General features: G+C 30.0%; 7 protein-coding genes across 7 annotated transcripts; 3 read left to right on the top strand and 4 right to left on the bottom strand.

Moving 5' to 3' along the window:
* Nucleotides 1-1136: 1136 nt before the first annotated feature.
* LOC136079929 (uncharacterized) lies at nt 1137-1745 on the top strand. Its single transcript, XM_065796602.1, has one exon. It carries the CDS (start codon nt 1137-1139, stop codon nt 1743-1745), a length of 609 nt encoding a protein of 202 aa, XP_065652674.1.
* Nucleotides 1746-10821: 9076 nt separating this feature from the next.
* LOC136079928 (major centromere autoantigen B-like) lies at nt 10822-11181 on the bottom strand. Its single transcript, XM_065796601.1, has one exon. The coding sequence runs from the start codon at nt 11179-11181 to the stop codon at nt 10822-10824; it is 360 nt and encodes a 119-aa protein (XP_065652673.1).
* A 27542-nt stretch (nt 11182-38723) lies between these two features.
* LOC136080431 (putative nuclease HARBI1) lies at nt 38724-40072 on the top strand. Its single transcript, XM_065797059.1, has one exon. The coding sequence runs from the start codon at nt 38747-38749 to the stop codon at nt 39944-39946; it is 1200 nt and encodes a 399-aa protein (XP_065653131.1). The 5' UTR covers nt 38724-38746; the 3' UTR covers nt 39947-40072.
* Nucleotides 40027-41433, bottom strand: LOC136080432 (uncharacterized). The gene is made up of 2 exons (XM_065797061.1): nt 41116-41433; nt 40027-40809 (listed from the first exon to the last, which is right to left on the bottom strand). The coding sequence occupies exons 1-2, from the start codon at nt 41253-41255 to the stop codon at nt 40032-40034; spliced, it is 918 nt and encodes a 305-aa protein (XP_065653133.1). The 5' UTR covers nt 41256-41433; the 3' UTR covers nt 40027-40031.
* Nucleotides 41434-41661: 228 nt separating this feature from the next.
* Nucleotides 41662-42822, top strand: LOC136079927 (probable alpha-L-glutamate ligase). The gene has a single exon (XM_065796600.1). The coding sequence runs from the start codon at nt 41662-41664 to the stop codon at nt 42820-42822; it is 1161 nt and encodes a 386-aa protein (XP_065652672.1).
* A 15002-nt stretch (nt 42823-57824) lies between these two features.
* LOC136079926 (uncharacterized) lies at nt 57825-61271 on the bottom strand. The gene has a single exon (XM_065796599.1). The coding sequence runs from the start codon at nt 61269-61271 to the stop codon at nt 57825-57827; it is 3447 nt and encodes a 1148-aa protein (XP_065652671.1).
* Nucleotides 61272-61358: 87 nt separating this feature from the next.
* Nucleotides 61359-63215, bottom strand: LOC136079925 (uncharacterized). The gene is made up of 2 exons (XM_065796598.1): nt 62304-63215; nt 61359-62261 (listed from the first exon to the last, which is right to left on the bottom strand). The coding sequence occupies exons 1-2, from the start codon at nt 63213-63215 to the stop codon at nt 61359-61361; spliced, it is 1815 nt and encodes a 604-aa protein (XP_065652670.1).
* Nucleotides 63216-72089: the final 8874 nt, after the last annotated feature.

The following is a 72089-nucleotide window of genomic DNA, read 5'->3' as shown; positions in this document are numbered from 1 at the left end:
CAAGAACGTTAAAGGTAGAAAATAAAAAGTTTGAAATAAAAACTAGAGAGGCACTAGAAATACAAAACAACATGTGCTCTGCACGAAACGGCGGATTTATTCTTGATGAAAGCCAATATGTCGAAACAATGTTTTGGACGCCATTTTTAAAATTTAAAAATCAAAATAAGCCATTCATCCGCTGACATCAATAGTAACAATTTTATATAAACTATAACGATTAAAAAATTATTGTAATATTTTACAAGCTTAAATATTACAAATGTTAGCATGTATATGTCACAAGAAATATAACTGCACTCGCGTGATTTGTTCATTAAAAGCGGGTCAAACCGATCATAATATTTTTTCGATCACTGATCGAAAAATTGAAATAAAACCGGAAATGAAAGGATTATTTAAAAAAAAAATCACCAGAAGAAAGAGAATTATTTCCTCTATTCAACATTGTCAAAATAAAATCCAAGTCATTTTTTAGTCATTTTATTTTTATAAAAGTTTAAAAGAGAGTCGTAAAAATATGCCGATTTCTTTTATTTACCATCGTAATAATTGGGGAACCATAATTCGCTTAAAAAAGTTTTTTCCTCTATCTTTTAGAAAATTTAGTTTTAATACCGAATACATCATTTTTTTTTCGTTTTATAGTTAAAAATCAGAAAAAAAGTAAGAAAAATTAATATTAAATATTTTCTGGTAAAACCAATCATTCACATATTTACTTTAAGTTCCTTTATTAAGTAGTATTTGAATTTTTAAATTAGGTGCCTAGGTGAGTTAAATTGTTTAATTTTCTCATGTGTTAGTTCCGGGTTCTACCTATATAAAGTTATTTTACAAAAATGACTAAATGATAGTTATTAATTATTCACTTTCACGATGACAACAAATAAAAAGTCATACAATGAAGAAGATATAGCGGCTGCGTTAAATGATATAAAAGAAAAAAATACTTCAATCAGAAAAGCTGCATTCAAATATGGCATTCCATTCTCAACTCTAATAGGTCGCAAGAACAACAACAATGCTAGCTTCAAGGGATCAACAACCGTACTCTCACAGCAAATGGAGTAGATTATGATTCATGCGTTTAAGTTCCTATGTGATGGGGTTATGGTTTAACACAAAACTATGTCATGGACTTTGTATGTGGTTACCTTCTTCGTACAAATCAATCTGGCCTATTTAATAATGGCAGGTCTGGCAAACACTGGTTTTATACATTTATAAACCGATGGTCTAAAGAAATTTCCCCAAGAAAAACTCACACTTTAGCATCTGCCAGAGTCGCTTCTTGTACGCAAGAAATAATTGATAATTATTTTGAAGTTGTCACTAAACATAATCAATTGTCTGGGATAACTTCTGGTTGTCACGTTTGGAATTGCGATAAAACGGGTTTCTGTGATGATCAAGGCAAAGCAATTGTAGTATGTCAAAAAGGTGCAAACCGTGTTTTGAAACTTACTGGTAACAATAAAAAAATCCTTTATACAGTAAACAATTGCTGTAATGCTGATGGATACTTTACACCACCATTCGTGGTATACAAAGCAAAACGAAACTTTAGAGCTGAGTGGGCTTTAGGTGGTCCGACTGGCACAAAATATTCAATTTCTAAATCTTGTTGGATGGAGCGTGACACATTTATTGAGTGGTTGAATGAAGTGTATATACCAAAATATCAAGCAATTAGTGGTACTCACATTTTACATCTTGATGGACACACGTCCCATATCAGTTAAGCAGCTTTATTGCTATGTTGGGAAAACAATTTAAATTTGATTTGTCTACCAGCCCACTCATCTCAAATTCTTCAGCGATTGGATAGAGGTGTCTATTGCCATGTTAAGCAAGTGTGGAAGGCAGTTCTTACCAAATATTACAAAGACACAAAATGCAAAAACTTAGATAAAGAAAATTTTCCTACGTTGCTCAAACAGATGTATGAGAGCGGTAAGTGTTTTACACGTTTGCACGTTAGTGCTGTTTTTGAATATACTGGGTTATTTCCACTTAACAAAAACAAAATCAATCAACAGGCATTAGCTATATCCGAAACGTTTAATCAACCGACGTCTTCAACGCGATTGCGAACAATAAAAAAAAATTTAATATATATTTTTTTTCCGTTTCCGCTTTTACAGTGACAAGACGTGTATTTGCGTACGATTTTATCAACGAAATTATTATTAGTAAAAAAAGTTTAACAAAGTTAAAGCAAATAATAATGGTAAATGTTCAGTCAATTGAGTTTAATACTTATAAAGCCGAGCAAGATAAAATAGTTGTAGCATTAAACAAGACAATCGATTAGCTAAAAAATTGCAATTCTCTGTTGTTAGAAAGATTTAAAGCTTTAGAAAATGTTAAGTCTTCAAGCGCACCAACCTCAACATCTTGGGCAAACGTTGTTAGTGGCAGTGCACCATTAAAAAAGTCAGTTGAGCAATTGCATATTATGAATGCTGTTGCTGCCGAAACAAAAGAAAGGGAGAAAAGGGAAAACAACGTAATAATTTTTGGCACATGACTGCATCAAAAGTTTTGGATACTGCAAGTGCTAAAGAGGAAGATAAAAATTAATCCTAGACATGTTTAGCTTAATCAACTCAAATATTGAACCTAAACAAATTATAAAGCTTAAATCTAAATCTGATAAAGAACCACCGTTTGTTATCGTCCTTAATAATAAAAAAGAACGAAATTCTATTTTAAAAGCTGCGAAAATTTAAAAAAGTTCAAGCAGGTTTAGCACTGTATTTATCAGCCCTGACTTAACTGAAGCCGAAAGGTATAATGCCAAATTATTAAGAGATGAGTGCAAAAAACTAAATTTAGAAAATGCGCAACCTTTGGTTTATTATTATGGAATACGTAACGACAGATTTGTTAAAATCGTCAAGTAGCAATTAATTTTAAATAACAGGATATCAAATCTGAACTGTTACGAATCATTAACTTCTTTTGTTTTTAATTATATGTCAATTAATAATAAACTTTCGTCCAAAAATAACTCGATTTATCAAATAAGCAAAAAAGTTAAAAATGGAAAATTAAGTCGATAAAATATTGCTAACAAACAAGTTAATTTCAATAACAATGACAGCTTTTCTTTACAAAAAAATTCAAAATTCATAAATTCATAAAAATTCAAAATTTATAAAATTTTCTTTTTATCTTTTTAACGCAAGAAGCCTTGCCAATAAACTTCATGAGTTTTATTTATATGTCGAGGCTACAAAACCGACTGTAATCTGTGTGTGTGAGACATTTTTCAATAATAAACTTTCTAACGCTATTTTATGTCCTAAAGATTACTCAATTTATCGCAAAGACCGTATTAAAATTGGCGGAGGAGTCGCAATTTACTGTAGGAATGACATTAAAGTAGAACAAGTACAGATTAAGCAAACAGATACTGATATTGATATCATCTGTGTTGATATGATTTTTGGAATAAGTGTCGCAAATTATTATTGTTGGTGACTTCAACTTACCTAAAATGGATTGGCCTAGCTATGTCTCACCAAACGAAAAGTGTCATAGTATATTCTTAAATTTGGTAAACAAACTCGTTTTGCACCAATATGTTAAAGAACCCACGCGCAATATGAATTTTCTTGATCTTGTTTTTTCGAATAACATTTCTCTTATAAGTGATATATCTATTGAGTGTCCTTTTAGCACTTGCGACCATAACACAGTCCAATTTTCTATAAATACGAACAATTTTAACCAGTGTGAAAATAAACCAGAATCTTTCTACGACTTTTCTAATGCTGATTTTAAGAGCCTTGAGTTATATTTATCAAAAATAAATTGGGATTTCCAGTTTTCTTGTGCCTGAACAATTGAGGATTACTGGAGCATTTTTCTAAGGCTTTTTAGTACTGGTATTAATGAATTTGTACCTATTAGAAAAAAGTATTATAACAAAACGAGTAATCACTATCCAAAATACATTAAAAAAATCTTAAGCCACAAAGTATTATTATGGAAAAGATGGACAAATAATAAAACCGTTTATAATAAATCAGCTTACAATCAGTACGCCAGGAGTTGCAAACTAATGTTATTTAATTACCAATTGAAAATTGAATTAAACCTAGTAGAGGGAAATAATATTAGCAAGTTTTATAAATATGTTAATAATAAAATGAATATCCCTAATAAGCACCACCATCTAAGAGACAAAAATAACAATGACAAGGTCACTTCCAATAATATAGAAATTGCTAACGTGTTTAATAATCACTTGGTTTTACAGACGATAAATTGCTATTTGCCTAATATTGCCACTTATGTTAATGATCCAATAAGTATTGACACGGTTCATTTTTCCGTGGAGTCAGTGTATAAAACCCTAATGGGAATTAATCCAAGTATCTCTTTCGGTCCTGATGGTCTACCTAATGCAGTTCTTAAAAAGTTAGCTAATGTTTTATGTTTTCCTCTCTCATATATTTTTGAGGCTAGTTTTACATCAAACGCTTTACCTAATCAATGGCGCCAAGCTTTCGTCTCCCCAATTTTTAAAAATGGAGCTACATCGGATCCTAACAACTATAGACCCATCTGTTTAACTTGTACTTGTTGTCGAATCATGGAAAAAATTATCAACTCACATATTGTTGAATATCTAAATAAATATAACATAATATCTCCTAGTCAGCACGGTTTCCTCAATAAACGTTCTACATGTACGAATCTTTTAGAATCTACTAACGATTGGAGTACCGCACTTGACAATCATCTGATTACAGATGTTATATATATCGACTTCCGAAAGGCGTTTGATTTCGTATCTCATTTAAAATTAATATTTAAACTTTCATTATACAATATTCGTGGTAAGCTTTTAAAGTGAATCGTTGCATTTCTCACAGACAGATCTCAACAGGTGAAGATTAGTAGTGCTTTATCAGATCCGATTTGAATTGTAAGTGGTGTACCTCAAGGTAGTGTGCTAGGACCAACTTTGTTCTTATTATTTATAAATGACTTATCACCTGTAGTAAACAATCTCGAATGTACAATAAAACTTTTTGCTAACGATTTAAAGTTATACAGTTCGTATCACGATATGAATCATAGCCACGATTTAACTGTTGCTCTTGATAGAATAATTATTCGGTCGGATACTTGGCAATCGCCAGCAAGAAATGTTTTGCACACAGAAAAGCACTTTCTTCATTGCATAATATTAGCTTTAATTACAAGTTAGTTGATTGTATTCTAGATTGGTCATCTAACCCAAAAGATCTTGGAGTAATTATGGACTCCCGCCAAAACTACAAAAAACACATTGCCAGAGTCATTCATGTAGCAATTACTAGAGCATACCTAATCTTAAAATGCTTTAAAACTCGCAATCCTATTATATTAGTACGTAAATTTTACGACTTATATAAGACCAATTATTGAATATTGCTCTCCAGTTTGGTTACCACACCAAACTATGTTAATTAAATCTATTGAAAATACTCAAAAACGATTCACAAAAAAAATTGCTAATAGTAGTTGTTTAAGCTATTCTAGCCGTTTACAGTTGCTTGGTTTGGATTCTCTGGAACTCAGACGTTTAAAACATGATTTAGTCATATTGGTTTGCATAGATAAAAACTTGTTTTTTGAAATTAACAATAATAATTATACCCACGGTCATACTTTTAGGATTCGAAAGCAACGATGTCAACTCGACATTAGCAAATATTATTTTTCTCAACGAGTTGTGAATATCTGGAATAATCTGACATCGAAAAATAATAATAAAAATGAAATAAAATCGTGCAATTTTGATAAACATTGTGTCTATAAAGAAAATGAATGAAATCTTGATTGTTTATATTACAAACTAAATTTGTTCCAATATACTTTGTTTTCATATTTAAGGGCATATTGTCAGTGTCTATTTATTGGACCTGTATGTCCTTTAGAACATGTATTTTTATTTTTATTTTTTTTAACTTGTTCTAATAAATCTTTATTTATTTATTTGTTTGTTATTTTTTATTTATTTATATATATATATATATATATATATATATATATATATATATATATATATATATATATATATATATATATATATATATATATATATATATATTACTAATTTATATATATATATATATATATATATATATATATATATATATATATGTAAATTATGTTAATGTATTTTACAAATAGAGTGCTCAATGTTCTTAAAGAACAGAGCAATAATAAATTAGTAAAAAACACTTATCTAACTTTTATCTTCTACTTTAAGTTTCACCATTGCTGGATCATCAGGAAGAGTTACTAAATCTCAAAAAAAAATTCAATTTATAGAAAAAAATATTTTACAGGAAGTTATAAGTTATTATAAAATATTTTTAATTACTATATTTTTTTGTTAACGGGAAATTACAGAAAGTAATTATGAAATAATTTTCGTTGGAATGGGGATAGTTTAATTTGGTCATTTGTTTTTATAATTTTTTAAGAGGTATTTATTTTCGTGCCTACATTTAGAAATTAATTCAGATTTTTTATTTAATAAATTTTCTTGATTTAAATGAGTAATTATTTAAAATTTTTCTTGCAAACATAGCATACATATTTTGGAAATGTTATTATAGGCAGAGGCAGATTTTAGAATAGACCATTGTAAATTAAAATTTTTAATTTTTTCTTTTCCCAAATATATTTTGACAGCATAGTCTCTTTGAATATTTTTTGTGTTTAAACGATTGTTTGTGGTTGGCATAACGTTTTTTCCATTCCCCTCGGTTAAGCCAATATATTGTTTATCAGGGTTGTTTGTGAGGAAACAATGCACTTGTAAATTACATTTTTCGAAAGGCATTTTCTATTTAGAGGGCAATCTCTTTTTTGTTTACAATTACAATAATCAGTGTTTTTTTCTTTTATATGTTCATTTTTATTAATTAACGAGTAGTTGTGGCCTTTTATAATTCTTTCTAAATTTTTTGTACAACTATAACTTACTTTAATGGTATTTCTTTTAAAAATGTTATGTAATTTATAGAGGGAGAAAAATGTTTGTCTACTAATTTCAGAAAAATTTTACCTATATTTGTTGAAACAATTTTGCTGTACGGGGGTTTGAACCAAATTATTTTTCTATTTCTATTACGCTTTTTTGCAATTTTCTTTTCAAATTTTAGCTCGAAATTTTTAAAATATTTTATAATAATTTATAACTTCCTGTAAAATATTTTTTTCTATAAATTGAATTTCTTTTTGAGATTTAGTAAATTTTCCTGATATCCAGCAATGGTGAAACTTCAAGTCAAAGATAAAAGCTAGATAAGTGTTTTTTACTAATTTATATATATATATATATATATATATATATATATATATATATATATATATATATATATATATATATACATATATATATATATATATACATATATATATATATATATATATATATATATATATATATATATATATATATATATATATATATATATATATATATATATATATATATATATATATATATATATATATATATATATATATATATATACAGACATACATTTATATAGGCCTTAGCTAAAGTATATGAAAGCACAAGTGGATAAATGCTCTTCTGTCTATCCATTTATTTGTTAGAACTTAAAAATAAACAATCGTTATCAAAATCATTGGAATTAAAAAAAATCAATTTGAAAGTAAAACTTTAGTTTTTGTTTATTCAATGTTATTGAGACAAGATTTTTCAACATTTTTTAAACAATATCTAAATATAGAGAGAAAAAGAAAATGTTTTTTAATAAAAAAATATACTTTTGCCAGAGCCATAAATTGCTCAAAAATGTGTTTTAATAACGTTTTAAACTGGTGATTTTTTATGTTTATACAAATTTCTTTTTTGTATACCTTTACCTTCTTTCAATGCTTAAATATTAGTTTTGTTTAAGTTTTATCAACATTTTATGTTTTTTTTTATATTTTCTGACAACATTTAAGGTTACTTTCCTTCGAGCTCGAAAGCTTCGCGAACTTTTAAAAATCAAAGAGTCATCTAATGTGATCTTTGTTTCACATGGGTCCATACAAAGTGTAATCATATTGATGCACACTCTTATAATCTTCTTTTGAATGACTCGTCAAATTTGTATTGTCATTGCTGTTTTTCTAAGAGTAACATTCTTACATTCATATTCGTATGTGTATTTTTTATGTGTAATTTGTGTGCGTGGTTGTATTGTCGGTGAGAATATCAAAACGAAAATTTACTGATTTTATTATTACGTTAAATCTTAGTAGAATTAGAAGTCGAGTTGACTGGGTAAGAATTGCTTCATTGACGAAATAGCATTCTTTCCCGTGCGTAATAATGCTTGTTGCTGTTCATAATCATTACGCACGGAAAAGAATTTCGTATTCATAATACTTAATCATTTAAATGGCTTGAAGCCATTTAAATGATTAAGTATCACCCGCAACGCACTTTGATCATGAGCCTTAACTATTCGCGCAGTTTGAACTTTAGGAATGTTCCATATGTATTCAGAAGTTGTTGTTTTTAAAAACATCCAATAGTTTTTAAGTTTGTCGCCATATTATTTGACAAATGTTTTTCTATAAACTACAACCTTTCCCCAACTAAAGAGTATGTTTTGAATTGCTTTATAGCTTCCAACACATTGTGATATTTTTCCCCTTTTTGGTTAAATTTTCACCGTCAGAGAATCAATCAGAGAAAAAATAAATCCGTCAGAGAAAAAATAAATCCGACAGAGAAAAAATATAAAAACTTTCTTTTGAATAACATCAATGCTAAATGGACAATTTTTCTGATATACTTCATAAATTATGAAAGCGTAAATAGCTTTAAACTTAAATTATCTTCAAACATTGAGTGGCAATGATGTTTACCTCGATTGTCAGAGATAAAATTTCTTTTTCTCCATTAATTAATTTAAAACAGTGTTTTTGTGCAGTTGGATACTTTAATGTTCCTAAACTCGACATGATTCAACTAATTCGGATTCGTTAGAACTTTGCAAGTGCAAAAAGCCGTAAAATTTGTAAGACTAAATATTCGCTCCATTTTAAACCCCCAAATTTTTCTCGCATTGGATTTGTAAGCATTTCGAAATAAAATTCGCTCAAGTTTTCAATATTGTGTTTTTTTTTTTAATATTGGGCTCCTCAAATCTTCAAATTATGTTCTTTTTTCAAATCAAAAACCTTTCAACAGTACAACCTCTCTAATTCGAATTTAAGGGGGGGGGGGGGGAGTTCGAATTCGAGAGATTTTCGAATTACAGAAAGTTGTCTTTTTTTCAAATATTTTGGTCAAAGTAACGAATAAAAATAAAATAAACAAACAAAAAAGTGATTCTTAGGCCTAAATGCAATATATATTATGTGATTTAAACTTTTACATTCAAAAAAAAGTCAGTAATTGTAGTTTGTTTTTTATCTATTAAATCCGTTAAATCCATTTTTATCCATTAAATCCATTAAATCCATTTCAATGACACGATTTATATCTTTAAGAGCTTTGTCAAATCATCTCCAAAGTTGAAATAAAGACTGTAATTCTCGAGTACAGTGACAGCTTCGTTCATACTTGGTTTTGTAGCATTGTCAGAAACACAAGCGCACTGATCATCGGATTCCTCTTCAATTTCAATAGCATCATGCTCAGAAACCTCTGCCATGATGTCCGCATCTGATGATTGTTGGCAATGCAAAGATCGAAATCTATATCTACTAACTCGTCGGCCGTGAGGTTAAAATCTGCATCGAATTTTGTTTTTTACAGTTTGAGATCATCTCTTAAGTTTTCCATTACAGTTTCGCTACATCTAAGCCACAGAAAAGGTCGTTATCCTCATTTACATACTTTTCCAATGCTTCTAATGATATTCCTGATTTTTTGAAACAATTTATGAATTTATGAATGCTTTTGTTAGCATAAACATAGCAATTAAGATAGAAAACTTGTTCTCTTTTTTAAAATTAGCTTTTCACTGCAAGTGAGCGATATTTGGCTTTAAGAGATCGGATAACTCCTTGATCCATAGGTTAGGTGACCGAAATTGTATTCGGTGGAAGAAAGATAAGCTCCACCCAATCAAGTTTCAGCATGTTAGGATGGGCAGAACAATTATATACAATTAAAGCAATTTTCCTTTTCTGAAAACTAAACTTTAGGTCAATTTCTTTAACCCACTCCTCAAATAATTCTGCCGACATTTAACTTTTTGGTTGGGCCCGATAGCGACAAGGAATATTTTTCACACTTTTAAACATTTAAAGAGACTTCGAATTTCCGATTACAAAAATTGAAAGTCTTTCTCCTTTAATATTACCTGCGGTTATCCCAGTCAGGTGCACATTACTATGCTTGCTATGCACTTTGCACTTTTCATTTTTTAAATGTAAACTTTTGTCAGGCAAACATTATTAGAAAAGACCGAATTCATCGGCATTAAAAATATTTTCAAGTGGGTATCGAGAGAGAATTGTAGGCAGTGTCGTTTCAAGCCATGGAGCAATCATCTGATTGTTAACAGACTTTGAACCCCCCTCCCTCCTCCAGAAGTAGTTTTGAAAGATATACCATATCTACAAAAAATAAAGTTATAATTGCTTTGGCGTAACTTATACGTGCGATACGTACGTTTGAATTTAACTTTGAGGTCTTTGCAAGTTTCCAGAATGTCTAATTCTGGAAAATATTTACTTTATTTTTTTAAAGCAATTAAAAAAAAGCTGTAGAATAATCATATATTGTAAAGTCATTACTCATAAAAATTACACATAATAAAATAAGAAATTAATTTACTTTTTCCTAAATTTGTCTGGCCATCCATTCGAAGCTTGAAAATTTTCGAAGCTTAACTTTTTTGCAAAATATAAAGGTTTTTCTTTTACCAGCAAACCACTGATTGGGACATTATTAGCTCTCATTTGTTTGAACCATTTAAGTACAGCTTTGTTGACTTGATAACACGTATCGACTTTCACCCGTTTAGCCAAATTTCTTAAACGAATAGCGTTAAAGATTTTATCTTTATTCTTTCTCCAGGTTGAAAGCGTGTTTGGTGGGATATCAAAGATTATCAAAACCCCTTTATTTGTTTTTCCTTTCTCCGATTCCAAATTCGAATTGTTTTCTTTATGCAGTCTTTTTGATGCCATGATTTTTTCTAAACAGAAGGAAATAATTCCCGCTAATTGTTTAACAAAAAATTTGAAAAAAGAGTTCGATGGTTAACGAGCTTTTTACACGACAAAAATTTAAAAAGTTCGATTTGCAAAAAGAATCTTACTGACAGGTCTGAAAAATCCATTCGAATTGTAGAGGTTTTCGAATTATAGAGATTCGAGTTATAGAAAATTAAACAAAGAGGTTTCTGAAGCGTATTTCACGGGGAATTTACATTTAGTTGAATTATAATGCTTTTTGAATTAAGGAGATTTGAATAAGAGAGATTGTACTGTATTATTTTTTCAAGCATTGTTTTAGATATCGACCTTATTTTCTGAACTCTAATTTGAGCAAGGTGCTCTTTTTTCATTTCATCAAGATATTGATTACGCTTATTTAAAGGAGCCATTTAAAATTATATTTAAAGACAAATAGTTTTTTTCTAAATGCTGACTATGCTACACATAGCAATCGAAAAGAATTGAAATTCACGAAATTGAAATTTGCATATATATTATATAATCGAAAAAAACTTACATTTGTAATCTTATTATTTTCAACAACTTTCATTTTGCATTATAGCAAGTGTTTATTTAAATTCAGACCTGAATGTTAATATATCTAATAATTCAATTGAAATTAAATAGAGAATTATTTATGAATAAAACTTAGTTTTCTTAAAACTCCTAATTATTTAAGTCCTTAAATACTTATGTAATTCTTCGAAAAATTTAAAATTAAAAAAGCAACTAATAGAATTATTCGGAGACTTTTTTTGGAATGATAACATTTAAATTAATTAGAAAAACGATAAGTTATTAATTTAGCTCAATATGTGAATTTATGATGCTGTGCACTTTATTCATCTGGTATTAAGATAATATGATAAAAATAAGAAATTTAAAAAATATATTATATTATAAACAAATCTGCTACAATCTGATTCTTTGTTCTTTAGATTCTTTTCAATGTTCTAAGAGATGTTTTTAATATCTTGTGGCTATGAAAATAGCCCTTTTTCAAAATTCAGCACAGAACAGCTTATAGTATAACATTTTAGTTCATGATATAGATTTTTCTAGATTAGTTAGTTAAAAGTTAAAATTTATTATTTGTTATAAAAAAAAAAAAACAGAACCATGAATTGTTATTATACACTATATTAAGGTTTCTTTACCAAAAAGAAGTTAACAAATATAGTTTATCAATAATAATTTAAACTATTAACAGTAGCATAATATTCAAACTAACACTCAATAGAGGTACATATCAAATGTCACAAACAAATAATTAACTGTATCCCTAGTGTTTTCTGCCAAGAAAGTTAGACATGCATTACTAACTCCTGCAGTTTTTGTTTCTGGCATCAATAGCACTCTCAGACAAAGAATCTATTGAAGGATACTTAAAATATTTACTAAAAGAAGGAACATAAATTATAAGTTCAGATTGTGATGTAGGTGTTGTTTTTTTAATGTGTGATTAGTAATGATTCCAAATAGATATTCAGATTTCTGATTGAAATCTATATAATCCAGTCTTGTAGTCGTGCTGTTCATATCAATGAGTAAGTCTCGAAACAACGTATTCTGGTTTAGGTGCTCTTTGTGGTACACTATAATTAATAAAAATGCATTAAAGCATCTACTGCACCAACAAAAATGTCAAACTTAGAAGTGTTTTTGTGAAACATAGTAAAAACAATTTGTGTGTGTGTGTGTCTATTTATATAGTCAGTATACAAGGGAAAAGCACTAAGTCCATTTTTGGAAGTGAGGAGTTATTTATACCACTATTTAGTATTTTAAGTTGTATATCATTTGAAATACCACACAAATTTAATAAATCAATTATTAATATGAGTTATTAGGATTTTTATTTCAACTTTTACACGAAAAATTTTTATTGTTAATTATTACGCAAAATTTTATTTGTTCATTATCTCAAAATGATGTTTTTGAATCTATAAGGGATTGTCTATAAAGTACGTACGCTCGGAGGGGAAGAGGGGGTCTGCAAATGGCGTATATGAGATGGGAGCGCAGTGAGTCAATTATAAAAGAAAGAAGACACTAAATTAAAAAAATATCATAAAATGTTAGATAACTAGGTTAAAAGCGTAGGTACATTTAGGAAGATGGAGGGTACTCAAAAAAGCGTATTGCAAAATGCGGGTGGGGGGGGGGGAGCTGGACGAAAAATACGCGCGCGTACTTTATGGACGACCACTAGGTGTGAAGCAGTAAATCTCCATATCTAAGTTTACGTTTACTTTGCTTGATAAGTTGATTAGCCTGTTTAATCAGATTTTTTTATATTAATTGATGTTCCTCCACGTCTGTCCTAATCTCTATTTTAGGGATTTTTTTCTAATGCTTTATATATTAATTGTTACTATTAAAAAAGTTAAATTGTTATTATTAAAAAATGTTAAATATTATATATATAGGGTCTTCAGAAAAAAAAAAATTTAGAATTTGAAAAACCAAACAGTCTAGATTTGAAGCAAGTCTGTTTAAACTTACAAAAAATTTCAACACCATTGAACCACTCTTTCCTTGTCCTCAAAGCACATGTTTGGAAAAAAAAGTGCTCAAAAATGACCTAAAACGGATTACTTTAAGTGTATTGAGGGCAAGGCGAGCATAAATATTTATAATTAATTTGTTTTAGAGTTAGATTAAATATCTGTATTTTGATTAAAAAAGTATGGGTTTTTTCTTGCTTTTCAAAAAGCAGTATAACTTACATTTTAAATCGGTTAAAATACGATTATTTCTTTGTTGCGGCGTTGTTTTTATAACCTATTCAACAATTAAAAAAATTTTTGTTACTTAGATTCATTATATAGTTTGCAAATGTATAAATTTAAAATAACAATATAATTACTCATTTTATGTATGTGTACCATTATCAAACAAAAGAATATGTTCTTAACTTATAACTTCAATATTTGTAATTTTATTAGTAGCAATATGAAACACAAAGCAAGATATAATGTGTTGTAATATATCATTTAACAAGTGAAATAAAACTAATAAAATATAGCAAATACTTAAATAATAAATTAGGTATTTTTCTGGCTTCGATAATATTTACAAATATATTCTAGGTTATCTAGACTTATGATAATAATAAATACTAAACATGCAATAAATATGTATAAAGGTAACGAAATCTGCGAGTTCAAAAACAAATTTAAGGTAAGATCTAATTTAAAAAAGAAATTGTCTATTATTAAAGCAGCTAAACCAGAAGTTACAGGTAATTTCTAATTTGTAAGAAACTTAAGGAATTTAATGTATTTTAAATATTTAACATAGAGAGAATCTAAATTATCCCATAAAAATATAATGAATAGAAACAAATATGCATTTAGATATTCAACTTTCAACAGGCATGGATATTCTACAACATCTAGCATACCTGCAATCTATACTGCTAAAACAACCAAAAATTTTAGTTTGGTTACTTACTCGCTTCATAAATTTTTGTAAGTTGTAAAACTTTGGATTGTACATCATCAGATATATATATATATATATATATATATATATATATATATATATATATATATATATATATATATATATATATATATATATATATATATATTTATATATATACATATATATATATATATATATATATATATATTTATATATATATATATATATATATATATATATATATATATATATATATTTATATATATATATATATATATATATATATATATATATATATATATATATATATATATACATATATACATAATAGTATATAAGTTACGTTCGTACACTCAACAAATAGAGTACTTAATGTTCTTAAAGAACAGAAGAAGAATAATTTAGTAAAAACACTTTAAATATCTTCAACAACTTTTAACTCTATTAAAGGTTGCTTTCAGCCTTGATGGAAGCAAAGGTGGAGGAAAAAAAATCAGAACATGAATCCTTGCGTTATACTTATGAACATAGGAACTTAGAAAAATTGAAATGTTCTTTTTGTTTAAAAGTTGATTTTCTCAAGCATTGAAATAACTTTCTACCTGACTGTATTTATTCATATATATGTATATATACGTATATACTTTATATATATAATATATAATATTAGGTAAGATTTACCTATGTTCAGTAAGATTTACCTATGTTTTACTTGTACCTAATTATATTAATAATGTTACTAATTCCGAACTTTTCTAATAACCTCTGACTATGAACAGTACAATCTAATTTTTGTCTGGCTAAGCTTTCTAAAATTGGTAAACATCTAATTATTTCTTTGAAAATAGCAATGAAGATACGTTTGTCGCTATTATATGTTTTCCGATTCTTACAAATTTTATTATTAATACTGGAGACAACTGCCTTTATTGTTATTTTAAAGATAATAGTTTGTCATAGGTGGATTTTAGATTCCTTAATTATAGAATCAGATTATCTTTAATTTTTTACGAAAATACGGATTATAGCAACCTCGAAATTCATGATCCTTAAAATGTTGCAAGGTTTCTGCAGTTTTACTTAACGCCAATCTTGTCTTATTGTACTCGTACTATCTGATAGTTTGTTAACAAGATTACTGAAGTCTTGATAAAAAGAAAATGTTTTTAGTACATGTATTCGTTTTACGTTTGCTTGGGATTAAGAGTTATTTTTTTCAGTTTAATTTGTCGATACGACTGTAACTTTCATGGTCTTTATAAATTCTAGTGGATGTTTCTTTCTTATGTTTCATGTGATTTGTCGGGCTTTCTTTAAAACCGTCATTTATATCCTCTGAAGAATAATGATATAAATAAGTGATAGGAATGTTGTTGTTATGTGATAGTAATGTGGTAATGCAGTAAAGTGTTTTAAATTGTACTTATGTAGTAAAGTGGTAGTAATGTTGCAGCAAAGAGTTGCAGAAACTGGACAAACTCTGTTTGATTTAATAGCTTTCTCCCTAAAAAAATTAAGTTGTCTGGAATATCCTTTAAAGGATTTAAACAACCATGTTACAAAGAAGTTTTTCTCTTGATAATGTGGGTTTTATCATTATAATAAGCTAATTTGGTTCTGGTGCTAATACCAATGGCAGCCATGAATTTTGCAGAGTGCGAAGATTAAATAAAGAATCTAAGAATGTAAGCGAAAATTAAACTCAATTGAAAAATTGATTTCATTTGATTTTTACACTAGCGAGTTGGTTATAATTTCTTTTTCCGACCTTCAAATCCCAATAAACGATTTTTAAAAGCATTTAAAATATTTTCAACTGATCTTTCATCTCAATCATCCATTAAAATTTCATCTCTAAACTTATCTGTTTTCTCTATTTCAATATTAAATTCTGAATCGCTATCTGTTGCTAAGGAAGGGTCTGTTTTGCAGATAAATTATTTGTGTTCACTAGAAACATTTTTTGAACAATCATTTTCTAAAATAGTAAAACTATTACTCGATTCTCAATTGTTAGATTTAAAAACAATCACAATGTTTTCTTCGCCACAGCTAACCGTAACCCTTGCTTTATTTCGTATTTTATTATTAAGTACTGCAGTAATAAACATTCTAGATGAGACTTTTTAAAATTATTTGACAAATTTAGTATAATTAATAAGCACCAATCAACACGAAAAATTCTCGTTTTTTAAGTATATCAACATCACTAGTTCAGAAGCTGTTTTTTTCAAACAGTGAACATTAAACAATAAAGATTTCTTAATATTCTTTTCTTGTTAAAACTTTTTATTTATTTAATATTTATTTAAAATTGGATTTTTTATTAAATTAGTTTTTTTTATGTTTTGTTTAATATTTTAATCTCGTACACATATATTTTTACATTATTCAGACTTTCTCTTTTAATAATTTATGGTTGCAATATACTGTTTTTTCTTTTTCTCAAGATTGTTTAAGCTTTCTGTTAAAAGGGCTTGCTTTTAATGGTGTAATTTAAGAATACTTTTTAAGTCTTGTTGGAAAAGGGATTGATATATGGTAAAATAATTTATTAAACTTCGCCCTCTTGGTCTAAACCAAGCACTTCATTTTTTCAAAAATAAAATAGCGAGATCTTCCAACATGTGTAACTTTAATAGCACTTAATCATCTTACCAGTTAGCACAATAAAACTGTATTAAGTCAGCAACATAATTTTCTAAAGATAAATATACAGTAATAGTAAAAAGCATATCTCTTTTACCTAATATAAATTTTATTTCTCAAACATTCCTCAAGCTTTTTAATATATATAGTAATATAATACCCTATAAACTACTTATCAACGACTAAATTTTTAGGAACAATTTATCTGAAAACAAGACATTTAAAGTTAAATACTTTTAAGAATATTGTTTTAATTCTAATATCTTTTACTTTCTATCCAAAATGATCAGATTGCGTGTTCATCTAATAAATTGTCGATTTGTCTGGAATCACACGCAAGTACTCTCTCAATCTGTTATTTCTTTCCGCTATAAAAAGTTCCCATTTTTTTCTATCTTTTAGTAAACTTAAACTATATATCCTAATTCATTTGTCAGTTGAGTATGGCCATAAATATATCACAAACCAATGCATAAAATCATTGAATAAATTAATAAGATACTGTTTGTAAAATGTTAGGCTCATTATTGGTTATTAACATTTCCTTTGGTGTTATTATATTTAATACAAAAATTGTTATAACATTGTTTTACTATTATTCATATCAGTATTACTTACTGTTATTGTTTAATATTTAGTTTAAATATTTATCAAAAGTACTATTACTTTTATGTATGTATACTTCCATGACAATGTTTCTCTGCTGTTTAAATTATCAAAAGTTCTTAGACTAAACGACAATATTACTTTTTTAAACTATTTATTTGTATGGGATTTTCTTCAAAATAAACTTCCGATTTCCTTCAAGAACTTTTTCTTCAAATATGTAACAAACATTCTCCTGTTCATTGTTAAGCTCCTGTTCATGCAACATTGTCTTTGTAGAACATAGTAGGACAATAAAACTTGGTAGCGAATCAATTAAACATTAGTGCACCAATGCATGGAACAATCTCCCTCATTCTTTTAAAACTGAAAACTCAATTTCTCGATATATTTTTTTCAATAAATTAAAAAAATTCTATTTGGATAGCTAAAATACTCTCTCTTGTATATTTTATTTATTTTATACTTTTTTTTTTAAAGAATCTTTACATTTATGTACAGTTTTTTTTGTCGTCCTTGCACAATGATTGAATGTGTGGGTATATGTACGCGTATGTGTATAAATGTGTGTATATGTGTATGTATGCGTGTTGTGTGTTAATATGTGTGTGTATGTATATGTATGTATGTGTGTATGTATACGCGTACATGCGTATGTATAAATATATATATATATATATATATATATATATATATATATATATATATATATATATATATATATATATGTATATATATATATATATATATATATATATATATATATATATATATATATATATGTATATATATATATATATATATATATATATATATATATATATGTGTGTGTGTGTGTGTGTGTGTGTGTGTGTGTGTGTGTGTGTGTGTGTGTGTGTGTGTGTGTGTGTGTGTGTGTGTGTGTGTTAGAATATGTGTATGTGTATGGATGTATGTGTGTTTATGTGTACATATAAGCTTATGTGTGACACGTATGTATGTATTTATTTATTTTTGTATGCACGTGTGTGAATACATATAGATACATTTAAGTATACAATTGCCATCATTATCATTGTTATTATTATTACCTTTTTTTAATAATATCATTATTTTTTAATAATACAAATATTTTGGTTATTATCATTATTTTCATTAATACCATTATTATTACTGTTATTTATACCAAATTTTAGGTCCAACCGTGGACGTCAGCGAAATTAGCTTTGCTAGCCTCTTTCATGTAAAAAAACACAAAAAAAAACAACCTTTATTTGGCCTAATCTCCGGGCTTAATATTTTATTGAACATTATATTTTATTGAAAGTTATAAACATAAGTCAGAGCTGTTATTCTTAATTATTTTAAACATTTGTTTTACACCTTATTTTGATATAGGTGTTTACACTTTTTTGTTCCCAATATTTAAATATTAGGTTTCATTATAAGTTTAAAACTTAGATTGAAAAATTTAGGAGGAGCATATAAGTTTTATAGTTAATATCAGTAATTACACGAAGAATTGCAAATTAAAAAAGACGAACTTTTTGGTATTTTGCCTGCTGAATCTTTTTAAAATTGTGTCATAACTAACATTCGCTGCTATTTCAACTTCAATGGACAAAATGGATCAAGCAGAGAGTCTTTCTTGGCTTATCGTGCTTCTTAAGTAGGTCTTAATCAGTTTTAACTTTAAAAAGTTTTTTTCTCAGCGACAGCTGTACTAACTGGAATTGTGAGCATGATTCTGATTGTTATGTAAAGATTATATAGGATATATTTCTTCAAAATTATTTTCTAAAATGTACTGTATAAGTTGCTTTGTATCATTTATATTTTTATGGTAAAGTGGATTTTAAAATTTGCAGCTTTTCTTAAAGTTTGAAAGGATCTTTGTCGCTGTTTTCACCTTCTCGAAGTATTGTACCTAAATTATTACAATGCTTGAGCAGGTCCTCTCTATTCTTGTTCTGACACCTTTAAAATGTTACCATATTGGCACCGTTATCTTATCCCTGTCCTAAACAATTTTTTATATTCAGACCATTTCTCTCTAGTTCTTGTAATATGGAGTTTGCTCCTGTAGTTTCCGTAACGACAATAAAACCAACAATATGTTCCTTTATCACGTCAGTTGAGGAATTGCAAAATGTTATATGATTGACGTTTGTTCATTACGACTTGCATCTCTGGCGCAACCGAGCAAAAAGGCATAGTAATTGTTTGCTTAACTCAGTGTATAATTTCATCATCATCTGTTTCAGACACCAATGTAATTAATTCATTTTGAATGTCGTGGCTCAGATGATTTTGATCAATTTGCTATTCAGTAATTCGTTGCAAGTGCTTATTTAACGTCAGATCATATTTGGATAACAACTTTAATGTCTATAAAGTTACCACTGTTTTTGCTATTGTCCAGGTTAAATGATTTGCGATAAACTCTAAATGCTAGATTGTGTGAGGCTAAAAAATTAATTATATTAATGAATTTTTCAAACAAATTATATCAATATTTTTAAGATTTTTTCTAATCAATCCTTCGTTTTCCTCATCTATTGTTTTTCCGTTTTTGATTCGCCTATAAAATTTTATCCACTTCATTGCACTCTATGTGCACTTGATTTTTCTCATGCCTATGCAATATCCGACTCAGATCTTTCCAGTCACAACATCCTTTTTTCACCGTCTGAGTATGTGTATATGAAAAAAGTTTACAAGGAAAGCAAAAAGCTTCATCTTTTGACAAGGAGTAAACTTACCATCTGCAGTGTTGAGTTTCGCCGTAAATTAGTTTTCGCATAAAATGAAATTTAGAAAAATTTATTTTTGTCTTATTATTTGTGTCATTGGTGTAACTTTCATCAAATTTCTCTATATTTTGATGCGGACTGTTTAGAATTAAGTCATAACGCTAAGCGTTAGTTTGTTGGAAATCTCCATATTCCCGCATCTAAGTTTATAAATGAATCGCTTAAATGATTTGCTAGCTCTTGATTTACTGAGTCACAAATATTATCGCTTGCCAAATCTTTATTCACGGTCGTTTAGATATTAGAAAAAAGCTTTATTTTAAGGTATGCATGCGCTAGTGTTTAATAAAATATTTAGAGCTTTTAAAATGGCAGCGGTTTATAATTGCAGAGTAAATTTTAGATGACAATCATCATTTGCATTTTTTTGAGGGCTGTTTAGTATTATAAACTTTTTTTTATAAATCAATGAACAAGCATCATATTTTTAATATTAGACAAATAAAATAAGTTTAAAGACAAAAATTATTTAATTTAGAATCAAACATGTGTATAACTAATTTTAAAAAGTATGTAAACTTTGATATTTTATTTAATTAATGCGTCATGACAACCTAATAAAAAAATTGTAACAGATAAGTAGACATAAAAGAAAAAACAAACAACCTGGAAAACATTTTACCTGCTTTTTGGTAACCTGTTGTCATACTTAAGTTGCTGTTATAATGCAGCTTGTCGGTGTTGTTTAATGACGTTATTTCATGTTGGCTTTAAGTAAACTTTAGTTTAATTTAAAAGACATTACAATAGATTTAAAACTTTTAGTCAAAAAGGAAAATAATAAATGCCTCAAGGAGCCAAACTATAAGCATTAAAGATAAAAAAACAAATTGAGATATAAATAAATTGCGTTTTTATAGCTAAATATATTGTCTTGGCTTATAGTAAATTTAAAAAGCGGCGATTAATTAAATTTAACAATAGAATGTAGTATCATTATATTATGATAATTGGGTAATGAAGCAATTTAACTATCTTTAAGTTTATTTGGTGAAAAACAAATAAAATTATAATTAAAAAAGACTAAAACAAATTAATTATACAACATAATATATTATTTAAAAAAAAATACAAATTAAAAAAAATAAATTAAAAACCATAAAATATAAAAAAATGAGCGAAGTTATAAATATCTTCACTAATAGAACATTTACAACCTTTTGGTTGCTGTTTTTTCATCTGTGTCTTCCAAGACCCCGGTATGGACGAGCCTTCCATTTAGAGAAGGGCTCATCCATACCGCCATTACTAACACCACTTATAGAAGGACCTGTGTAATTTCTGTACTGTTCAAATAAAAACGAATCAAAAATCACAAAAGGTCTCAAATGTTAAAGACTTTAAAGTTACAAATAGAAGAATATAATAAAAATTATAAATATTTGCAATTTTGTTTAATCAAAATATAAAGCATAACGTCACCATTTTAACAGGTTACAAAAGACGATGCTAAAAATATTTAAAAAAAAAATGAGACTAATTAAAAAAAGGTTAAACATGTTAAAAGATTTATTTTAATAAAATTATGAGTAAAACGCGAACAGCTAAAAAATGTCATATATTGAAAAATTCTTTCACCTAGGGCACATATTTCTTTAGGATATTTTTTGCTGCACACCCTATCTTTCATGCAGAGAGAATTTCGATTCAGTGTGCCACATGAACCGTAAATCATGCACGTTTTAACAACGTCATAAAGATCACGATTATCAATGGGATCTGGAATCTCTGCAGATATTAAATTATTGATATCATGTGCTGTTTCAAGCACATTTGCAATCATCATTCAATGCATCATCATTTGCAAAGTAAAGTAAAATATGAACATGTGGCAAACAACGCTTTTAAAACTCAATAACCTGAACATGTGTTACAACTTTCCCTAAAATACACCGTGCTTAAAAATGTCATTGGGAAAGTTATTTAGTTTGAGTTTAAATACTCGAGTAACCAAGTCAGGTCTATCATTTAACGTCTGACCTGGATATAAATTTTCATTTATCTCGCGCCATTTTGGGTTGCAAGTGAAAGTAATAAAAAGATCTGGTTTACCATTACTTTTAATTATTGCCATAGCATCTTCAAAGTATTCTTTTAAAGCTCTAGAACTTCCTACATAAGTTGATGGCAAAACTACAACACGCCCTGGTCTAACATTATGATCATTTCCAAGGTTGTTTGCATATTTGTGTAAGGCATCATACTGCTCGCTTATCAGTTTGTTTTGGTTATTTCTGATAAAAGCAAAGGCCTTCAATTTTAGCATACGCATCAAAAGCATATTGCTGAAACAGTTTCTTGCATAAAAGAGTGAAAAAAAATGTCTAACTGAAAGATAAATACTGAGATAATGTAACATGATTTCTAATCAATATGGCACGTTTAGGGTTAGGAACCATTTGATTATGCCAACCAGCATCACCTTTTGGAAAAAATAGACCATAAACCATCTAAAGGATCTACGTTGGCAGACATACTTGATATAGTTTTAAGAGAATGACCGTTTAGGTAAATAACAACTTCCCTGGAAGCAGGTGGTGCACCATCTTCACCAACAAATACAACTGCAACTTCATAATACTGTTGTTGAGCAACCTTTTATAGCTGCTTGATGAATTTCTTCATCTTCCACTTCAGCCTTGTTTTTAAATGCAAGAGCAAACAGGTTCTCTTCACTAATAATAGTTTGCAATCAAAACATTAAATCGTTTAGGCAAAGATCACCACGTTGTTGCATTCTAAAATTTTCTTCTGTATAGGGCAACATGGTATTTTGTAATATTTGAAGGTATGTGTCTTGGTTCATGAATCTTGCAGATTGGCCCTACGCCATAATTAGAAAAACAACCCCAAATATTTATTTTTGCTCCGCCATGTTTTACAGTTTTTATGGTGTATTGCGGTTTGTATGCAGAGTTAGGTGGCCTCCTTACATACTTCCTGCGTCCACTTGACCCAAATAAAACAATTTTGCTTTCATCAGACCACAAACTATTACGCCATTTTGAAACAGGCCAATCTGTATGCGTTTTTGCAAAATGTAATCTTGCTACCACATGCCTTTTTTTCAAAAGGGGAACTTTTCTTGGGTTTCTGGCGACTAACTGACTTTGTATTAACTGCCTACGTACTGTTCTCGAAGAAACGCTTAAATTTAAACCTTTAATATGGCGGAAAGTTACAAAAGGATCGGCAACAGCAGCACGTTTTATCAATTTGTCTTCATGTTCAGTCGTTTTTTGTTTTCGGCCCCTTGTTTTGCCTACATTTTTCCATTTTAGAGCATTTCTAATCATCATAGGAGAACAACTTGATGTCTTTTGAATAAATTTGTATGTTTTCCCTTCTTGTTTTAATCTAATAATTAGTTGTCTCTTTTCTGCACTACGATGCTTTGCACGACCCATAATTTCTATTTCAAAATAAATTCATACGATTATTTTATATATTTCATTAAATTAACACTAAAATTATTCTTACATATAATTAGTCTTACTAAAACCAAATAAACTAAAAGCTAATATAAATAAATTAATAGGAAACAAAAGATATGTTATTTTAACCTACAAAATCTAGATATATTCGTATAAAAATTCGGGACTTCCCTAAAGTAATTTGAACAGTGTTACCAACAATTTTTACTCCCATTTCATTATTCAGTGTTTGTATTACTGTTATGCCTAAACTCATTCATTTGTATTTAAATTTACATAAAATTATTATCATAAATCATTGTTTTACTAGCCACTACTATTATTATGTCCACAACTGTATATATTTAAATAAAAGTCACCACGTAATATTTGGAGGCACTGCCCGGATTCAAGTGGATTTCATCTCTGCTTGGACCTATCGATCGCACAGTAAGTAAAAATTGACCTTCGTTTAGTTCACCTTTATACTAATTGTAGGTTTCGTCTAATGCATTTACATTAGACGAAACTTAAAATTAGTATATCAATTAAATATAATATTGAAATTGAACATTGATACTTACGTATGAGTCGTTTACGATCGGGAAAAATCTGCCCGTTTACTGAACTTAATCCTTGTTCCGATACCGCCAATAACACTCATAACTCTCTCAACAATTCCTCCTCTGACTTAAACCACGCGTTAGACTTATCCGAAACCAACTCATTTAATCAAGACAATAGCCACTCCCCAACAAATAGTCCCGTAAAAAACAACGTCTCTAGAACAAATCATAGAACGCTTGGTAACAAGACCCATTCAAGAATTACAGCCTAAACCGTTCAAAGGAACGGAAACCGAAGATAATACAGAATGGCTAGCTAGTTTTCGTCGCGTTGCACTCTACAACCAATGTAGTCGACTATCAAACCGCAGTAGTGTTCGCTAAATTGCAAGACTATCAACCATCTCCCGGCTAGAGGCTAAGTTAGATGCACTCTTAAATCCTATTAAACAATCTATTGTGGCTACTAAATACCGCAAGTCCCCTGACTTAAACCATCGAATTGTGGAATTGTAAAAAGAAGTAGAATCATTAAGGCGAAACAATAACTTTCTTACCCCACATGAAAAATTTCGTTCAACCGGACGTTATCAACCCAAAGATCATGCTCCGAGAACATGTCCCAATACCCAAAGCAAACTCATTACCGACAGATATCGCCACAACCCAATCGCTGGAACCCAAAAATTTAACACTCGACCTCATCTAATTATATTCCTTCCCCAAATCGACAATTCCAAACCATTGTGTTAAGGAATAATTCGTATTCATGTAACCGTACACCCCAACGACATGCCAACGAACTCGAATCGGGTCCTGAAGATGTCCCCGGTTCTGAGATCTTGGGTAAAGTATACGAAACCACGGTGCTTATTGTCATGGATACGGGCGCCACATGCAGTGTATTGGACAAAAATATATTCGAAAATATCTAAACTTAAACGGACAAACCACTACCCTACTATGGTCTTTTAAAAACGGCTAATGGAACGCCACTCCATATCCTTAGAAGGACCTTATGCTCCATCGATATTGGAGGTAAAATATTTGCACATGAAATGTTAATCGCTAAAAACTACCCATCCAGTGATTTTGGGATATGACTTCATGAGTCGATTTAGCGTCGAATTAGAATGTGGCAACCTCCTGGTTAAATTTGGGAAAAGGTTCAATATACCCATTACTTTGCCACCAATTGACGATATATTAGCCATAAAAGAAATTATTAATTATATGACAATTGGCCATAAAACGCAAGTTAAGGAAACCGATGACAAGAGGACAGCTGTTCCAGAAACTTCAATGAGAGGTGGCTCGCGTAACCACCACTTTGAGAATGATAAGCCTAGTATTAAGAGATTTCAACAGAAAGCCCAAGTTCGGCAGTCTGACACCCTTTATCCATCGGGTGAAGTTATACCATCTCATCCGCTACCAATTGACTGTTCTCAACATTCTCAAGACCAAGTAAGCCGTCCAAAAAAAGTACAGCAGTTTAATCTTAGTGGCACAGATACAACGTTTCCTCAAGAGACATCAAAGAAGACACCCGTAGAGTTTGCCATTACGGTTCATGTAACAAAGGAAATGAAGACTGCACCTTATTGTGAAACCACTTTTACCATAGCGCAAGCCTTAGAAACAAAAAAAGACTGTCTCTTCATACCAGAGACAAATATTTTTAAAGAACAAAATGCGAATGTCTTTCCGACCATAAACCATTGTGAGTCTAGCCAAGTAAAGCTTCATATTATTAACCCATCACCGAGTTATTTGACCATTAGGAAAGATCAAGTGATTGGATAATTGTCTCGCTACCCTCCAAAGTTTCTGATGAATGCAGTGTTCGATCACCCACATGATTGATGAGTTTATTTGAAGCAAAAACTAATGACGCCACGTTAAACCCCGAAGAATGTCTTCAACTATTGACCTTACTAACCAACAATAAAGACGTTTTTGACCAAAGTTTACACGAAATTGGACAGACTGATGTGGTAAAACACTTCATTGACACTGGCGATGCTCAGCCGATTCGAACAAGAGCTTTTTCTTTGTGACCGTCTTGCCGAGTCACAAAGGAAATCACTAAACAAATACATCGAGGATATGAAAACAAATATCATAGAACCAAGTGTTAGCCCCTGGTCCAGCCCAGTAGTCATGGTGCCCAAGAAAGATGGTTCCTACTGCATATGTATAGATTACCGTAAAATAAATAACGTCACCACTTACCCACTACCTGGGATCGACGAAAGTCTGGACATGTTATATGGTGTGAAGTATTTTTCTTCGTTAGATCTGTGGTTATAACCAAATGCAGCTTGACAATGAATCTAAAGAGAAAACTGATTTTATCTCCCACAAAGGATTATATCAGTTCAAAGTCCTCCCCTTTGGCCTATCAAACGCGCCTTCAACATTTCTGCGAATGAGGAACTATTTACTTCAGGACCATATGTATAAAAACTGCATGCTCAACTTAGATGACATTTTAGTATATTCTAAAACATTCTAAGACTACCTTAAACATATACAGATAATAATTAACAATTTAAGACAAGCCGGGTTAAAAGTTAACATTCTGAAGTGTACCTTCTGTAGCTGTGAAGTTAAATTTTTAGGACATTTTATTAACGCGGAGGGTATTAAACCAGATCCAGAATATATAAAAGCGGTAAACGGTTACCCCGTGCCCAAAATATAAAAGATGTTAGGGCATTCATTGATCTATGTAGTTATTACATAAGATTCATAAAATGATTTTCAAACATTGCGCTACCATTAAATAAATTACTAACGAAAGATTCCAAATTCAAATAGGACATCGACTAGCAAATTAGTTTTATACTCCAATATACTCCAATGCAAGTGGCGAAGCGTTGGGATATATCTTATCGCAATATCAAGTAGACCTTGAAAGTGTTATTCTTTATGGCGAACGAAAAATCACAAGTACAGATTTTAAATACTCCTCAATAGAACGCGAAGCATTAGCAGTTGCAGTCGCAGTACAAAAATGTAGACCATATGTCTATGGGAAAAGTTTTAACATCATAACGGACAACCATTGACTGAAATGGCTAATGTCTATTAAAGATCCGACCGGTCGACTTGCAATGTAGCAATAATGCTACAAAGTTATAGCTTCGAAATATATTATCGAAATAATAACCTGGGCCCACGACGAACTATGCGGAGGTCACTTCGGATTGACAAAAACCTACGAAAAGATCAGAACCAACTATTTTTGGGTGGATATGTACAACGACATACAAACTTGGCTGAAATCATGTACCACCTGTGCGCAACAAAAACGGATTCCGGCACCTAGCAAAGCACCCTAACTACCAATCCCCGTTAAAGGACCATGGGATATCATTGCAGCTGATTGTCTGGGACTATTCCCACCATCATTAAGAGGAAACCACTACATAGTCGTTTTCGGCTGCTTGTTTACCAAGTATGTGGAAGCTTTTTTAGTGTTTGCTATTGCTGCCGCAACAATCGCAGAATTATTTGTAGATAACATTGTGTTTAGACACTGAGCGCCAAGACGATTCCTAACTGACAGAGGTAGCAACTTTATTAGTAAGTTAGTAAAAAAATTATGTGACATACTAAATGTGAAAAAATCTTTCACACCGGCTTATCACCCTCAAACGGATGGTTTTGTAGAACTAGTTAATGGAGTATTGGCTCAGAATCTTTCTATTTATGTTGCCTTTAACCAACGTGATTGGGATGCCCGTCTTCCCGCAGCAGTATACGTGTACAAGTATTAGAATTTCCCCTAGTACTGAGAACACACCGTTTAGGTTGACTTATAGCAGAGACGCTCTATTACCCCATGGCACTACTTTTTTTACGAGAAAAGACCCAACGGACAACACCGACTTACTTATCCAACGACTCCTGACGGGTTTAAGATTATCATGTAACCTTGCAAAGGAATATATTAAAAAAGCGCAGACAAAAATAAAGCTCCACTACGACCAAATAGGTAAAGTATATCCTTTTCAGGTAGAACATAAGGTATGGCTATATACACCGGTTACAAAGAAGGGTTTGGTGAAGAAACTCACAAGTTTCTGACACGGCCCGTTGCGTTTAATCGAAAAATATCTCTGTGACTTTTAAAGTCGAAAATGTGAACAATAAAGAACTAGCTACACCAATTCCTGTCTCTCGTTTCAAACAATGGTGTGGCTTTTAAAAAAACCAACAACAGAGATAATTCTAGACGCTGAAGTTCTCATGCAGGCCAAAGAAACAAATGACGAATTCAAATTTGGAGAGACTAACCAAGAAACACATGCAGAAAACACATGCACCCCGGAAAACTAACCACCTTTAGAAAAAATTCACGGAATTGGTTCTGATATATATAAAATGTATGAAATTCTCGACAAAAGAACAAGATGAGGAAAAATCCAATACCTAAATACCGACCAAAATACTTGGGAGCCGGACGAAAACATTTTTGATTACCAAATGATCCAGAAATACCTTGATAGAAAAAAATTAGAAAAAGTTTGCCTATATCAGCTCTAACCACAACACGTTGAAACATACAGAAGGAGAAAACCCAAAACAATCGTAGATTCATGCATAGATTAACTCTCAAAATAAACGAATTATGGAAAGTATTTATTATATTATGGTGTCTGGTCCTTTTATTAACAGTCATTACGAGCATATATATTAGCGAGGTTTATGATTTTACCAATGTACACCCAATCGGAGTCTATCAGTTACTCACAATTGGCACTTGTTCACACAACATGCATTCACTTAATGACTCTGTAAAAACATTTATTGCCAATGTGTATGTCTATCGTCCACAAACCATGAATATCCAACTTTACCATTGCTACGCTGAAAGAGCCACACTTACATGCCGCACCAACTTTTTTAATCAAAACTCAGAAGAACTAGCATCTAAGAAAATAAAAGTAACACCCGAAGAGTGTCTGTCAGCAATAAACACCAAAATATCAGTATATGGTGCATTACAAAAAATTAGTCCTACAATATGGAGAACTGTGGTGTCTTATCAATATCATTGCGCCTGGATGCGTGCAAAAACCGCCAATTTTAAGCATTTAACCATGAAAATTTACACATGACAAATCACAGGACGACCTGTGGTTATTGAACAATACGTGACAAAAAGTTCTTGTTGCTACTTTTTAGGTAAATGCATTTTAGGAGAATGGCCGTAATCTATAATAGTTTGGGGACAAACTAAGCTTAATGAAGAAGAAATGGAGAAGTTAGGTAATTACACAATTAAACGTATTGGCAATTTTGTTTTGATTAGAAATCTCAAAGTGGGAGGAGCAGTACAGCTATCTGAGCAACAAGGTCAAGTAATTACATTTGATAATGGAATGCTACTAAAAAATCCAACATTCCCTGAGGATATTTTTGAACGATTTTGAACGAAAGCTGCCGCTGCAAATTATTTACAATGATTGGATCAAGATCCAGCAATCGCCCTTCTGGAAGCTCACATTGCGGTGGCAGTTATGGATCAAAAAATGAATTTAATGAATTCGTGGGAACAGATATGTTTTCTACAAACGGAGATTGCTCGAATTCAGCGGTGGATGATTGGGCAGTTCCCGACTTCATCAGCCGAATGGATTCACCAGTCCCCAGACATGACTGTCGAACAAGCCGGAGATGCCTTGTTTATGTCCAAATGCAAAATTTACAGTAGTTACGCTATCCGTTATAATAGAAAAATAGGCAACACATGTTTTGAACATTTTCCAATCACACTACCTCGATCAAACATAACTTACTTTCTAGAAGTTAATGATAGAAGATTAATACAAACTAGTCCCCGAACACCATTTGAATTGAGACCCAAACACACATACCTACAGGACCCAAAGCTAAACACAATATACGAAGTAACGGTCAAAATTGTAGAAACTCAACTTGACCATGTTCTGCCATCTTCCAAGAATCCTATCCGCCGCATACGAGGGTACCGTAAAGATTTTTTGATACTCACGATACTATTCAAACGCTCAAAACTATTGGTGATACTAATGGAGGTGATGTTCTAACAAGTAACGGTACCGCCATTGGAAGCGCCCTTTAAACCACGGCAAGCGGGGGCAGTCAGATAACCAAGGCTGTCAAAGGTGCCATTAAAAATTCACTACACGGAGTTTCCAACTTAGACGAAAAATTAATACAATCAATTGGTGTTGCCTCATCATCAGTATTTAAAGCTGCCGGAGGAACCGTAAAAGATGTAGGAGAAGGTTCAGGCTCTTTCTTCAAGAAATTTATTGACGGAATAAGTGGATCAATTTTGTGCGCAGCAGTTTTTTAATGATGGTATACCTCATATTAAACAAACCAAATTTGAATAACGCCCTCCCTTGCTTAAAACCTTTTCAGAAAATACCCACGGGAAATATACGCATAGAAAAACCACAACGTCAGGATCGGTCAACGACAAAGTCTCTAAGAAAGAACAAACACCCCTGACGTGGATCCAAATGTCCGATTTGTAAAAACGATACGACATGATCTTTGACCGAGAGTCCTAGATGGGAATTGAGACGTCCCAACCACCACGAGTTTCCTACGGTGAAGATGTTTCCTGTAGTTTCTTACGATGAATCTTTGGTTGCTGTTCCGCAATGATGCTGTTTAGTGATAATTTTATGATGACGTTTTATTACAATGATTTTTTATGTTGCTGTTTCGCAATGATGCTGTTTAACAATGATTTTTATAATGCTGTTCTATTACGATACGATTACGATTTTTTTGTGGTTGATGATTCGCAATGATGTTGTTTAGCGATAATTTATATGATGTTTTATTACGATGACTTTATTTATTGTGCTGTTATTTGCGATTAGACTATTTATTTGAAGATTTCGTTGTTTATTCAAAGTTCTGCTGATTATGCCAGAGTTTACTTGTTCACTATTTATTCGGTGATTTGACGGATTTTGCTGTTTTCGCTGCTTGTTTGAAACTTTTCTGGTTTTAGCAACTTTTCTGTTATTTGATTATTTCTTACGTTCAAGCACTTTTCACGAAGACTTTTATGCGTTGATCTTAAATCTGAGTCCGAGGACAGACTTTTCCCTTTTACCGTAAGTAATTTTACGAAGGTAACAACCTTAATCACACAAGCGTGCAACTATTGCAAAGATAGCAACCATACTCGCTCAAGCGTGCACAGTAAAAAGATATAAACTTGCAATTCGTTCAAGAAACGATGTTTACCAAACAACTTGTTATACGAACTGGGCCGTTCGTATAACAAGTTGTTTGGTAAGCTTTACGTCGCTTTGGTTTTTCAGAACCATCTGAGGGATCATCCAGTGACTTACATAAATGATCTAAAATGATTGGCTTACTAAATCAGTAGTTGAGTCTAAACTTACATTACAACATGGTAGTCGTGAAAACACTTGAGACTTATGGAAAAATTCCAGTTTTGCGAAAACCAGCTCCAAGGTTATCATATCCATGTTCATTTAAGTTAGTAATTAAACGGTCTAAAAGTCTAGGAAATTAATCTTAAGGAAGAGAAGCAGCTCTTCTTCCTTTTCCTTTCTCCTTCCATTCACATAATATTTTGCGCCAGTTAATCTTCATAGGTCTAAAAAAGGCAACATCTAATGGCTGCGTGAGATGTGTAGAGTTTGCTGGTAAGGCCACAAATCCTATGTTATTGCTTTGACAAGAATCCAGTACTGCAATGCTTAAATGTGAAGATACGTTATCACCTATAATGACACTTCTTCCTTGAGCCTTCTTAAGTCTTGGAAGTAGTAAAGAGAAAAACCAGTCCTTAAAACATGTTGAGTCAAACCAACCACTTTTTGATCTGTTATAACGTGCTTTTGGTGGCCCATGTTCCATCCATGTATTCCATAACGACTCAGCTTTGTAAACAACATAAGGTGGTAGCAATTCACTATTAGCATTGCCACAAAACATTACAGAGAACGAAGTCTTTATAGAACTAATTATGCGTTCAGGATACTTACATCCACGCTTTGGTAATATTTTTTTTTACCTGGATCATCACTGAGATCGTTTTCATCATAATTCCATATATTATCAGGTGATGTATTACTTATTTTATTTGATAGATTTATAAAGTAGTTATCAATCACAGTAGTTTCTATTTCTGCTCTCTTTCGCTTTATGTTGCTTGCAAATCTTACAGTGAGTTCTGGATTTCTTTTTAAAAAAGATTGAATCCAATCGCCACCTGGAAAATTATTTTTGAACTGAGGTATAACGACGCATTTTTTTCTCTAAATACTCTTTTACTATGCATCTTAAATCATATTTATCAACAGGAAAACCAAACTCAGATGATTTTATTGCATATGCCTTAAACATGTCTTCTTCTTTTGATGTAAATATTTGTGTACCACCATACTTTTTAGGATATGTCTGTTTTATTTTATTTTTTAATGTTGATCTTGGTATATCGTATTTCAAAGCTGCTTGTAGTTGCGTAATTAAACTATTCTTTAAATCTTTTAATGCATTGTCTAACTGTTCTAAAGTATTAGTAACATATTTTCAATTTTCTACAATTTGGCTTGTAATTTTGTGGCATATTTAAAGTAAGAACTAAACAAATTTCGCTATTTACTAATACAAACTGTTATACTGATTTTCTATTGCATTACTACTACAAAATTTTTCATTCCAACATAGTAACTACCATAGTATCTATAAATGATCACTAAAAAAGTTTAACTCTAATACATGGGGTGACTTTAGCCCGGGCCAATGTCACCCTATGTAGTGGGCCAAAGACAACCTATTTTTTTTTAATCTCAATTGCAAAAAAATAATAAACTGTTAGGCTTTCAAAACAAGATAGAATCAAACACTAATAGTTTAAAATTAATTCAGTGTGTATTCCAATAAAAAACCTTCTCCAGGTACTGCTATCAATGTAAAAGTTTACCTACCTAAAAAAATTCGGTATTTAGGCGCTTCTTCTAAAGTGCAACTTACAATAATATCACAAAGACTCGAGTTAAGTAAACTAAGTTAGACTAAATAAATAATAAGTTTCCCACAATTTGCTACCAAACATTACCCGGCGCACCTTGAGGTATCGATTATAAACCATTTTTAAACAAATATTTTGCTTGGGCTAAAGTCATCTCGTTGGGCCAAAGCCACCCAATCTTACAATATATTTGTAATAAATGCCTTTGGGCGATAGCATCAATTTATTACAATATCTAAGTCGAAATGGTAAATGGTTTTCTTTATAAATAAGCCCTCCATAAATTCAAGGTTTTAAGCCCATAAGTTATTTAAAAATTTTAATATTGAGAAATCGCAAATTTCGAAGATAGATTCTTGGGTTATTATCTAATTTTAATATTTCATTCAAAGGCAAATCAAATATTTTATTGACTATATAGATTGGTTTTTTATGAATTTTATTAATAATGTTGTCATAGTTTTTTTAGCAAAACATCCTAATCAAAGCGTAGTATAAAAAATTTTATAAAATATAAAGATTAAATCATAAAGTTGCTTGTTTATAAGATAAATAGCTTCTTATTTAAGAAAAGACAAAGCACTTGCTATTAGCTTTTTTGCATAGAACTGTAATGTGATCACCAAATTTTAAATCCTTATCAATTGTAACCCCCAGTAGCTTAACTTTATCTAAAGCAAATATTTTGTCCTCGCTAACCATTATAAATTGGCTGTTTGAATATTTTTTACAAACCATAGGAAAATAAAATTTTTTGGGATTTACAATCATACAGTTGAAATTAAACTATTCAATGGCGTTTAGTGTCTCGTTTCGCAATCAAAGAATAACACTCTCAATATTAATACAAACATAAAGAGTATTATTGTCAGCAAAAATGCAAATCTTAGAGTCTTTAATAAAAAGAACAAGGTCGTTTACAAATATATTAAGGAATATTGGCCTAAGGATTGATCCTGAGGCACTTCTAATGAAACTCCTAACCACTCAAAAAATGATAAACCTAATTTAACCCTTTGTTTACGATTGCTTAAAAATGTTTTTAAAAGTCTAAGGTTTTCATAAGAAAAACCATAAGGTTCCAATTTAGCTATTAATAAATTATAAGGGATCAAGTCGTAAGCTTTTGAAAGTTGGTATAAGCATGGATCCAATAATATTTCCTTTATGCAAGTATTCTTGCCATTCTTTCAATCTCTTGGTTTAAGGCTCAATAAATGCCCGTATTTTTTTGTTTTTTTTGTTTTTTTTTTGTTTTTCACCTTCCCAAGGCTGAGAAGGCCACTACAGGTGAGGAGGCTACTTGTGGTTATTACCCTCTCTCAACTATATAACTCCGAAACACGAATCTTGACGAACAAGACCGCTGCGCGAAGAAACAAGTTGGGCGCGGTACTACTAGGGACGTGGTGGTAATCGAACTCGGAACCTCTTGCTTATGAAGCGCGCGTTCTACCACTACACCACTACCGTATATTTGCTCAAATATAATAAGCTCAAATACTTTTGAAAGAGCTGGAAGTCTACTTACTGGTCAATATTTTGACTTATTCGTTGAATCATCTTTCTTGGTACAAGGTATGGCATCAGACATTTTTAAAAAGGAAGAAAATATCCCATCAGTAATGCTTTTATTTATACATTTTGCGAGACTTTCTCTGAAAAACCTATCATATGACTTTAACAAATATATTGGTATGTCGCCGCTATTTATCTTCTTAAATTTTCATTCACACAATAATTTTGAAAATATTGTTCACTGTAATTTTAAGAAATTTAAAACTCGGAGACATCATTTTAAATTTGATGTTTATAATTTTTATACCCGGATGGTTTATATATCTCTCAACAGCCGTTTTAACTGAGTATTGCGAAATCATTGAACGTTGAGAGATCTCGCCATCATTAATTATAGAGAAGAGACGTCTTTAAAAAATTGTTAAAAATATTTGAAATTAAATTGTTGACAAAAATCACTTGTTCAATTTCCACCAGAGTTATAGGTTCTTTGGAATAACCAGACTTATTTGAAAGAAATGGTTTATATCATCTCCAAAGAGAGTTATTGGTTGTCGTGTGCGAATTGATGCATCCAAAATACCTTTACCTAATTTTCCGAATAAATTTAAAGAAAATGTTTCTTCGTTTTTTACATAATAAGAAAGAAATTTCAGATTTATCAGTTTGATGTTGTTGTTTTTTTTTAAGTATAAAAGAAGCATATCTTTTTTGTAAATCGTTTAGTGAGAAATGGCTTGTCATTGCCTCTGACTAATTTAGTCTTTAATAGTGCATCTAAATTCAAAATTTTACTTAATATTTCATTAAATTTACAAACATCTTGTCAAAATTTTAAATCATTATAAAGTGTTTCAGTAAAAATATTGCTTGAGAAGTTTTTGAAGGATCTGTATAATAGTTTTTGAAGGATCTGTATAATAGTTTTTTAATATATTTTCAAAAGCGATGATTTGCAAATCAGGAGGTATAACTACTTTATTTAACCTTCTTGGAGGGATATTTTAATTATTATATGAAAGAAGACCTCCATTTAGATTAGAAATGTCAAGACGGTATGGTAACATTGGGGTTATGCAAGGTTGTTTGTAACACCAAACAACCTTGCATAACTCCAATGAAGAAAATAGTTATAAGTCTGTTTTGGATAAACTTAGTTTGAAATTCCCAGTTAATGTGAGTATAGCAATCATCAACATAAGTTCTGTACGAAACAAATTTACAGACACTACCTCTTTTATTAATAAAACTGTTGATGTTTTTATTATTGGGGAAACCAAGCTAGATAAATATTTTTTAACCAATCAGCTTTTATCAACAGATTATATAAAACTTAGAAACGTTATTCTTCAAATTCAAAAACGAAAGAAACGACCGGATACTAATAGCATATATTTTGAAGTATCTAAACATTTTAAAAGCAAATTTGAAACGGTGGATATTAGCAATACTGTTCAAAAAAGATGGAAAATAATCTTTAAAAGTAGTAGGGAGTCTTAGTAAAAACGTTTATAACGATACTGTAGAATTATTTCAAGATAAACTTAAGTCTATGGAAATTGAAATAAATACTTTGACAATGGAAACAATCTATAAATGATAGAGAGTAGTATATCAATCTTAAAAGATAAAAATTTATGCCTGCAACAGGAGTAAAGTGAAGCTAGGAAAATTGTATCATTTTTTATTGATCACAATAAAACCAAATCAACTTTGACTAAACTTGAATCACCTCAATTTTCAAACTGCATTAACAATCATACCATCGTTTAATTCAACTAATAGTTGATTTAATGATTTAAATATTGTTGACAAATTACAAAAGGAAGTTACGCATAATAAAATCATAAAATCAAGTAAAGGTCTAACTAAAAACCCAACAAATAAAAAAGATCGATTAAATAATCAATAACTTATAGCTCGGTCTCAATTAAAAAATAAATTTTATGAGTTAAAAAAAACCTTTTATTCTGAATATGCGAAATCAAAATTGCAAATAGCAAATTACTTTAATTATCAAAAAAGTTTACTCTAAAACTTAAAAACTAAAAATACCTATTTTTGCAAAACCAAATCTATCGAGAAAAGTGTTATAAACTTTGATATTCAAAATACTAATCACAAATGCCCTAAGGAACAATTTTGACGTAAGGCAATTTATTATTAACGAGAATTAATGAAAAAAAAATCCATAAATCAGGGAAAGTTATAGTAAGAGTTTTTAATGGTGCATCTATTAAAGACATGCATTTTAATTTAATTCCGCGTCTGAGAAAAGGATCCGCTAAACTAATTCTTCATATTGGAACGAACAACTACACAAATGACTCATTGCAAAATGCTATGAATAAAATGAATTATCGTGAATGAAATATACATTCTAAATTCCTCCTGCACATATACTGCACATATAAATGCCGATTTGCCCTTGCAATAATGCTAAAGCTAAGTTGCCATCCAAACACTTAGCTTAAAAGATAAAACTATTTACAAATTGATAGTTCAAGTTCCAAAAAAGAGTACATTGGGCTACAGGGTCTACATTTAAATACGGAACGTGTAGGTTAGCCATGAATTTTATTACGTATCTCAAGTCTCTTTGACACCTCTTACTCCCATAAGCAAAATGATCACCAAACAACCTTGCGTATCCCTAATGAAAGAAATAGTTAGATATCTATTTTGGATAAACTTAGGTTGAAATCCCAATTAATGTAAGTATAGCATTCATCAACATAAGTTCTGTACAAAAAAAATTTACAGACAGTACTTCGTTTGTTACCAAAATTGTTGATATTTTTATTATCGGGGAAACCAAGCTAGACAAGTATTTTTTTAACCAATTAGCTCTTATCAACAGGTTATATAAAACTCAGAAATGCTATTCTCCAAATTCAAAAACGAAAGAAACGAGCGGATATAGCATATTTTTTGAAGTCTTCTGAAGAATCTAAACATTTTAAAAGCAAAGCTGAAAAAGTGGATGTTAGGAATGTTGTTCAACGTAAAAAGGAAAGATTTGTAGATCTTAAAATAAACTATAATTATTTGTTTTGAGAGATGCATACCTATAATGTTTAGATTAAGCAAGTTTTAAACTCTTTGGTACCAAATTTTAGCCTGAAAAAATTACTATAAGCAATTTGTAAGGGTAATAGTAAGCGGACACACTCCCGCCCCCCTCCCCATATTCCAGATAAAATCTAACAAACTTTAAGCTGCAGTAAATTTTAAATAGAGAACAGTTTTGAAAAAAATTCGGTTTATCTAACTTAATTCTTTAAAATTAATAAGTATTTTATTTACAAATTAATAGGCTATAATTGTTTCGTATTTTTTTTCTTAAAAACGCCCACACAAACCGTATTTTTTCTGTCGTTTTTGAATATTTAAATATTTTTAATAATTAATACCCAGTTCACACTAAATTCTGTTTTAAATAAACATGTTTTAATGTAAACATAGTTTTATAATAAACATGTTTTCAGTTTTCTTGCGTTCAGATTGAGCGTTCTTTAGTATTTATATTAACGTTCGAAAATGGCGCTCTCAAAGAAAAACTTGATCTCGAAGTTACGAGTATTATTGTACATATCAAGGAAAAAAAGAAGACTGCAATTGCAGCACATACTGATAAACTGTATTACTGCTTATAATTTTGCGGTTTACAGAAAAATTTGGACTAAACCTCGCAGTCAAAGCTTTTGGTACGAAACAATGGTAAACTGTTGGAACGAAGATGATTGGATAAAAAACATAAGAATGTCTAAAGCAGCCTTTAATTATCTGTGCAAGGAAGTTTCACCTTTTATGCCTATACAAGGCACTAACTTTCGTAAATCTTTGCCTTTAGAAATGAAGTTAGCTGTGACACTTTACTTTTTAAGTGGATCTGCAGATTACCGAACAATAGCCAATTTATTTGGCTTAGGAAAATCAACTGTTTGTACAATAGTTCACAGAATTTGTAAACATTTTGTTGATAACTTAATGAAGAAATACATTTCCTTACCCTCAAGGGAAGAAACAATGGAGATTATAGTAAGTTTTGAAAAATTATATGGTTTTCCACAAGTAGTTGGAGCAGTTGATGGATGTCACATAAGAATAAAGGCTCCTCATAAAAATTCAGAGGACTATATAAACAGAAAAGAATATCACTCCATTATTTTACAGGGATTGGTAGACAGCAAGTATTTATTTAGAGATATTTTTGTAGGGTGGACTGGCAAATCACACGATTCAAGGGTTTTTAAAAATTCTCCCTTATATAAAGAGTGTCTGGCTAGAACCTTTTTACCTACAAACTTATCTAAAATAATTGATAATATTGAAATTGGTCCTCTTATCCTTGGTGATTCAGCATATCCCCTTAAAAATTGGCTTATGAAACCTTACTCAGATCGTGGAAATCTTAGTATAGAAGAAGCAAAGTTTAACGTTTCTCTTAGTAAATGTCGTGTGGTGGTGGAGAATGGATTTGGAAGATTAAAAGGTCGATTTCAATGTCTTTTAAAGAGATTAGATACAACAGTTGAACACACAGTCAATATTGTTACAACATGTTGTATACTACATAACTTCTGTACTTTGACAAAGCAAAAGTATTTAAATGAATGGATTGAACAAACAGAAATTGACTTAGTAAACCCTATATTAAACCACAGTTGCATTGAACTTGACAATAAAGCTGAGTTTATTAGAAATTCCATAAAAAAACATTATTTTACAACTGTTTAGTTGTAAATGATTTTTTTCAAACAATGTTGTAAAAGGCATGGTTTATTTTATTTTGAGAAAAAAATAACAAAACAAAGAAATTGCTTCACATTTTTTTAATCATAATTAAAAACTCTATCTCAGTCCCACTTTTAAGACGTTTAACATCCTTATCATTTCGGATAAGTACATTTGGTAACTTGGTAATCAATAAAGATGCATTATCTTGAACTGAAAATTCCTCTTTTATTGTGCAAGTAAGTTTTTCTAGTGTCAAATCTGCCAATGAAAGTTCTATTTCAATAAAATATAAATCTTCAACTTGACGAACTTTTAATATAACACATGATTCTTCTTGTTTGTGGTTTTCTAAAATACTTTCTAAAATTTTATGATCAATATCAGCCTGAGAGGTCATAAATTTATTAACAGTGGCATTTAATTGTTCAAACATTACCTCACTTCTTGATTTTTTCTTTTTGGATTTTTTAAAGTAAAAACTATTATCTTTTTTTACCAACTCTTCAGATTTAGAACTTGACGGAGTAGTTTCAATGTCTATATGTTCACAGTTTACTAACTCATTAACACAATTATTAAAATTATTAACTTCTGCAGTTTTTTCAATAATAACATTCATGCCTGAGGAACTTTTCAAAAAAGTTGGTAATGTGGTTGGTTTGTCACTAAGAACCTTATCAATTTCATCAAAGCAGGATGGTTTTTTGGAAGGACCAGTCCCACTTGTATTTCGTTTATTATCAATATAATTGCGATATGCACTTGTCAATGTGTGAATTCTTGTTTTACACATCTCTTTATCTCTGTCTTCATATCCAGAAGCTTGCAAGAATAGCAAAATTTCCTCCCAAATTTTTCCTTTTCTAAAATCCAAAAAATATGAAGTTATATATATATATATATATATATATATATATATATATATATATATATATATATATATATATATATATATATATTGTGCTAACTATCAAAGAGAAATAAATATCTTGTTGTAAAAAGTACAATTTATAAACATTCATTTCCTTGTTTATTCAATATTAATGTAATTCGTAATCACTTCTTGTCTATTTGTGATTTATTTAAACTATTTAGTAACGAGTGGTTTGATTTTATTTAACAAGTTATTTCAATTTGATCCAACTTAACTGAAAAAAACAAAACAAAACCTTGTGCATGACTTCAACTTTTCTTGGATATTATCTTCTGACCATTTACTAATTAGTATTTTTGTTTCCTCATCATCCCAATGTCTAGCTCTCTTTCTAGATTTAACTTTTTCTTCAGCAACAGCTTTTTCCTCCGCCATTTAAAAACAGTTCAGGGTAATAAAACGCAATTAAAACAACCTCGCGACGTTGTTTTATTAAAACAACTTTTAACGTTGCGTGTTTTAATTAAAACCAATTTTAAATTTGATGAGAATAGTAAAATGTAAAACGCGTTTAAAATACGACAATTAAAACGTGTTTTATCGTCAGTATGAACGGGGTATAATTTTAAATGGTTTATATTTCTTTTTTAATAAAAAGTTAATAATAGTTGAATCCTATTGAATTAATTATGCAGTTGTTGTCACGCTTCACCTAGCTTCATTCAATGAAACATATACAAAATTGTTTTCCGTAAAACTTACGCTTAACGTTTAAAAAAAGCCTTTTTAAACATTTAAATTTTGTATAATAAGCCAAATTTAAAACTTTATCATAGAAAAAATGAATAGACAAAAATTTAGTGAAAGTATTGAATCTCAAATCGAGTTTTTAAATAGAAACTTGGGCAAAGAAAAAATAGATTCATTTCAAAAATTATTACTTAATTGCGAATTAGACAAGAATGTTAACCTTCTGCTTGTATCCTATTTGCATTTATTGCCGTCGGCTTTATCAGCGCAAGTATTATCATCAAAAGGTTATCAGCAAATTCAAAGACCCATCAAAATAGGATATTTGGTTAATCAAGACATAGTGTTTTACGACAAGTTAGATGACATTTTGTGCAACTATTTAAAATATGAAGGCGCGGAAGTGCTCAAATTCAAGTTAGAGGATATTTTTGTTAAAGCCAGTAATGGTGGAATAGATATTTGGATTCACGGAGAAAAATGTGATTTAGATGGATTTTTATCTTACGGCTATCGGAAAAAACTTAATATGGATGCATACTACAGTATTGTTAAAATAATGCAAGAAAAAGGCGTGACTTGTTTACATTCACACAAAATGGAGCAGATTTTAAATAGTAAACTAATGCAAGCAATACATTTCGCCAAGTCCAATATTGCTATACCAGATACATACCAATCATTTGAAATAAAAAGCACTAAGCAACTAGTAGATAAACTCGATGTCTTGCCTTGTTTAGTTAAACCACATAATGACTATTGCGGTGACAACATCATTAAGTTAGACCATAAAGTAGGCGTTATAAATGCCATTGGAAAGTCGTTGTGGAACGGAGAGCATTTGTTAATACAAAAATTTATTCCTGATTATTACGGAAAATCTTTAAGAGTTTTGTGTTTTAATGGTAAATGTTACGGAATTATTGGATATGAAGACATTACCGGGGATTATCGGTCTAGCGTTGGGTTTGGTGACGCATGTATTTGGTATTCCTGTATGAACCATCCCAAATATGAAACATTTAAACAAGTTGCTGAGCAGGCAGTAAAGGCATTAGGTGAAGATGTTCTTGTTGCTGGTGTCGATTTATTGGACTCAGAACAAGAAGGTGTGGTTGTTCTTGAGATCAACGGATGGCCGGATTTATTTGATATATGGTTCGTTGCAAAGAAGTGTGCTTACAATAAATTCATTTTAAAGTTTTTGGAGAAAATAAAGCGAAATTTAGAACTAAAGAAAGTTCATTTATAAGTAAAATTTTCCGAATAAAAATACTTTTTTTCTGCGTCTTTAGTTTTAAATTAAAAGTTAAATAACTAAAAGTTGCTTTCACAAAGTCTTCAAACGTTGAATAAGTTATGATATATGCAAAGATGGCTTATTAACTCCAATGCAAAAAAAAATAACAAAGCAACTTGAGTTTAAAATTGCAGTTATCTCACAATATGGCTCTATAAAAACGTAATACAGAGCTTAAGGCTCTTAAGGTATAACAATTACAACAGGTAATACGAACAGGGTGATATCTAACACTATGCATTCTTTATATTTATTCTTATCTTTTTATAAAAATTAAAATAAGTAAAAGAAAAGCATTAAAAAAAAATTTTTTACAATACTTGCTATTACTTAAATATTTTTGTAAACTTTTTTAAGCGCTAGTATTTTTATAAATTTTTATAAATTTTTTAGTATTCTAATAGTATATTATGCAATTTGTGAACACAAATTTTTCTTCTAATTACCTTAAAATAAGAAAAGTTTTTATATTGAACATAAATTAACTTACCTGAAATCTTTAGAAAACTTATTTGCGTTTTATAATAATGCTTTCTAATGAATTTAAGGAAATGTGCACTCTTTATATTTATGCTTAATGAAAGTTGAAATTTTAAAATTCAAAACTTGCCCAGAGTGAGTGGGGTTCAACCCCCACCTCTGGGCAAGTTTTCCAACATCGGATGGGAAAGAGGTGTGAACTTCCAATTTAATGCACATCCGCGGTGCTCTGTGATAAGACCGTAAGAACTTCTTGGGGCACTTAAAGAAAAATTAAAAAAAAAAACCTTTTCCTTAATGGTTGAGTTTTATCGAGCGGCTATTCCATTGAGGGAAGGAAATTAAATAATATGTTGAAGTTGATGTCAGCAAAAACTTTTTTCAATTGTATAATAAGCAACATTATGGAAACGTTCTTCTTCAAACTGAGTGACAGCGTGCATGACAAGGAATACGACATCGTCTACTGATCCGGTACATGCAGTTCGAGAAACATTTATTTGTTTTTTTTTAATTTTAGACCGCTTCCTGATAAATGCTGATTGCTTACAGATCTGTTGCCACAAATTGTTGTTTGCCTGCCTAAAACCCGTTAGATCTTACAGCTTGATAACCATTTTCAACATTTAATATATTTTTTTCATTGCTTGAGTTACGGAAAGAACCAGTAAGGCAACGGTACATTTCTTCAAATCAAATTGGTACGAATCTAATACGTTTGAATAGAGTCTGTTAGGTTGTCCATTTATTAAGATTTAAACTGTTGTAATATTGACTACAGCATTGGCCTTTTCAGACTGTCGAGCAAAACTGGTTGACTGAGGCCAGTACATAAAAACGTACTTAAGACTATATCAAGAAACGTTTACATAAAAAAGCCATGAGATTTGAGTTGTGTTGGACACGGCGTCGGCAAATTATTCTTTCATAGGCAAGTCCAAAGCGACTTGGACTTGCCTTTGAAAGAATAATTTGCCATAAGCAACTTCTCTAAAATTGTTATAATCCAGAGTTAGCTAGAGAAGTTGCCTACCATAGGCAACTTCTCTAGCTAACTCTGGATTAAAACAATTTTATACTGAAGAGCAATGTTATTAAGACTATAGTTTGGTAATGCTGATGTATCAGTTTAAATAATAACTTGCGCACGGTCTCTAAAAATAATTTCATATTTAAGCTGATCTCCGAAGCTTGAGGGGTAGAATGAACTTTTTGCGTTAAAGAGTTCAAAACTGAAGGGAGAACCGTACTTGGAACCATTTGGAGCTGGTCCTGTCCGTAAGCAAGTGAAATAGCAACGTTTGGGCCTGTAGCTCTACCTGTTGAAGATCCCGATCTTAGGAGAGTGAGATTTCTAGGGTCAGCCTAGTCGTCAATACTTTGCATTAATGATGGGTCCATTGATGAGGTAAATATCTTTGATATAAAAAAAATTAAAAGAAAACGATAAACGTAGTTTGAAAATACATTAAAGGATTTTCAGAATACAACACTTGATGTCATAAAAAATGTTAGGTCATTAACAGATTATTTACCTATAGAAGTTAAAGGAGGTGATAAATTTAAAGTTGGTTATTGAGTGAGACAATGGTATTCAACAGTGATTTTCAACCTAAAATTAAACAAAACAAAATTTAATGCAAATGATGGAACGAAGAAATGAATTTTATTATGAATATGAAATTAATAATGTACTTCAAAATGTTTTGATATCATGTAATGGAGGCTTACAATGGGCACAGCCATCAAACTTTTCAATTAAGGATTTTAGAGCAATAGGTAATACTTTTACAGGAAAAAAATCAATTATATTATTAAAAGCAATGAACGCTTTTGAAGTGTTTAAAGAAATATTTAAAAATATATTTGAAAATATGAATGGTTAAAAAGTTACACCGAAAGATTTAATTGATGTCCCAGAAAATTTGTAAATTATTAGCAAGGAAACAGGTGTTAAGGTTAAAAAAAAGAATAAAAATTTTAAAACCCAAAGAAAAACTAGCAGACGCGGAAGTAAAAAATAATTAATAAGACAAAGGTGGTAACAAACCAGATAAAGATGAAGGGAAATCAGATAAAGATCAAAGTAAACCCTTATATGCGTTTTATTTACAGCTTTCAAGAATTTTTTGGCGTTTTTTGAAATTTTGATCCATCTAAAGTTGATATTGATTATAGACAACTTGAGGAAATAAAAAATAAATTTAACATTTCTGAAATGGGACTACAACTATCATCAGAACAAATACCAGAAACTTCGGATGGGTTCACTTCTACAGGGTTTACAGTTTTATCAGATAGTATAAGAGCTTACGCTATTTTTGTTTCGTCACCTCAGCTAACTGCTATATTGTCTATTATTAATACAGGTTCAGCAGCTATCGAATGGCATTTAATTTAGTCTTGATCCTAATTTATACCTTCTTCCATTGGATTTATCATTAAATACAGACCCTACATTAGATTATGATAATAGGTTTTTGCAAGCTCAAGCATCAGCTTTCGGTCTTACGGGTTTAAAAGGTGTACAATCAAATTCGATGGATACAGGAACAAAAAAAACCGACCCAATTGAGTTAAAGACGGAAACAAGTACAACTGAAATTGGGGGATCAAAGACAGGTACAACAATAAATCCAACAGAAACAAAGCCAGTGGACACAGGCACAAATCAACACAAAAAAAAAACACTAACTGCGATGAACATGTTGGTACAAACAACCATAACAAGGAGCTTACAAGTATTAATATAAGTATTAATACTAGCTGGTGGTATAATAGTTATAACAATTAAGCAATGCAATAAATTATATATTAAATAAATTTATTTCTTATAAATACAAGATGGCTCAAACTCACACAGTTTATTGAACTTCAAACTCTGCTGTAACATGTACATTAACAATTCCGTTAATGATATAAATCTATTTAGAGATTTTTCTGAAGCAAGATGGCCCTGGCTCACCAAGTATTTCTATTGGTTTTATTGAGTGCGACAAATTAGCTAGCAACACAGAAACATATCAAGGTAAATTTTATAAACCTGGTGGAACACTGACATCTTTTTCTGAAGCTTTTCTTGTATTTGAAACTAAATAAAAATGTCGCTGCAAACTGGACAATAAGTAAATAAATAAATAACAATAGAAAAAAGTGAAGTTTAGTTATATCTGGTGCTGCCAAAGATTAACGAAGGATTTTCAACTTCAGCTCCTTTTTAGAAGAAGTTTTGCATAGACTATGCTAAACATTCCTTCGACTTGGTAATTTCAACCAGCTCTGTCATATGTTCAGAGGGCTAATGAGCTTGGTGACGAATTCCAAAAAAAAATGTGTTTGTCGTAAACCTCAAAACGTCTATCTGTTGATGTAGCAAGTTATGATAAAACTGGGATATTACTAGGAGTTGTTGGTGGTAGTCTCGTAGGGACTGGTGTTTATCAATAAAATGCTGTTCCTATTTTTATGCAATTGGTAAGCACATGACCTAAATTTACCATCAGTTTTTAAAATGGCATTATTATTTGAATAAATACTCCTTTTTTAAAATTATTCTGTCACAGAAGTTTACCAACCACACTCTTTTTTTATATGTGTGACCTGCAACATCTAACAAATGCATGTGCTGTAGCATCACAAATAAAAAAATACAAAATAAATTCATACTGTTTTTCATTATTAACTAACCTTTTTGAATTAATAACCTCTGCTACAAAACCTTATTAATAAAACTGTGTTATGGAATTTTGATGGCATTGCATTTCCAATATAAATAGCCACTTGAAAAGGAAAAGATACTATAATTTAATATTGAACAAAAAGTTGACTTCAATTGCTAACTATCGGAGCACTAAATAGGAAGTCCATCAGTATTTACATCAATAGTAATAATGTTAACATCTAATTCAAACCTTTGTAAATCTACATGCTATTATACTTGCTAAATACAATGCCGATACAATATAAAATGGAGTCCTAGTTAATTTTTAGACATCTTTTGGTATTTCGCATTTTTTAAATTTTCTAGACTGCATTAGAATGAGTAATATATTGTCTACTGCATCTTTTATTAAACACTGTATAACATACACTGGTTTGGGTTCAGAATCAGTATCACTAAAGTCAACATCACTAGAAAAACCAACCATATTTGATACTCTATATTGACTATCACTTGAATATATATTCACTTTACAGTGATATAGTTCTTTTAAATTATATTTACTTGTTTCCCGGTGACAAAAGATCTTCAGGTAACAGTTCATCTAATGAACTTGACAACATATATTTCCAGTACTGGAGATATATCTATTATCACATATATTATATGTGATAATAAATATATATATATATATATATATCTCCAGTAGATAGATAGATAGATAGAGATAGATATCTAAATAGTAGAGATATCTCCAAATAGATATATCTCCAGTACTGGAGATATATCTATTATCAAATATGTTATATATGATAATAAATATATCTCTAGTATATGTTGGTATATGTAATAATAGTTTGGCACAATAATAAATATTGTTTGGCTAAAGCATTATCACGTATATAAACTTATCAGTGGAAACTGTAAATACAGTTTACACTAATATGTAGCTACAACAACAACAATATATTTACCAGAAGTATAGGTTTATTCTATATATACTTCTGAGTTTTTTTTAGTCTATCACCAATTATCGCATATATTATGTGATAACAGATATATTCCTTATATAGTTTGTACTGATGAGTTGTAAATGATAAAATCATTTAATAATAGCATTGATAACTAAGATAGTGTTTAACTGAACGATATCTTTTCTTATAACTTAATATTATATTAATGAACTTGATAGTATATAACATTATAACACGAGGCTACTAAATATTTACACAAAAAACAATTGCTTATAATTGTCATTCAAATTATGTTTTTGTTTCACAACTGATCAAATAAGTGAGGATAATAGTCATCTTATAACTGAAATAATAGATTATCTTATAACTGAAAGTGTCCCATGATCAACAACGTAGCGAATTTTAGTCTTAAGCAAGCAAAGAAGGTTTTCAAAGTATTCTGGACTAAAATATTGTAGCTTAAGTTAAATTCTCTTATTCAGGTGGTTAATATATTTTGCTTTAAAATCATTGGAATAGACTCTCTGTTTTAGGTGAGCCCAAAATGTCTAAATGGGCCTTAATTGAGGCACATTTGGTGGATTATCATCCTTAGAAACATAGGTTATACTAAACTTCTTATAAGTTTCAATTGTTAGCTTTGCACAATAACCGCTTGCACCATCAGGCCAAAATATATATTTTATATTTTTGTGATGCGAATCGATAAAGAAAACAGGTTTCTTTTCAATGCATTCTTTGGAATATATTTTTGCATCAATGGCATTATTCTTGATTGCAAAGTAAGGCTTTGATTTACCAAATCTACTGATTGCAATCCAAACCAAAACTTTCGCTTGAAACTTTGATTTAAATTTATATTTAATATTATTTTCAGTTTTGTCTTTATCTTGACTACAAAAGCCATCATTTTCTGGTGTGTTTTGGCTGTAAAATAGAGCTCGTCATCCATGATAATTTCAAACTCATTTGACGGTCGAAAAAAAGTTTTCGAAAGTTTTAACAGTCGTTGTTGTTATTGTTTGATTATTTGATTTCATCAATTAATTGAATTTCAGAGCTTTCTGGTGCTTTCTTTTGTTTGAAATATATAAGCCCATGCATGTTAAAAATTTTATAAACATAACTTCTATGAATTCAATATTTTAATGCAAATTTTCTCTGGGAGATTCCAACTTTATTTTCAGCCTCGTTAATGATTGAATTAATTTTTCTTATGTCCATTTTGTATGGTTTTCTGCTGCTTTCCGACTTTCTTTTAAGGTCAATATTGTTGTCAACTCTTTAATAGTATTATAAATTGTTCGTCTTGCAACTTTCATTTGCCTAAAACGATGCACAGTAAATGTTTTACCTTTGTCTATGTTATCTAAATAGAAGTTTACAATAAGCTTTCGTTTGTCGTTTTCTTTAATTCCATCCATTTTATTTATATAATTTCAATTGGAAAAATCAGTATCAGATTATAAAACAAGAATGTCTAGTGAATATATTTAACTTCGAACTGCAGTAGTATTCGAATTTTTTCGCGAGTTTCGAACGTTCAAATTTTATGCCAATTATTTAGTAGCCTCGTGTTAAAATAAAAATAATTATATATTATATTAACAAAAAAAGCACTGATACATGCGAAATGCCTCGTCAGAAGAATATCTTTTCTGAAGACATATAGTTCAGCTAAAATATTTCACATAGATCTCAAAAGCTATATGAAAACTCTTCCTATTGCTTCTCCTATGTACCTGAATATTCCTAACAGAATATAGCTTTTAATATATACTTAAGTATTCGTGACAGAATATAGTTAGAGAATATAAGTTTTTATTAAACGCTGTGGATAGCCAGGGTTAGGGGTCGAAAGCCAGTGGCGGAAAAATAAAAATTATCCTACCGAAAGTCTTTTTTTATTGGCTGAGAATATCACGTGTCAAAATAAATTTTATTTTGTTTTACCGAAAAATGAAGAAAAATTAACTTAAGATTTTTAAAACGCAAAAACGAAATAAGTGCTAAAAATTAAATATGGTTTTCAATTAAATAAATAGACTGCCCATACCAAACCCTTAGTCAATGTATGTACATTCGGCTGCGCCTGTCACTAAATTAGTATATAATATAATAGTACACCTTTCTCTATTGAATCACCTTTCTCTATTGAAAGTCAGTCAATGCATGTACACTTCGCTGCGCCTCTCCCTAAATTAGTAAATGTACACGGTTAGCACGGATCCTGATAATTCCTGCCTAGCTGACCCAAAAACGCCACATATGCGGAAAGTGAGCGTACACATCAAGGAACCCTGTGATGCAAATTTTAAAATCTTTTAATTTTGTCTACGGAAAAAAATTTAATTTGAATGTACAAATTGAGTAAAATTTTGACTTGATAGAGCGCCAATAAAAACACTTGGAGAATATGAACCGCTCTATTAATTTGACTATTAAAATTGATGCAAATGTAGCCTATAGCCAAATCAAACTCTTGACAAAATTTCAGTCTAATTGATTAACTGGTTTAGGATTTATGACTTTGAGGTATAAGTAGCAAAAAACTTTTGTCAGTTTTTTGCTACATATACCTCAAATACCGAATATCAAAGTAATTGGTGTTACCAATTACTTTGATATTCGGTCACTATTTTTAAACTAATGGTTACATGAGTCTTCTACTATGTAATACCAACAATTTTTGTTATAAATATTTTATTAGTACATGTACCATTTTCATTTTATAGACCAAAATATTGATTTGCTACTTAAAGTTTGGTTTGAATCCGTCGACACGGCTTTCAAAGTGTGTGTGTGTGTAGGAAGGGGGGGAGGGCAACTCCTCTACTTCTAAATAAAAAATAACATTTCTAAAAAAAGAGCCTACATTTCTCAAACAAAAGGTCACAAAAAAAAAGTGGGTAGGCCATGGCCTCCTGGCCATGAATGCATAGCGTAAACATATCAACATTTCATAAAGTATAAACTGCATCCAAAATGCTATAAAAAGTGCAAAACCTGGTCAAATGACTACCAGTTGGTAAAACAAACAAAAAAGCAGATCTCTTAAATTTTTTGTATTGACTCTTGAAACCATCTTAAAAACATTTACTTTCAAAATTAAGTGAAAAAATAACTATTTAAACCCTATTTTTTATATTGTATTACCATAAAATAGTATCTGATTTCATTTTAAGTCTTATTTTTTGATTTTCTCCACAAAATATTTATTAATAAATAGCTCAATTAGTGTAGTCAACTTGAGGGTCAAACTGGACAAAATTTGTAAAAAGCAGTGTTTGGTACCGTTAGAACTGCATTTCTATGTAAATTTTGCAGGAAAAAGTACACCAAATAACCTCTTGGGCAAAACTATTTACACTATTTTTTGTTGTAATAACTTTTTGTGTAATAACGTCATTTTTTCACACTTTAATTAAAAAAACACTAAATGTCTGAATGGTTTTTCTATTTATTAATATGTCATCAAAAAATGATAAATATATAATATACAACAAGCAATTTAAAAAAAATTCAATACATCCCCATCAACATCGGGTAGGCCAGGGTGTTGGGGCTCACCCCCTTCCCTCCTCCTCCAAAAAATTTTTTTTTTTTTTTTTTCGAAAAAAAGAAATACAAATGCAAGATGATTTTATTCAAACAAATTGAACCACTGGTCAAAAATGTTTCTATCTTCTACTTCATCGACGTTGTCTCCCTGATTGTTGTTATCAAATAAAGACATTGATTTGTGACAATCTATTCCATGACACTGTATGCAAGCACTCATGCACCTAATACCATGCCGTTTACAAGGACAAGCGTTGTTGCAAGATTTCTTTGTTGTAATACTACAGTTACATCGGATAATGCTAAGAATGTGCTCTGGTGCTGCAGCCTGAAGTGAAATACAATTTTTAAACTTATTTTACATATCGAATAACATATAAAATAACATAAGTTACTCAATCAACTTTTATTTCTCTTTACCTTATCTGTCATTATTGGGACCAAGATATTGCTTTGATTTCTCCATCCCCACTCAGTTGGTTCAAGTTCAATATTTAACCATTGCAAAATCTTGTGCACTCTTACTGCATTGCAATTCTTACTGCATTGCATATCTTACAGCATCTTCTGTTGGTAGAAGTCTTTCTGGTTGAATATCTTTAAAGGATGATGTTGTCATTTGCATATATTTATATTTTCTAATCAATGTAAGGCTTTCTTTTTCGTTGTTTCCACCTAAGGTTTGACTTCAAAAAAATATAAAAGTAGTTTTATTTTTAATTGAATCTTTTTTTATCATAATTAATCTTTTAAATGCTCTACATTACCATAAGCTTTTATAGCAAATTTTATTTCAGCAGATGAAACTTGTTCTTGTGTTGCAAAAGGGTCGTTGAATACCAGACAAACCTTTTTAATTAAAACGCTGTTTTGTTCTACTAGCTACATGGCAGCAGTTTTGCCTTGCCCAAAACATGAAGATGTAGTATCACATTCGCCCCAAGCATGATTAAATAGTAGATTGCTTCTTACATGAGTTGGCAATAGTGAGATTTCTTGCACACTGATCAATTTCATGTCTTTTTTGATGCCTTTACGAGCTTCATGGTGTATGAAAATATCGCTCATTGATGGCTGCCACATGTTTAAAAGTAAAACAAGTATGTCTGTATCATCAGCAACAACGGTAGTATGATTTCCTTGGCTTGCATTTTCAAGACTTTTCAAAACTATAGTTTTATCAGCGTCATCTTCACATCTAGTGCAATCATGACCATGTTATTTCAAAGCACTTGACAAGGAGCTAATTAAATAAGTTTTGTTGTTTTTGTTTGATAAAAAATCGGCTTGCTTGCAGTTAATTTCCGTTTGATGATGTAGAGCGAGATCTGGAAATTTTACTTTTACTCGTCTTTGGTGCTCATGATTTATCGTCGAAAGTTTGTAGCCATCAAAAACCACAGTTGTATTTTTTCCATATTATCGGTCAATATAATTGCAATACTGTTGAACTATATCACCAAATGTAGAAGGAATTTTCCAAAGGACTTTGGGTAGTATTGCTCCCCCGTCTAAAACATAGTTGGTTTTATTTGGCTCATTTGATTGTTTAGTTGAAGAAATACTTAGAAGAACTTTACTAAGTAATGCTTTATAGGATTTCCTCATAAGACCATCTTTAAAAAGCGATGTTGGTTCAGGTGTTAACTCATACTCAAAGCAACTTGTAATGTTTTCTGATCGTTCAGCTAACATGATAAGTCTTTGAAAAAGAACAGTTGGGTTCGCATGAATCGTTTCATTTTATTAACTTTAGTTCCAGGGTGAAACGTTATAAGACTTTTAGTTTTTTCAGAACGTTTTACAACAGCTTTGTTAACAACAACATTGTCAAGAGCCATTTGAATCTTTAATCCTATCTTTTCAGTATCATCAAAGTTTATACCATCACTTTCAGCGGCAGTTAATCCCGTAAAAATGCATCGCAGTCATGGGTCTTGGCAATTAAATGGATTATACCGACGAAGTTGTTCTATTATGACTTTGAGATCTTTTTCATCCCTAGTTTGTTGTGCATCACCACACTCTGTGTGTTGCAGACTGGTTGTATAATCTTGGTTGGTGCCCATTGTCATAGCTGCATGAACTGATGCACATTCATGGATAGTATTGACCCAAAGATCTATAGTACTTGTGGCCATACCTCTGCCATGTGTTAGCCCTCCTCTGCTTTTAATCGCTTTCATCATACTTTGTTTTATGACTAAATTAGGCCATAAACCAGCCCAATAACGATTACTTCTTCTGATACAATGATATCCGGTCTTACTGTACTGTATATATAGTAAAGCGTGATCAAGTTTTAAGGATTGCATTTTTTGAAGGTATAAACGTGCGCTCTTAGCTTAATTAATGTGTCCTGTTGCTGCAAAAAGATTAAGCATTAGTCTCATAGCTTCTAAATGTTCATCCCAGTTACCAGTTCTTTCTGTTCGTATAAACATTTTAATGATGCTAACATAGTAAAGATACTGAATCCAGAGTTTGACTGTTTTTGACTGTTCTTCTAAATATATTTTTTGTTTATCCAGTTGTTTTTGTACTACTTCAATACTTGAAGATTCGTTGACATCATCTACATTTATAATTTGGTTAACTAAGTCTTGATAGATTCATTCTAGAGCAGATTGATCATATGTTGCTTCTAAACTTTCTAAAAGAAGTGTAGTCAGGGCCGACTCAACTAAAAAGTGTGCACGATGTGTTCCTGCTACTGCTTTTCTAGAAATTATATGGCATATTGAATGGTTCTAACAGTCTTTCAAATCCTGAACCTTCCATGATTGTCCCAATTGATCCAAGAAAACTCATTAAAGTATGAAAAACCCCTAAACGAACAACTATTCAAAGATCTTGGGAATTTGCAATTTCAAATGCCTTTATCCATAAAGGTTGGTCAAATGTTACACTTCGTGGAACACCTAAAGCCTTAGCCTGATTTTTTACAAATATCAAAGTAGAATAAATACAGTTTTCGTCTGATGGATTAATATTGATTTTAGGAAGTATATAGATGTCACCTTTTGGTGGATGATTTTCATTTTTTTGATGCTTTTGCGTAAAACCATTCCATTGTGGTCTATTTTTAACTGAACGAAATGTATTTAATAAATGCCACAGAAGATCAGTTCCAGTAGATAAAAGTATGGTTGAAGATGACTGAAGTTGAGAAATTGGCTTGAAAATGATTTTAAACAAACAAGACACTTCTTGAGTATTGTACGAAAGAATTGGGATCTTATTCTGGGAGTGCATTTCTGTTATTCGAGACATTACTCTTTTAATTCGAATTGGTATATTTAATGGTTGATTTAGATCTTTTGTACCAACTGCAATAATCCCCATGCCGTGCAATGTATCTTTACCATCAATAGTGCAGATGTTATGGTCAACATTGTCAGCTACCCATTGGGTAAAAGGTCCTTTAAGTGTAGCTTCATTAGCTTTCTCTTCACTTCTAACAACTGAATGCTTGTATCGAGTTACCTCGGACGGACTAATGGAAAATCCTAGTTTGAATAGCTGATTTATTAACCATTTAGAGCCAAACATATGATCTGCTTTTACACCTAATACAAACAGCAATGGTGGTATATATGATCTTGGCCTTATAGCTTTTATAACTGCTTGACCTATTGAAGATCGCTTTAGTTCGTCTTTTATCAAAACTCTCATAAAAAGACGAAGAAGGGTACTCTTTGGTATTAAAGTTTTGAGCAATTATTTCTACTTTTATCAGCTTTGCAGCAGTTTTAATAATTCTTTCACATTCACTTATGTTGTCTTGTGCCATTTCTTTTATGGACTTCTGAATTATGAAATTTGCAGTATCTTTAAAACAAATGAGGTTTGGTTTTCCGTCGCTTTTTACGAATACAATATCATCACAATATCGAAGCTCTAACTTTCTTTTCATTTGTTTCATCGAATAAACTTTGTCATCCGATCCTGCTAGTTCAATCATTTTTGTATGCATATCACACGTTGTCATAGGGGCTGTTGCATCTTCAAAATACATGCAAAGTTTATCAAAGTTTTGTGACATTTTACTATCCTCGCTACGACCAGGTTTTGAAACAGATAAATTTGATCTAAGAAAATTTAATTAGAGAAACAAACAATAAATAAGTCTTATTATAATTTATTATATTATATCAAGTTCAAAATTAAAAATTTTCATTTTATCAAACTAACATACAGTCTATTCATTGAAAATAGTTGATAGCATTTAGAATAATACACAGCCTTACTGGCAACCAAACCAATACATCCATTCAAACGATGGCCAACACTAGATGACCAATCATCATTTCTCTTTTCACACATTTTAAGAAGATTTACTTTGCAACATATTGTTTCTATATGGATTATATTGGCACGATCTAGATGTTTAGGATCCACAATAGCTAGTTTTCCACAAATGAAACAGTTTTTTTTCCAAAAAAAATTTTCCTAAAAAAATTTTTTTATTAGCACTGCCGAGAATTCATTCAAAAAGTCTTTTTTACTCTTTTACCATTTGCCATGTACATTTATATTATATATAATTTTTATATATTTTTATACTTTTTAGTATATTAAGCGAATTGACATTTCAATTAAAACTTACTTCTGAGCATAGCTTAGGTTTCTTCTTTAGAGGATTTTCTGTGGTTGACAATCTTTGCTTGATTGAATAATCTTTTCTGCAAACAGAATGAACTTTGATGCTGGTTTTTCCGTTCAAAAAGTTGGTTTGTTGGGAGTCAGTTCTAAGCTTTGAAAGCTCAAATATAGTTTTTGTTCCTTTTTCTCCCACAGTAACAAGTGTAGCGTTGGTTGATTCTTTACAGATAATGAAAATATCGTCATCCATTTTTTTGCAATTTTAAATAATATAAAATGCCTATTACTAAAGAAATATTTTGCGCATTAGTACTAATGTGTCAGTAAATGATTAATGCTCAATGTTTTTGTACAAAAAATTTAAAGTTTGACATTTTATTTTTGGCATATTTTCATTTATTAGGCATTAAATAGAAAAAAAAAGGCCTAAAGCAATATAACAAAAAAATGTTATATTGCTTGTTAAACTTGGTACCAGATCCCTTGTATTAAATAAATAAATAAAATTCATTTTATATATTGCTAAGAATTAAAAAACAAATTATGCAAACTTACATTTTATTTATATAAATAAACAATAATAATCAAACTCAGCATAATTAGGAATTCCATTAAAATATTGTCAAAAATGTAAAATAGTAACCCAAAGTAAAAGAGCAATATCTTTTTTTCCCCAAATAGTTATTCTGTGGACTTTTTTCTGCTTAAAGTACATAAAATTACGCTTCTAATGATACTAAACACTGCTTTTTACAAAATTTGTCCAGGTTGACCCCATTTTCAGTCTATTTTGACTACACTAAATGTACTCTTTTTATACAAATACTCTATAATACTATTTTTAAAGATGGTGAAAATGTTCATTATAAGTATGCTACAAACTTCAGCTTCCCAATCTCTAATAACTCAAATTATTTTAGCAGTTCTTTTAAGATGCTTACTGTTTAGATCAATTATGCAGAGCAACAATGTTTCTTTGTACTCTGGATGATTATTTTTTCGCTTATACCTCGACCAATGTTGATTAAAATCTTGATGAGAAGTTTCGACAGTTTGTTCACTATAGGGCCCCAATAGGGGATCCTTTGTGACTGATGAAATCCTTGATGTGGTAGAAGACAGCGTGAATTATAGGTGTTACGCTGGCACCAGTTATCATTAAGTAACACCTTTTGAAATTTTCAACTTTTTCAGCGAAATCCGGCTAAAGGATGTATCCAAAGCCTCCACAACTAAATTGAAGATTTTGAATGCTTCAATCATGCACAAAATGTTGGGAACCATGTTTGTACCAGCAAGTTGCTGCAGCACCTTCACATTTTTAAGTAGTTTCCTGCATTCATTTTCCTCAAACTGGCCCCCATGATATGGGCTCAGTTAAATGTGGAGGGCGGCTGGCCACTTAACAGCTTCTATCCAAGCAGTCTTAAGGATCTTGAAAAGATTGTAATAATTGGTTTTAATAATTATTTTTTTTATGACAATAATTGAGAAGAGTCTTAGCTCGTGTTGATACTTTCTTAAAAACCTCGTGTTAACAATATATATAATCCGTAACAAAAACCCTTTTGAATTCTACAATCAAGAATTCCAGATAAACCGGTAATATAATAACAAAAAGCCGTAATAAATCATAACACTTTTTACATACACCCCTAGGTTGACTTGGTCAACTAATAATATAAATCTTTTAAACGCCGCAAGTTTTCACCTGCGCTTGCTGCCTGTCTGGTCGGCCGCTTACTAATTGACCTGCACGTTTCATCGGTAGCAATCACACCTGGTTCATCTTCCATTACTTTATTATTTTTATTTTCGATCATTTCATTTGGCTTGTTGTTGCTAATTTCGAAAGGTATTAATTTTTGAATAGGTCGAAAATAGGTTGTTCGAATTCCTTCTTTGGATAAAACTTGTAGATGTGCACCTCCTACTTTTCCATCAGTTCCTCTAATAAGTTTCAAAACTTTTCCCATACGCCATTGACTTCTAGGGATCTTGGTATCATCTCGTATAAGAACTACATCATTCGCTACTAGTTGTTCGGTATATGAAGTTTTATCTTTAACATATAAATGGTGTTGTTTAAGTTCATTAAGATACGAAGTTGCAAATCTTTTCCAAAAATTAAATATTGCCGTTTTTAAAAATACTGTTCTTTTTGAAACGTCTTCAGGTAGTTTATAAATTTCATTCAATTTATTATGAATATTTCGACTAAACATTAAATGGTATGGTGTTAAAGCTTCTTGAGTATCATCCTCGCTTATGTAATATGAAGGACGACTGTTTATCACAGATTCAATTTCACATAGTATTGTTTCTAATTCTTCGTAAGATAGAAGAGCCTTTCCAATCGTTTTCTTCAGTGTAATTTTAACAGATCTAACTGAACGCTTGTAAAACCCACCGCACCAGGGGGAAGCTGGTAGAAAAAACTTCTGTTTCATATCGTTCTTTGTCATAAATATTTTTACTTCTTTAGATTTAAAAGTTTTAAAATTATCAGAAATAATAAGCTCAGGATAACCTCTTCGTGCTGCAAAACGCTTAAAAGCTCTAATGAAGGTTGGAATTTTCATGTCAGGTGTGAGTTCGAGATGGATTGCTCGACTAGACGCGCAAGTCAATAGCAAAACATAGACCTTACAGACAACGTCCTTAATAATTGTTTTAATAAATAAAGGTCCTGCGTAATCCAAACCAGTTGATTGAAACGAATATAAATTATAAACTCGAAAATCAGGTAAATCTGGGCTGCTAGGTGGTAACAATGTTCTTCCTTGGAATTTCTTGCATGTTACACATTGTCTAATAATACTTTTTATCGTTGATCGTCCTTTTATTATCCAGAATTGGGAATGTACTTTATTCAGCGTTGATTCGATTCCATGATGCAAAACTTTTTCATGACAGTTACGAATCAATAATATCGTAAACCAACTTTCTTTGCCTCGTAATATTAAAGGGTGCTTTGCTGTAAAGTTTGAGTTAACGTTTTCAAACCTTCCTCGTAATCGTAGAAGTTTATCTTCATCATCGAATAACTTAAGTGAACTTCTTAACTTATCAAATCTTCTGTCGTTTTGTAAAATTCTTTGTTCGTCTTTAATCCATTCATTGAGTGCACATTTGTACTCGTCTGTAGTCAAAACTACTTGTTTGTTTAATGGTAGCTTTTTTATTGTTTTTACCAAATTGTTAATAAATCGAAAAACATATGCAGTAGTTATAACTAATTTTTCAAATGAACTAAATCTACCTGCATCAATAACACTACTCAAACCTGGCGATGATTCCAAAACAACATTACAAACAACTACATTTCCCCCTCGTTTACATTCAGACATAATATCAACATTTAACTCGTTATCAACTGTAAATTCTTTAATCTTTTCATTCATATTTAACAAAAATTCTGGTCCTATTAACCAACATCCTAAATCAACAAAATTACTTATGCGAGTAGGAAAATCAGCTGGGTTCAATTCTCCACTAATGTGATTCCATTTTTGTCTATCAACAATTTTTCTAATGGCATTCACTCTATTCTCTACCCATGGTTTCCACGTTTTCTCTTTTCCCTTAATCCAATACAATGCTACCTCTGAGTCACACCAACAGATTACATTATCAAATTTCACTCTTCCACTCAAAACTCTTAACACTTCCTCTATAAGTCTGCTCAGCAACACACAACCTAATAGCTCTAGTCTAGGAATACTTATTTCTTTTAAAGGCGAAACACGTGACTTTGAAACTAAAAACTTTCTATTCACTCCAAAACATGTTTTTATAACTAGATAAATAACGGCACAATAAATAAACTTAGAGCTGTCACAGAATCCATGTAATTGAACACTCTTACTATCTTCATTAACTCTCTTAAACACAAATCTTGGAATTCTAACTGAACTTAACAACTCAAGGTCTTTTATAAATTCTTTCCATGCTAATTCTATTCTTCCTGCTACTATTTCATCCCATTCACTCTTATCTTTACAAATCATTTGAAATATAGTTTTTACTCTTGAAGTTATCGGTGTTATAAAACCTAAGGGATCAAAGAAAGACGCAGCCATTTTTAAAATATTTCTTTTTGTAGTTTTGATGCCTTTAGCCTTTTTAACAAAATCTTTAAATTCAAAAACAAATTCATCTTTCACTACGTCCCACTCAATTCCTAAAATCTTTATCGAATTATTATTATACTTATTTTTCATAATTTCACTTTCAAAATATTTTAATTCATCAACTATTAGATTGCCTTCTGGGTTTTCATTTTTAATAGTTTCCTTTTTGTTAAAATAATTTTGTAATTCCTGATCATTTGTTACCCACTTTCTTAATTCAAACCCTGCATCTAAAAATATACTTTTGGATTTTTTATAAAACATTTTTCCATCTAAAACTGTTTCACAGCCAGAGACTATGTCATCTACATAGAGATCATCTATTAACCTTTCAATAAATATTTTATCATTTTTTAAATACTTATTCAGATGGTGTTTTAAAGTGGCATTTAAAAGAAAAGGACTGCTAGTTAAACCAAAAACAACTCTAAGAAATCTATATACAATTAATTTATCCTCCTTATCAGATATTCTCTCGTACCACAAGAATCTCAAGTAGTCTCTGTGTTCATAAGAGATTTCAATGTTCAAGAATGCTTGTTTTATGTCAGCAATTATTCCTATAGCATTGAACCTAAATTTTAGTAAAATATCAAATATTTTAGATAATAAATTCGGACCTGAATACAAGCAATCATTTAAAGACGGTCCCGTCGTGGAGCATGATGCATCGAAAACAGCTCTTATTTTAGTTGTATCTTTATCTCTTCGAATGACAGGCCTGTGAGGCAAATAATGTACACACCCTGGTTCTTTAAATATATCAGACTCACTAACTCTTTCTATTATATTATCATTTTCATATTCCACAAAAATTTGATTATATTCAGCAACCAGTTTTTTATCATTTAACCTATTTCTTAAATTAGCTAGACGTTTTTTACAAATATTGTAGTTATCAGGTAGAAGGTCATGTTCAGTTTTGAAAGGTAACTTGGTTATATATCGTTCTCCATTATGAGTGATATCCCTTTCAAACTGATGCATCACACAACTCTCAGGAGATTCTATGGTCTCAACAGACCAAAATCTATTTAGGTCTTGCCTAAGCTCATCTATTTCACTCTCTACCTCTTAGTGCATAGAATGACTCATAAAAGATGACTCTGTGGCCTTTTGAGTATTATTTTTCTGTGGGATAGGACCACTTAATACCCACCCTAAAACTGTATTACTAGCTACTAAACTACCCCTTGTACTTCTAATGATTCTACCAGGCATAAAACTATGATAAAAATCTATACCTACTAAAATATCTACATGAAAATTTAGAGACCCGTCATCATGATCAGCTAATGAAAGTTTAGCTATTTGTTTAAATTGACTACCAGCTAATGACACATTTTGCCTTTGAAGAGGGCTACAAATAATGGGCACACATAACGCTTCCATATAAATACAATGATCTGAATATTTATGTTTGACCTTAAGCTGAACGACATTTAACAATTGTAATGTTTGTTCATTATCCTTCCCAAATGTTTTAATTATAATCTTTTCTTTTCTAATAATCTTTAAGTTTAATCTTTTTTGAATATTCTCGCTTATATAAGACCGTTGGCTACCACTATCAAATAGGATTCTTGCCTTTAAGAATTTCTTTTCAGATACTGCACTTATGTTTGCTTTAGCTGTTTGCAACAAAATAGTTGAAAAATGTTGTGTTGCATGCCCAACAAAACTGTTTTCTTGTTCACACAAGGAAATGTGATGCTTTCCTTTGCACTTACTACAAATATAATTTGCCTGACAATTCTTGAGTATATGATTCGTTCTAAGACAATTAAAACATCTACCTTGCTTTTTTAAAATTTCTCTTCTAGTTGAAAAATTTGTTATATTTTTGCATTCCCAAGGACTATGATTTTCTGAACAGTATACACAAGGATAATTAAACTTTCCTTTTATTTGATTATCTTTTTCAAATGAATTTGCATAAGCTTTTTTTTTATTATTTTTAAAGTTATGATTAATATTCTGTGAATATTATCCTGCAGTTGTGAAAGGCTGACTATTTACTTTTCTGTATTCAATATTTTTATTATTAGTTAAACAACACTCTTTTGAATTTAACTCCTCTCGAAAATATTTTAGTAATAAATCTATAGTCCAAACCTCCCCACCAAATTTCCTTGAAATTAACAGAACTAAATCGTCTGGTAATTTATCCTTTAAAATAGGAATCAAAAGACTTCCATAGGTGTTAGTTTCAACTTTTAATGATTTCAAATTTCGAACACTTGCCTCTATATCATTATAAAGTTTCCTTAATCCATCAACATTATCACTATTTTTCACTTTTACTAGTTTTAATAATGAATCCATGTGTGCAGAGATTAGAACTTGTGGGTTACCATATTGTTCGGTCAATAAAGAAACTGCTTCTCTATAATTTTCAGACGATAAGGTTAAGCCACAAATAGTAGTCAATGCTTGACCTCCTAAATATTTTTTTAAATAATTGAAGCGATCAATATCATTTAGATCATCATTGCTATGTATAGCAACATTAAACTGATCCCAGAATGTTTGCCACTCTAAAAAGTTACCCTTAAAAACTGGGAGTTCAATTTTTGGCAATCTGCAACTAATTTTATTTTTAGAGCTCTGTTCAGAATTATTTTCAAAACCTAATTTTACAGATTCTAACCTTATATTCAATTCAGAAAGTATATTGTGAAATGGAGCAGTTATTTCAACACTCGCTAAAACATCCTCCTCAACCTCATTTGGATCAAGTATATTAACTATTTCTTCATCAATGTTATTTAAATTGGTATAAGAGTCACTTAAACTATTTTTCGAAGCTATAAACCTGGACTGTGAAGTTTCAGGGTCTTCTAAAGCTTGACTAATTTCTACAACATTTTTCTGAAAAATACTTCTTAATGCCTTTCTTCTAGCTACCTTCCTACTTAATATTGCAGCCATAACTTATTCTCTCTATACAAATTTCTCGCTCACTCTTATTCACAATACTCACAATGAAATATGTATCAACAACAACAACAAATCTACTACTACTAATCAATCAACAAAGCAACAATGTTTTTCTTACCAACACTTGTTGAAACTATTTGAATCCTACACCATATCAAATATAAACAAAACTTTTGTAAGTCGAATCAATTCTTTTTCTGAGTTCAATAAATAATAAATGTTTTTTTTTTTTTCACAATATTCTTCACTCAAGTTTCTTCTTTTGCATCGGGCGCCATGTAATAATTGGTTTTAATAATTATTTTTTTTATGACAATAATTGAGAAGAGTCTTAGCTCGTGTTGATACTTTCTTAAAAACCTCGTGTTAACAATATATATAATCCGTAACAAAAACCCTTTTGAATTCTAAAATCAAGAATTCCAGATAAACCGGTAATATAATAACAAAAAGCCGTAATAAATCATAACACTTTTTACAAAGATGGTTGACAACTCCTAATAGGAGATGCAATTCCATTGGTGGGATAATTTCCAAAATCAGAACATTGACAGGCCTGCAGATGAATGGCTTTCAAATGACATTGCAGAACAGCTTTGCATTAGCAACAACCCCGCCAGACTGCTGAAAAGACGTGAGGCTTGAATTGGATGAGCCCAGTAATCGCAAGTTTCTAGATTTGGGAAGGCACTTTGATTTGGGAAGGCACTTGGTGCGTAATTGAATGGGTTTGAAGACCACAAACTATATTTGCAACTGTCATATCACAAGCCCAAATTAGTTTAACTCCATTTGCATTAATCAGTGACCATATTTGTCCAATATTGAAGTGTGTTTCAGGCAAATCTTCTGATACCCCAACAAGAATTTGTCTCTTAACTCCAGTGTCTTTACCAATCCTTTGAGTGAGAGGTTGTTGTTGTCTCGGTGAGCTGGTTTCATCTCGTAACGCAGTATCGACAATTCTTAGGCAAAACTTGAGAAAACCTTTGCCACCATCAGTTCCGAGCTTAACAAAATAGCCAGCAGAAACTTTAGTTATAAACAAAGTTTATTGTAACTGCAAAATATGTATGTTTTGGTTTTAGGTCAAAGTAGTGTTAAGTCACCATCAAGCGCTCAAAAATTGACTATTATAGCCCTTTTAAATATACAATTAAATACGGGTCTATCAAAGAACGGATTAAAGAAACTTGTTAAAACTTTAAACAAAACATCAAGCAGCAAGATGGTAAAACCGAATCTTTACACAAATTTTCTAAGAGCAGGTAAACATTTGAGCGATTTCTTCATCTGCAGGGAACTAAAAATCACTGACGGAAAAGGAGATTCTGGTATAGTTCGGGTTGTTGCTCACTGCAATGATTTATCAAATCTTTTGAATCATATTATTCAGTCCCACAATTACTGGTGGCTATTTTGTTAGGCTCGAAATTGATGGGGGCAAAGTTTTTTTCAAGTTTTGTTTCAGCATTGTTGATACTGCGTTACGAGATGAAATCAGCTTACTGCGACAAGAACAACTTCTCACTCAAAGGACTGGTAAAGACATTGGAGTCAAGAGACAAATTCTCGTTGAGGTATCAGAAGAGTTCATTGAGCTATTTATTAATAAATATTTTGTGGAGAAAATCAAAAAACAAGTCTTAAAATGTATTCAGATACCATTTTATGGTACTACAATATAAAAAATAGGGTTTAAACTAGTGTTGTTCGCCATAAACAAAAACTTACCAAAATTTCGCATTTTTATCTTCCGTGTTTAAAGTTGCTATTGCGGAAGTTGTACTTGCGCAAATTCTCTTTCCGTAATGCATTATACGAAAAAAAAAAATAATAATAATTCCGTAAAAACCATTTACGAAAAGTAACTTGCGAAACAAATCATTTCGAAAGAATACAAACTTGCGAAACAGTTCCATACGGAAGGAGCGTTTTGGAATGTGCGCTGACGGAATAGACTCGAAAGCATTCATTAAACTGTCATACAAAAAGTGTTATTACTTATTATTTAAATAAAATGTTAAATGATTCTTCAACAGTTTATACATATATATCTGATATGCATATATGTATATGTATATATATGTATATATATATATATATATATATATATATATATATATATATATATATATATATATATATATACATATATATATATATATATATATATATATATATATATATATATATATATATATATATATATATATACATATATATAAATATATATACTTACATATAAATATACATTTATGCATATATATATATATATACATATATGCATATATATATATATACATATATATATATATATATACATATATATATATATATATATATATATATATATACATATATATAAATATATATATTTACATATATATACACATTTATGCATATATATATATACATATGCATATATACATATATGCATGTATATATATATATATATACATGCATATATATATATATATATATATATATATATATATATATATATATATATATATATATATATGTATATATATATATATATATATATATATATATATATATATATATATATATATATATATATATATATATATGTATTCTAATAATTACTCATTTAAATCAAGAAAATTTATTAAATAAAAAATCTGAATTAATTTTTAAATGTAGGCACGAAAATAAATACCTCTTAAAAAATTATAAAAACAAATGACCAAATTAAACTATCCCCATTCCAAAGAAAATTAATTCATAATTACTTTCTGTAACTTCCCGTTAACAAAAAAATATAGTAATTAAAAAATTTTTATAATAATTTATAACTTCCTGTAAAAATTTTTTCTATAAACTGAATTTTTTTTGAGATTTAGTAACTCTTCCTGATGATCCAACAATGGTGAAACTTCAAGTCGAAGATAAAAGTTAGATAAGTGTTTTTTACTAATTTATATATATATATATATATATATATATATATATATATATATATATATATATATATATATATATATATATAAATAAATAAATATATATATATATATATATATATATATATATATATATGTACATATATATATATATATGTACATATATATATATATATGTACATATATATATATATATGTACATATATATATATATATGTACATATATATATTTATATATATATATATATATATATATATACATATATATATATATTACTAATTTATATATATATATATATATATATATATATATTTCCTACTCAGTTGTTTGTTGCCTTTGGGTGAGCAAAATTGGAGGTTGACTATTTATATTCTCATATATAATAACTTAGTAAATTATTTGGTTCCATTACAAATTTTTAATGAACTTTAAGTGTTGTTTGGCCGTTGTAAGTTTTGACTGATTCTTGCAAATAAACTATCACAACCTCTCAGATTAGCTACAGCTCTGATTCTCTCAGCGCTTGTATAGTCCTGGTGAGCTTCTATGTTAAAATTTTATCCAAGCGTAAAGACCCGGGGAAGAGTCGTATTGTACGTACCCGTTTTTTTGCTACAAAATCTCGCAACTAATTTTTTACTTCTCTCCGAAATAGCTAAAGCTTTAAAACTTTCAGCAGTTGTATAGTCCCAATAACGTTGAGATGTTGAAAATCAAAGCATTTTCAACATCCCAACGTTAGGGCCAATGGTACAAGGGACAACAAATGCCCTTCCCACCATCCCACCCTTACTTTTTATATTTATTAAGGAAAATATTTAAGAAAAATTCATTGAAAAGGATGTGTTTAAACTTTTTTTTAATTTGCTTGTTGTTATTGAGGTAATAAAAGCAAAGGAGCATATAACAGAGCACCTCAAAAATAAAAAAAGTGAAACTGACTAAACATAAAAGTATACTATTTGAAAACAAGTAAGAGCTATTTTTAGGCATTTTGTTACATAATTAAGTTTTAGCATTCATCACTTAAATTACGTATTTTTTTGATTTCAGCAAAGGAATTGTTTCCCGATTTCACAATTGCATTCGTATGTTTACGTTGTTCAAGTTATCATCATTATTTAATTCTTATTCATTAAATGACATTCTAAAAAGTATATTTTATGAAAGTCTTGATTCCTTTATAGAAGTTTAAAATTGAAACTTATCAATATCATATATAAAAATTAGTATTTTAATTACTTAGTTAATTATACGTATTTGATTCATAAAACTTAATTAAATATATTTTTTATGCCGCGTTTCGTAAGTTTCTTTCTGATAAGAACTGCTTCGCTAGTTGCGGTGCGAAAGAGTTTCGTTTCGAAAGAAATTTGGTTTTTTATCATTATTTCAAAAAATAAAACCTTAAAATGTTCATATGTTGCAATACTGAAAATAAAATTTTATTATAAACATTTTGGTATATAAAAATTTTATTTTTTACAATTATATTCGTTTGACCCACAAAATTTTTTTATAGACTTTTTAGAATTAGAATTTCTATTTATTTCGTCATTTTACACATTTTACAATGTTATCTATAAATTTAAACAAATATATATAATTACAAGCTGACTGGGCCAAGTAGAAGTCAAAATGACTTATCATCAAGCCCCTTTGTGAAATACAAAAAAAATACAATTAAATTTTACATCTTCCAATATTACATTAAAGAGTGAAATTAAAAATTTTAAAAAAAAAAAAAAAAAAAAATTTGGTTAGAAATTTTAGAAGGTTAAAAAAGAACTTAAAGTTAAAAAAAGAAGAAATTTAAGATAACGTTAAAATATAAAATAACAAATAAAAAATTACAAATCTGTACATATTCGTATACATATTAAAGACAATAAACACAAAAATAAAAAATTTAATTCGCTTCATATGCATATACATATTCAATACAATATTAAAATTAAATAAAGTACATAAAAAATTAAAATACAAAATTATTTCGATTTTTTTTAAAAAAAATGAGAGAATGTACGTAATGTTTAAATTTAGTAAGTGTTTTTTTATAGTTCTTTTAAATGTAGCAATAGATTTTATTTTTTTCATATTTTCGTCAAGAACCGAATTCCACAAGCGTGGTACCCGGCATATAGTCGAGAAGTCAGATTTTTTGAGTGATGTTAGTGGGATGTAGTAATTACTCATTGAATGTCTTGTTTCATATTTATGATTAATTCGAGTGAAAATTTTAAAAAAATATTTTGGAATCATTTCATTTTGAAGTTTAAACATAAATAACAAGTTATGGTATATATTTAGTTTGTATACATTTAGAGCATTTATTTCCTTGAGTAACGGCTCGGCACTTTCGTATCTACTTGCGCCCAAAACTAATCTACTTGCTTGCTTTTGTTTTGTATAAATAATTTTTAGGAAGGATAAATGATTGTTTGCCCCGGCAATATTACAATAGTTAATATGACTATGTATAAATGAAAAGTATAAATTTTTAAACATAAATTATTTAAAAGATGTTTTGTCTTGTACATAATCCCCAGAATCTTTGAAACTTTGTTCTAGACTAGCTTTATTTGGCTTTTCCAATTTAAATTCTCATCGAAAATTATTCCTAGTATTTTCATTGAAAAAACTCTTTTTATTTTAATATTGTTAATTATTAGTTCAGGTAATTTGAGTGGAAGGTTCTCGGATTTAGATGACTTAGCAAACAAAATATATTTCGTTTTTTCAATATTTAATGAAAGTTTGTTTGCTTCAAACCACTCATTAAGATATATTAATTCTGTGTTTACAATATAAAAAATATTTTTTAAATTTGAGTCAGAAAAGAAAACATTTGTGTCATCAGAAAAAATAATATAATTAAGTATTTTTGAAGACATTCTTTTTTAACTAATTAAAATAGACTTTCGGTACGATAATTTTTATTTTTTTCCTTCCGACTTTCGGTAGGCTACCCACTGCATTAAAACTAGATAATAACTTCACTGAACTTCTTCTTTAATTTAATTTTAATCTAGCGATTTTGGTGAACGCATGCGCTCTTAACCCTAATTTTTATTTTTTCTGTTGAATGTTTATTTAAACAAAACCCGACATGATTATAAGTATTATAAGAATTATAAGATTTGATTATGCATAAGACATGATTATAAGTATTATAAGAAATAAAAGTAAAACATTTGAGCTGTCCATGGATCACCAGCGGAATCAAAAAATCTTCAAAAACTGAACAAAGACTAGGGGAAAGGCGCCTATGATGGCATAGCGCCTATGATGGCATACCGGTCATATTTCCATTAAAATTGGTTTTGGTAAAAAAATGATTAGACCTACATGACTATACTGACTTTACATTAGTTTTAGTGAAAAAACGTCCCTTGTGCACAAGTATTGTTTTTATAATCAACAAAAATCGATTTCGGGATGTGCTGTTGTAGTTTTATTTCCTTCATATATTTAAGATTGTGATTTTACTATTAACTGTGCAGAAATGAAATTTTCATGCATTTTATATTCAAGTTTTGTGCATTTAGTGGAATAGTTACTTTAATTTTATCTTTTGAACAAAGCAGACACAGCTTGTTTTAATGAAAATGATGACTTTTACCCATGATGGCATACTGAGGAGTTGGGGGTGTTGAAATATTGACGATTTGGGAGAACCTTTTTTTTTTTAAAAGAAATACTTATTTTTAAGTAAAGTTAAAAGATAGCGATGCTCCAAAATTCTTTTTTGGTCCAAAAAATACGTAAAACGCAATATATCCTATGCGCATGCGCAAAATTTTACAATGCTGGTGTGTAGCATGAAATGGTAAATTAGGATGGTTTCGAGTAATTTCTGGCTTTTCTGAGGGAAGGGTTAAATGAAATCATTAAGTTACCCTCGATTCTAACTAGCCCCATCCTCCCCTATGCCATCATAGGAGCAGTGGTTGCCTATGATGACATACTTGTGCTTTTTTTTGCAATAAAAATAACTTATAAAAAAAATAAAACTGATGAAAACTCCCAGAGTAATTATTGTTCTAGATGTAACAAGGAATGTATCCATATCAAAACTTTTATTATTGGTCTTCAGGATACTGAATAATGAAGCTTCAAAGTTAAGTATGCCATCATAGGCGCCTTTCCCCTATATGTTAAATATTTGAAAAACAGAAATGAAGAAAACCTATCTACTTATAAACAATATAAAAATCTTTTCGAAAAAATCAGACAACATTCTAAAAAAGCTTATTATTCTAAATTACTTCAAAAAATAAATGGAGATACCAAAAAAACATAGAACATCATGAAAGAAATAATCGGAAAAATGTATATAAAAATAAACAGCTTACCAGATAGAACTATTATAAATGAAATAGAACACATCGATAAGAACTCTATTGCCGAACAATTCAACAATTTCTTCGCAAATATTGGCCCTAACATGGCGTCTAAAATTCAAACCGCAAATAACTCCTTTGAAAATTATTTTACTGATCTAAATAGCGAACTAACTTTTAACGGATTAAGCTATGAAGAACTCGAAAATGCAAAAAACTCTTTAAAAATCAACAAAGCACCAGGAATTGATGAAATTTGTAGCAATATTGTAATGAGTATCTTTCCGATAATAAATAAACCCTCTTCGAAATATTCAAATCTTCAATTACAACAGGAACCGTTCCAGAGAAATTGAAAATTGCAAAAATTGTACCTATATATAAAACTGGAGAACCATACTTACTAAACAATTATAGACCAATCTCAATTCTTCCTCTATTCTCAAAACTCCTCGAACGAATAATTTATAATAAATTATACCAATATATAACAAACAACAACATCTTAAATACAAAACAATTCGGCTTTCAAAAGCAATATGCAACCGAACATGCAATCGTAGATCTTGTAAATCTTGTAGATCTTGTAGCATCAACTACTCATTTGTTAATAAAGAATTTGTTTTAGAAATCTTTATAGATTTATCGAAAGCATTCGATACTGTTGATCATGCTATCCTGCTCAAAAAATTGGAAAAATATGGCGTAAAAAATGTTGCATTACTCTGGTTTAAAATTTTTTTGCTAAACAGACAGCAATGTGTTAATACTGATGAAAATATCTGTTCAAAATTGCTTAAGATTAAATGTGGCGTTCCCCAAGGTTCCATTCTAGCTCCCTTATTGTTTTTAATATACATTAACGATCTTCCGAAAGTCTTAAACAAACTTGATGTAATAATGTTTGCAGATGATACTAATTTATTTTATTCATCTCAGTCTATTAAAGAACTGTTTGAAACAACGAATATCGAACTTGAAAAACTTAATATCTGGCTAAAACCTAATAAATTATCTTTAAACACAGAAAAAACCAATTACATTTTATTCCATCCTAACCAAAAAAGAAAAAAAATATCTAATATATTACCATTGCTAAAAATAGAAAACAAAAATATTGAAAGAACCTCAATAACAAAATTTCTAGGTTTACTAATTGACGAAAATATTTCATGGAAAGCACACATTGACTATTTAAATACTAAAATAACCAAAAATATTGGCGTGCTATACAAAGCTAGAGCAATGTTATCGCAAGAAAATCTAAAACATCTTTATTTCTCATTTATACAGACCTATTATACATATGGTAATATAGCTTGGGCAAGTACCAATAAATCCAATTTGAAATCACTTTATCGACGTCAAAAACATGGCGTTAGAATTGTCTATAAAAAAGACAAATTCACTCATGCTGAACCTTTGTTAAAACTCCTTAATGCACTAAACGTCTATAGAATAAACATTTATCAAAACTTATTGTTTATGCTGAAATATAAACTCGGGCTTGTCCCATCACATTTCTCAAATGATTTCTTTAAAAGCAATAGAAATAGATATGACACTCGAGAAGTCGGAAACTTTAATATACCGTTTA

This window comes from Hydra vulgaris, chromosome 05 (genome assembly GCF_038396675.1).
Source record: "Hydra vulgaris chromosome 05, alternate assembly HydraT2T_AEP".
Classification (NCBI taxonomy): Eukaryota; Metazoa; Cnidaria; class Hydrozoa; order Anthoathecata; family Hydridae; genus Hydra; species Hydra vulgaris.
This window is presented reverse-complemented; position numbering and strand designations above follow the sequence as displayed.

What these genes read in the sequence shown, in the direction of transcription:
- LOC136079929 (XM_065796602.1), top strand. Translation starts at nt 1,137, where the DNA reads ATGGACTTTGTATGTGGTTACCTTCTTCGTACAAATCAATCTGGCCTA.
- LOC136079928 (XM_065796601.1), bottom strand. Translation starts at nt 11,181, where the DNA reads ATGGCATCAAAAAGACTGCATAAAGAAAACAATTCGAATTTGGAATCG.
- LOC136080431 (XM_065797059.1), top strand. Translation starts at nt 38,747, where the DNA reads ATGGCGCTCTCAAAGAAAAACTTGATCTCGAAGTTACGAGTATTATTG.
- LOC136080432 (XM_065797061.1), bottom strand. Translation starts at nt 41,255, where the DNA reads ATGGCGGAGGAAAAAGCTGTTGCTGAAGAAAAAGTTAAATCTAGAAAG. An exon ending in AAGTTGAAGTCATGCACAAG is followed by an intron (nt 40,810 to 41,115) that starts GTTTTGTTTTGT and finishes TTTGGATTTTAG; the next exon opens with AAAAGGAAAAATTTGGGAGG.
- LOC136079927 (XM_065796600.1), top strand. Translation starts at nt 41,662, where the DNA reads ATGAATAGACAAAAATTTAGTGAAAGTATTGAATCTCAAATCGAGTTT.
- LOC136079926 (XM_065796599.1), bottom strand. Translation starts at nt 61,271, where the DNA reads ATGCATCAGTTTGAAAGGGATATCACTCATAATGGAGAACGATATATA.
- LOC136079925 (XM_065796598.1), bottom strand. Translation starts at nt 63,215, where the DNA reads ATGGCTGCAATATTAAGTAGGAAGGTAGCTAGAAGAAAGGCATTAAGA. An exon ending in AAAATATTGAATACAGAAAA is followed by an intron (nt 62,262 to 62,303) that starts GTAAATAGTCAG and finishes TAATATTCACAG; the next exon opens with AATATTAATCATAACTTTAA.